This window comes from Colius striatus, chromosome 4 (genome assembly GCF_028858725.1).
Source record: "Colius striatus isolate bColStr4 chromosome 4, bColStr4.1.hap1, whole genome shotgun sequence".
NCBI classification, from domain to species: domain Eukaryota; kingdom Metazoa; phylum Chordata; class Aves; order Coliiformes; family Coliidae; genus Colius; species Colius striatus.
In genome coordinates this window covers 20,756,857-20,828,945 of record NC_084762.1, presented here as the reverse complement: position 1 = coordinate 20,828,945, position 72,089 = coordinate 20,756,857, and the positions used below count along the sequence as shown (strand labels likewise).

The window sequence follows — 72,089 nt, the reverse complement described above, 5'->3', positions numbered from 1 at the left end:
GCCTAGTTTGAACACCATCTACTTCTCTCCGGGCATCACTTATCCCACATTCATTCCTCTTTTTGAATTGCACCTCGGAGAAATTTACCAAAATCCAATTTTTTTATGCAACCTCAATTACTGTAATACATACCTGACAAAAGCCAACATTAAGTTTTGGAGCTGAAATCATGTGCTTTCCAAACAGATACTTTTCTGGGGCATTATATTGTCTCTCCTAGGAGACTTGCAGCGGCTCATTCTCTGAAAATCCTATCAGTCCTAATTGCTACAATAAAAAACAATAACGAGATGTCCCTGTGCAACATATGTAACTCAAGCCAAAGAGTTACCTTACCTGGCTAACAATGACAAATTGAGGAAGGACATGACAAAATATTTATTCCGTTCTCTTACGCTTTAGGACTTATGGTCTGTTAGATTTCAGTATGAACTCACAGCTCCAAAGTTTTTCATAAAACGATCCTCTACCCCTCTCCTAAGTTGATGTGGCTAAATAACTCTGAATTCCTTCAGTGTTTCTCCTTTTTCCTTCACTTGCCTCATTTCGTTTACTATTCTGATACTGAGTCTACTATCTCTGTTTCATATCCTGCTTTTTTTTCTGTTCAGGGGAAATAAAAGCAAGTCAATCAGAGCTTTGTTTTAAAACAGTAACAAAAACAACAGAGTTAAAAGCAAACAGAGCATACCATTTTGTCTCTGCAGTTGCCCACAGAGAACTGGGAAGCAAGAACATGGATGGAGAAAAGGAAGATTTTGAACAAGGTGGAATCTTGTGTGCCTGCAGCAGGAAAATGTTGTTGCCACTGAATAAATAGTTCCATCAAAAAACTGTGATAAAAAAGAGTAAGTCTCGCTTAGAACAAAGAGTTATATGTACAGTAGCAAATAGATACGGCCAAGGATTGAGTTCTAATCTATAATCTTCTACAATATCTAGCTGCACATGCGGTGCACTATGGCTTCACGCCATGCCAAGTAGCATTCCCCCAGACAATGCTCAGACTTGGAAAGAGTTTGTTATCAATACACAATGTGGATAATATCAGGCAAGGAAGAGATAAGAATGAGTTTAGCATTATGGACAAATTATTAATTTGGTTTTGTAATTCTCCCTTTACATCACTTATTTTGGGGACCTTTTACTTGAAACTCAGAAGTCAGCATGGATTCACCAAGGGGAAATCCTGTTTGACCAACCTGATAGCCTTCTATGAGTGCATAATCAGCTGGCTAGATGAGGGGAGAGCAGCAGATGTCATCTACCTTGACCTCAGCAGGGCTTTTGACACTGTCTCCCATAATACCCTTATCAGAAAGCTCAGGCAGTGTAGCTTGGATGAATGGACACTGAGGTGGATTGAGAACTGGCTAAATGACAGAGCCCAGAGGGTGTTGATCAATGGCACAGAGTCGAGTTGGAGGCCTGTCGTCAGTGGAGTTCCACAGGGATCAGTTCTGGGGCCAGTCTTGTTCAACATCTTCATCAACGACCTGGATGAGGGGACAGAGTGTACCCTCAGCAACTTCGCTGATGACACCAAACTGGGAGGACTGGCTGATTCCCCAGAAGGCTGTGCTGCCATTCAGCGGGATCTCGACTGGCTTGAGAGTTGGGCAGAGAGCAACCTCATGAGGTTCAACAAGGATAAGTGCAGAGTCCTGCATCTGGGAAGGAATAACCCCATGCACCAGGACAGCCTGGGGGTTGACCTGCTGAAGAGCAGCTCTGCAGAGAGAAACCTGGGAGTGTTGGTTGATAATAACCTAAACATGAGCCAGCAATGTGCCCTTGTGGCCAAGAAGGCCAATGGCATCCTGGGATGCATCAAGAAGAGTGTGGCCAGCAGATCAAGGGAGGTTCTTCTCCCCCTCTACTCTGCTGTGGTGAGGCCTCATCTGGAGTACTGTGTCCAGTTTTGGGCTCCTCAGCTCAAGAGGGACAGGGAACTGCTGGAGAGAGTCCAGCGCAGGGCCATCAAGATGATCAGGGGAATGGAGCATCTTCCTTATGAGGAAAGGCTGCGGGAACTGGGGCTGTTTGGTCTAGAGAAGAGGAGACTGAGGGGAGATCTTATTAATATTTACAAGTATCTAAAGGGTGGGTGGCAGGAGGTTGGGGCATCCCTGTTATCTACAGTAGCTAGCAACAGGACAAGGGGCAATGGGATGAAGCTGAAACACAAAAAGTTCCACTTAAATATAAGAAAAATCTATTTCACTCTGAGGGTGAGGGAGCAGTGGAACAGGCTGCCCAGAGGGGTTGTGGAGTCTCCTTCCTTGGAGGTCTTCAAGACCCACCTGGACATGTTCCTATGCGACCTGATCTAGGTGAACCTGCTTCTGCAGGGGGGTTGGACTAGATGATCCAATCCCTACCATTCTATGATTCTAAGTGTAAAATATATATTTATTACCTAATATACACAAAAGACAGTTAGGATAGATCACCTACTACATTAAGCATAAATATGTTCATTATCCTTAATAATGTACCTCAATAATGATGAGCATTTTCCAGCTAGGTAGGCATCAGCCAGGTAGGGAAAGGTTGGTCACTGTTGCTCCTTGGAAGGGTTGCTACTTGATGTTGCTGAATTCCCATCTGCCAACTCCATTTTTTACTTCATATTTTAATATGTTAGAGGTTTTCCTCTTGAATCCTTGAGAACTTTTAACTAAATCCACTTACAAATATCTTACCTCTCTCTGCCGTTTTACATTTCCTGCCTTGTGCAGCTCACGTTTAGGCACTCTCTCACAACTGAAATTTTCTCTAGAGTCTGAGCCAAACTTATGCTTCCTTATCAATATTGAACCTTGCAAGATGGTAATCCCTAAGAGGAAGGTTACACCTTCAGGGCAAGACAATGGCCCTTTTTCTGATTTATTGGCAAATGCAAACATAGACAATGAACACTGAGTACTGTTATTTGAAATATGGGACCAGTACACCTTGGTATGAAGTGGAAGTCACATACACTGTCTCTTACATCATAGAGCATTTGTATAAGGAAAAACTTCCTTGCCTCTCCCCTCTAGTGCAGGCTGCTGTCTGTGTACACAATACATAAATAAAATAAAATAAAATAAAATAAAATAAAATAAAATAAAATAAAATAAATCAAAATGTTTCCTATCACAGAAGGATGTTTCCAGCACCCAAGGTTGGTTGGGTTTTTTTCCAAATAAATTTTTAGCAAAAGAAATAATTTCATGAAGCAATTGTAAAAGAGATTAATTTTCTGATTTAATAGTGTTCATCTACAGTTTTTCTAACTGATTCTGCCACAGCACATAGAGGGATGCTGTGAATGCTAATTTATTAATGTTGATCAAAGCAAAATATTTAAAAGATCTTTGGTTAGAACTGTTTCTGGAATACCAAAGTACTGTCACTCTCAATATGACCAGTAGTACATCACCGTTTTTTTTTTCCTGTTAAAAAAGATCAAGCCAGGAGGAAACAAAAAAACACTCCACTTGGCTTGCCACAACAACTTTGTCCTGGAAGTTCAAGGCAATCAGTAATCTGATAAAAAATTATTTTTTTAATTGCAAAAGTCATGAGATATTCAGAAACATTAGAAAGAAACATATTTTGCAGGTGAAATTTATGTTATGAGTCAAAATAGAACTTAAATGATACCTAGTTTTATGTTTCTCTTGCATTGAATTACAGTGAATTTCAATGTTAGAATGATCTAACATTAAAAGGTTTTCCTTAAACATACGCTACTTATACAGAACCAAGATTTTCTTATAACGTCCAGCTTTTCAAAAGATGATTTTTGGGGATAAATCTATAAATAAAATGCTACTTTATCCATTGTGTAAGCCTGATCTCATCACTTTTTATTGTTATATAAAAAAATAACAGAAAAATATTTAGAAAGCACAGAGAATCATAACGTTTTGAATATTAAAACAAGCTTTTGCAAACTTCCTTTGTTTCAGATTATTTGCTTACTGAATCTTGACTTCCCCAACAATGTTCATATTAATAACGCTAATGGTACTAGATGACAAACAATCTTTACTCACACACTGAATCTGGCTGAATAAAGAGGAATTAAGACAAAATTTCTGCCAACTTATGCCAAGTAACTGAGACCAGAAAATGCAGTTTGGAGGTATACATCAAAATTTACCAAAATTAAAAAAGGTAAATCTAAGCAAGATGAAGGTCTGTTGTGATATCGTTTACAGGCTCACAGGTGATTCATGGGAATTCGCCCATCTTTAATTCTATGCCTTTAGAAAGTGGCTTAAGAAAAGCCAACGGTAAATCATAGGCTCACCTTGAGTGTCATTCAGTTTTGCAGTCAACTGGAATTCATGCCAGATGCACCATTAGATGGAAGGAAGGTGCAATGTTTAAGCTGCAACAGGGTTGCATGGTGTTCCCTCACACACAATGCTCTGCAATGACTGACAGATGTATTTCTACAGACAGCTTCTCAGACAGGCCTGCGTTTACAAGGGATGATGCCAAGCATTTTTCTATTTCTGAGCGTCTTTATTCAGAGAGGTGACTCTTGACATTTTGGCATATTGATGTGAAAAGTACAGATATTTTTTCCTGCAGTTTTACATAAGACATATGGGAACCAGAACGCACCTGTCACAAGTTGCTAGTCGTAATATGTAGGTTGTAAGAAAACATAACCTCTGGGAATATCCAAATGATATTAATAGAGTATGGCTAAACAGACAGAGACCATAGTCAGGCCTGGCATATAAGGGCACAACTGCCATTGACTTTGGGTAGTGTAAGACTTCATTACACCATAGCTGTACTGATGATCCCAAATGACCATTGATTTAGAAAAACTTCATGTTTGAGTTAATCACAGCCATAAAAATTAAAACATAAATATATATATGTGTGTGAAATCTTAATTTCTTTCAGGGTTATTATGAGAGCATTTGAAGTTGAGTAATGCAGATATCACCTTTAAGCACTGAATGTCTGTTTCCTGAACATCCTCACTGAAAATGTATACATTATTTCAGTGCCTAAAGGATGGGTTCAATAACGTACGATATCCTTACTACACTTTAATTTCTCTAAAAGTATAAAAAAATAAAAGTGTCATATAGAGAGATGCATGTGGAAATAGAAGCATAAATTTTCTGAAAAAAATTGTTAGAAAATGATTCTTCAGCCACAAGTTGAATAATAGATAGCAACTGCTGAAAATATTAGAATATATACAAACTTCTGAAGTTATAGTGGATAATATTTTTAATCTGAGTAGGGATGACAATGCAAAAAGTTCCGCATAAAACTGGAGAAATATTTTCAGAAATATAACAATCTACAAAATTTAAATAATTGGTCTCCTAGACATCATCATGAAACAGTCAGATATCAATCAGCACTCCCTCACATTTTCCCACGGGTATGTTGTTACACTTGGACTCTTATTCAACTTATGAGCATTTGCAACACATAGAGAACTCCACTAAATTACTTTTCTAATCTACTTGATAAAAGAGGCTGAAGTTTCATTCAGACCAACAATTTGTTCATAGTTACAGGTTACCTGAAATCTCCTAATAATGCTGAAAGAGCTTACTTTTTAGTAATTCTAATAGCTATGATAGTAAATTTAGGGCAAATCAAACACAAAGAGAGTCTAGAAGCATAAGGAATCCCTCATCTAAACTAACAGCCTCCAAAACATCAAATCTAAAATGCACATAAATTATTTGATAATCTAAATTATCAACAGGCTAATGGAAGACAATCTGCAGATGCACAATTCTCAGATCATCCCCTGTAACACTCCTCCATTCTTACTTCTCCAGTCAGATCCTAGCACATTCCCAACAGCCAACTCAGGTAACTTCTTGAACAGGGAATACTTCGCTGTTGTTTGTTTCCATTCATTTTGTTTATCATTTGCATGGAAATAGGAGCGAGGCAATGTGTTTTAATTCTCATACACATTCACAGGACAAAACCAAGTTCATACCCTTGAAAAGCTTGTAAATCCCAGACTTAGAATATTTAACATAATTACAAATATGTGATACCAGACCTGATCTTGTATTCCAAAAAGTGCTTCAACGAACAAAAATTCCCCGTACACTGAGCAGAAGCAGCAACATGTCTCATAAGATCCTATGTCTATCATACTAAATCAGTATAGTCAAGTGATATACACCTTAATTTGTGACTGAAGAAGCACAGTTACTGAGTGATGTGCATCTTGCAGTGCTGAGTGCTGTAATGATTTTTTGTCAAATCTGTGTAATCACTAGACAGCCCTGGGGAATGCTATTGTCTAAAGAAACAAGTGATAACAATATTCAAAATGAGAGGTCTCACTAGATACCCTAGGACTATGCTGGCAATTTTGTTATTAGTAGAATCTCTGTCACTGAAGTCTCTGTTCCTGAACAAGGATCAAAAAGTACTGTATATTTATAACATTATATAATTGTCGGTTAACAGCCAGATTATGCTGCAAAGCAGCTTAATTCTGTGATCTTCCTACAATAGTTGACTTCAGATCACTCAAAGCAATATGGTATATAAAAAAAAATCATATTAAGTAGTTTATATTTTAAACCCCTGTGTCTGCTCTTCAGATACTTAGTATCATGAATTATGGAATAGAATACGGACTCCTGAAAACTGATGTCAAATTAATAATAGGAGAAATTTCACTAAAGAAAGAAAATGCAAAGAACAGGTGTAGACTTCCTTGGAATACTGTGCTATAGACAGAAATACAGAAAAAAAATGGCACTGGTTTTGTTTAGTTTTTAAAGGTTGGCTTTCTGTAGGTTTTGAGTCTTCAATTTCTGCACAAAGAAAACTAACAAAAAATTCATCATTCTCCATTTTTGTCTTTTCTCTTTTTTTGTAATGATGATCTATGTCACTGCCTAGGTGGTTATACTTCACCATCTGGTTAACCTTATCAGCAAGACACTAGAAAACAAATCCTGCACAGCACAATTTTATCCATACTTCAGTTATTCTGATCACAAGCAGTTACCCAAAACTATGACAAATTGTTATGGAGACTTGAAATGTGCTGCATAAACCACTTGTGACTGAATTCCACTACGGGCTCTTTCACTTTTCAAGGAGAAAAATTATCCTCCCAGACTCCACTCATGATCACGATTTTCATGAGTAAGAATATGCTATGTCAGCTACAAGACAAATAAATAATACTAGTTGGTACTAAGGTATTGGGTGAGCAGAGCCTAGAGAACCCAGAAGCAGGTTACAGTCCTGGTAACTTATTTGGGATTGTCATGCTTTGACATGACAGTCTTTTCTGGTAAGGGGGAAAGGGCTGCAAAGATGGCTCCTGTAAGAAGTTGCTCAAAACTCTCCCCCACTCTGAGCAAGACCCACTTCTGAGGCTAAGGCAATTATACTCCTCCATGATCATTTTTTAAGAAGAAGCCGGAAGAGGAGGCTTCTTCCTCCTTCTTCTTCCTGTTTCTTCCTTCTTCTGTCCCTTCTTCTTCTCCAGCTAGTGGTAGTGCAAGGAGTAGGAAGAGTGAGAGAAACAATCATGTGGACTGCAAGGTCAGCGATGAAAGGAGGAGGTGTGCTGGAGCAGAGACTCCCCTGCATTCTACAGAGAGGACTGGTGAAGCAGTAATTTGTTTGCATTTCTTTAAAGACACCGCATCAGCGGTAGAGACTCATTTTGATAATGACCGTGTATCAGGGGCAAAGATTCATTTTGCTAGAAACCCCAAATAAGGGGCGGAAATTCATTTTGCTAAGAATCCTGAGCCAAGGGCAGTAACTATGGCCAGAGGAGGCCATGTCCCAAGATAGGGATCCTGTATCTGGAGAAACTGCAACCATGGCAAAGAATCCACACCAGAGATATTCACTGCGTCCTATGTGAGGGACCCTGTATCGGCAGAAGCTTCAGCTGCTGGGAAGAACTCACACTAAAGAACTTTGTTAAGGACTGTGTCCCAGGGGAGGGACCCTGTATCAGAGCAGAGGAAGAATGCAAGGAGTCATCCTCCTCTGAGCAGAGAGAAGCGGCAGAGCCCATCTGTGAGAGACTGACCACATCCACCATTCCCTGCCCCCAAGCTGTTGAGGGAGGAGGAGGCAGAGATATTGGAGCAATGAGCTGAGTCTGGGAACAAAGGAAGGATGGGGGAGGGAGATCTTAAAGTGCTGGTTGTAATTTTTCTCATCATCCTACTCTCTTTTTGCTTTTATTCCATTCTGTTTCTTGTAGGTAGTAGAATAAACTTTCCTACTTTCCTTTCTAAGTTGAGTACTGGAGTCTGTTTTGCCCAGAACCGTAATTGGCGGTGAGCCCTCCCTGCCCTTGTCTCAATCCACAACAATCTTGCTTAACTTTTTACTCCCATTTCACTGGGGCCTCTACCATCCTAACGAGGGTGGGGGTGAATGGGGGCACCGAGTGAGAGACTGTCATGCTGCTTCTGTGCTAGCTCGGCCAAACCATGACAGGGATATAGGAAAAAAAAAGCGGCAATGAAATTTGCATTTGAATCATCAAGGAAAACCAAACATGTTTATCCTAAAGAACAACAGTTACATTGAAAATCTCACATAGCAGTTATCCATATATATATGGGAGAGAAAAACTTTGTATTTAAAGCATAAGCAAAACTATATATCTTGTACACAAGAGTCATGCTGATGATCATGAGTAATCTTTTAATAAGAAAGTTACTTTATCAGAGGGATGTATTTCTGTGCTAATTCTATGAAAATTGATCTTTCTCTGTGTTGCAGACACTACAGTCTTGTAAGCAGGCCACAGAAACTTTAAAACAAATTTAGGCCATGCTAGACAGTGAAGTGCAAGTCATCAGCCTGTGGTAGTTTAGCCCTGGCTGGATATGAGATGCCCATCAAGTTGTTCTATCACTTCCCCTCCTAAACTAGACATAGGAGACAGAAATGTAATGAGGTTTGTGAGTCAAGATAAGGACAGGAAAATCACTCAGCAATTACTATCAGCAGCTAAACAGACTCAACTTGGGAAGAAAAGGGTTTGATTTATTGATGAACAAAAAGAACAGAGCAGGGACATGAGATATAAAAACTAATCTTAAAACACCTCCTTCCACCCCTCCCTCTTCCCAGGACTCTCCTTCCTTCCCCCTCAGTGGCACAGAGGATAGGGGTTACAGTCAGTTCATTACAGATGGACTTTGCTGCTGCTTCTTCTCAGGGGAAGGCCTCCTCACACTGCTACAGTGTGAGGTCCTTCAGGAACAGATTGCTTCAGCAATCCCTCACAGGATCAGAAGTCCTGACAGCAAATCTGCTCTGGCATGGACTCCTCTCTCCCCACAGGCTCCCATGTCCTGCCAGGAACTTGATCCAGGGTGAGCTTCCCATAGAGTCACAGCCTCCTCCAGGTATCTATCCGCTCTGGCATGGGGTCCTCCACAGGCTGCGAGGGTGTCTATGCTCCCTGATGGCCTCCATGGACTGCAGGGGCACAGCTGTCTCACCACGGTCTTCATCACAGTTCACAGAGGAGTCCTTCCTCCAGGGCCTAAGCACCTCCTGCTCCTCCTTCTCCACTGGCTTTGGTGTCTGTGGAGATGTTTTCACATTCTCACTCCCTGTTGCTGCTTAGATGAGAAACTGCACAGCAACTTCTTCCCCTTCTCAAATTTGTTATTCACAGAGGCGTTACCTCAATCACTAATTGGCCAGACCTTGGTCAGTAGCAGATACATCTTAAAATTGACTGGTGTGGTAGTTTGACCCCAGCTGGATGTCAGGTGCCCACCCCACTGCTCTGTCACTCACCACCTCAGCAAGGCAGGGAGGGGAGAAAACAAGATGAGAGTCTTGTAGGTTGAGATAAAAGCAGTTTAATAAAGAAACAGCAAAGCCACGCGCGTGGGAAGCAAAGCAAAAGCAGACAAAGCTGTTACTCTCTATTTCCCATCAGCAGCGATGTCCAGCCACCTCCCAAGAAGCAGGGCTTCGGTACGCGTAGCAGTTGCTTTTGGAAGGCCAATAAGGAATCTTGCCTCCCCTTCCGGCTCCTCTCCCCTGGTTTATATTCCTGAGCTGACATGATTGGTATGGAATATCTCCTTGGTCAGCCTGGGTCAGCTGTTCTGGTGTGGTCCCTCCAAGATTGTGCCCAGCCACAGCTATTGGTGAAGGTGGGGGAAGGAATGCTGGAGGGACAGCCCTGATGCTGTGGGAGCAGCAGTCATAATAGTGATACCAACAGTAAGCACAGCACTGCAAGAGCTGCTGTGGAAAATCACTACCATCCCAGACCCACTACAACTGGCAATGACCCTACCAGCTACAAGGGAAGCTTCTGGCAACTCTGTTTAAAGCCGCCACCTCTGTAGCCCCCCTGCTGCCAAAACCTGGCCCAGGCAAAACCACTACAAAGCAATATTGACTATTTCTTCTAATTCCAAAAAAGATTTGCCAGAGCAGATTTTTTTCCTGGAGGCATCCTCAAAGAAAGAACTATGATCTGCGTTTTCTAGAAAGGCAGAAGCCTTTAGGAAGGACAAAAAATTCTAATTGGAGTTAGTAAAAGAATATCTCTCCAAGAATGATCCAAAAAACTTGACCAGCTTTTCTCTTGCAACTTTCTCTGGCAGAAATACTACAGTCTTACTGTCTATTGTAAGGTTACTTCTAACTCTTATCATCAGAAAGAAATTGAGAAAATGAGAAGAGAAAGCATAAAGGGATAAGTTGTGACTACCTCACAAGGGTCATTCAACATTCAGCAGGTAATATTCCAAGTAGATTGCCCATCATTAACGCTTTGATACAGTAGTTTTTTAAAATAGTATTAAAATTCATCACACTTTTAGTCCTGTTTAGTCTTATGTACTATATAACGTCATAACAAAGAGACTTGGTCTGTAAATGAATGCAAATTGTTCTACTTGTATGTGATATTTCAATAGTCATGCAGCGCTGCTTTGGTTTTCTGCCATGGCCTGTATCCACCACTAAAGTGAAAAACAAAGCAAATGAGTAAACCATAAGGAGGTAGGGAGAAATTACCACAGGAAGAAAGCATAGAGTCAACATCATCTGGCTTACACTGTATGTCAGGCCCTAATACAAAGCATGGTTAGATGTGTGGAATATGCTGCATCTCACTGTTTAAAGAAAGGCTGCATATAGTGGCAGTCCATACTGTTATTTTTTGAAAGAACAAAGCCAGTATCTCCTGACAAGCATCTTAGTTGAAAAGAATTTAAACTTTTTTTTTTTTAACAAATCAACAGTCAGATTGTCCCTGTATTTATTGTTACCCAAATGAGGGGCAAGTAACACAACATAGTAACACAACTCTTAATACATAGATTTTAGAGAACAACTATAACCCTGTTACAGTTTATAGTTCACTCATCTCAAAAATGACCTTATAGGACCATCATATCCTGCTAACACTGAACTTGGCGTTGTGTATTCAAGAGGAATTCCATCACTCTTAACCACATTACAACCTCTCTCTTCCTCATACCTACAGAATGCCAAGAGCTTTGAAATGCATTACTATGCAAATATCTTGGGTGCCTTTACTATACATTTATATTGCAGAGTAATCAATAAATTATTATTTCAATATTTATTGGAATCTCAGAATAAGAAAGAAGACAGATTACACAAATCCATCTTAGTTGATTAATGGGTACTCCAGCAAAAGGCATACACTGATGGAGTGGGTCAGTATGCAGACTATATTACTGAATATTTCAGCTCAGTTGTAAATATAGTATCTGTTTCTCTTAGGGACTGTCACACTGAGTGCAGTATAAAAGGCAATAAATTTCAACAGATTAATTAACTCTTTGGTTACTGGGGCTGTGTGTCACCTATCCTGGCACCTAATAAAAAATCCTTTAATGCCAAGACATAAAGAAGGGCCTCTTTGGAAATGAGTTATTAACAGCATTCCGTGAATAGATGGAGAAATTGTAGCCCAGCCATTTAAGTGTCATAAAGTGCAGCAAAGGCTGCTGGAGGCCTCTGAGGGACGCCAGGCAATACCATAACAATCAAATCTGAGATGGAAGAGGGATTGAGCTGTCCACTCAGAATTTTTATATTGTCAAAGAGCAGCGAGGAAATAATGTGATCAAGAAGTGAATTAACCTTGTGTGTGAAAGAAAGGGGATGATCTGATGGAAAAGGCAGTAAAGTAAAAATCACTCCATAATGCCTACATTGCAGGCTGGTCATGAGGGACCCCTAATGTCTGCAGGCTGTCAGGGAACAGATCCAGCCCTCTAAGTACCATAGACCCATTACCTGCATTAGTCTGTAATTGGAATACATTTATTCATATTTTTTAAGTTCTTAGGGTCCTGGTGCTGGCTAACCACACATCATTAATTTCTACAAATGCTCTCTGCTTTCATCCTTGTGATAGAATATGAACAGTCTTCTTGGGCAATTAATACCCAAAAAAGGATGGAAGACTTATAAAACATGTTGCATTTATATCTATGTCTATATCACAGCACAGCATTTAATCCAGTTTCCTTCATGTCAATTCCCTACAAAGCTATGCCAGCATTTTCAGTAAATAATAAGCTGCAGAAATTTCCACTGTCGGAAATGACACAACTATATGGGAGGACTACACCAAAGATGAAATAATCCCTACCAGCTTTAACAAGATTTCTTTGACCTAAGTGTCTTTAGTAATACGCTAGTAAAGCAAGAGGCAGTGAAAGTCATCCAGTGTACTTCTGCCATGTAGGAGTATGCACCTTTCTTTTTTTTCTGGGTTTTTTTCCTTCCACAAGATGAAAATTTTCCTTGGACCACTTTTTGTGGAAGTGATGGCCACGGTCTAGAAGTAGATGTCTACTTGACACAAGCCTCTTACATGTACATCATTCATAATCAGATGTGTCACAATTGAGGCCTAGTACATAAAAAACTCCATACCATTCATGGACTTACGCACTTGAAGTGACCCACAAAGACACAATGTATTGTGCTTCTGTGGCAAGGTTTTGGTGAGAAGCTGCTAGAAGCTTCCCCTGTGTACAACAAAGGCAATGCCAGCCGGCTCCAAGACCTCTGAGCAAGGCCAAGCCCACCAGTGACAGTGGTCGTGCCTCTGGGATAACATATTTAGGAAGGGGGAAAAGTTGCTGCACAAAAGCAACTGCAGCCAGGAGAGAAGAGTGAGAATACGTGAGAAACAAGTCTGCAGATACCAAGGTTAGTGAAAGAGGGGAGGAGGTGCTTCAGGCACTGGAACAGAGATTCCCCTGCAGCCCGTGGTGCAGCCCATGGTGAGGAAGGCCCTGGCCCTGAAGCCATGGAGGCCATGGAGGAGCAGAGATCCACCTGCAGCCCGGCCAGGACCCCACACTGGAGTGGGTAGAGGCCCAAAGGAGGCTGCGATCCTGTGAGAAGTGCATACTGGAACAGGCTTGTGAAGGACCTGTGAACTCATGGAGAGAGGAGCCCTTGCTGCAAGAAATTTGCTGGCAGGACTTGTGATCCTACAGGGAATTCATGCTGGAGCAATCTGTTCCTGAAGACAGGCACCTCATGGGAAGGACGTACATTGGAGCAGTTTGTGAAGAACTGTAGCCCATGGGAAGAACCCACATCTGAAGATTTTGGGACTATCTCCAATGGGAGGGACCCCATGTCAGATCAGGGGAAGATTGCAAGGAGTCCTCTCACTGAGAGGAACCTACAGCAGACGTGAACTGCAACAAACTTACTGCAACCCCATTCCCCATCCCCCTCTGCTGCTGAGAGGAGGGAGGTAAAGAAACCAAGAGCAAAGCTGAGCCCAGGAAGAAGTGAGGGAGTGGGGATAAGATATTCTTTTTAAGATCTGGTTGCATTTCTTATCATCCTACTCCAATCTGATTGGTAATAAATTAAACTATTTCCCCAAGTCGAGTCTATTTTGCCTGTGACAGTAATTGGTGAGTGATCTCTGCCTCTCTTCATTTTGACCCATAAATCTTTCATTATATTCTCTCTCCCCTGTCCAGTTGAGGAGGGGGAGTGATAGAGCAGCTTTGGTGGGCACTTGGCATCCAGCCAGGGTCAACCCACCACATATACAGATAAATTACATGCATGGTGGGCTCACACAATATTTTTCACATTTAAAAGCATTTCCTATGATTAAGGCTGCATACCTCAAATATTTTGTTCGCTATTACCTCAGAACAAAGCATATAACAGCACAATGAGAGCTAAAGACCACCTGAGCATCACTGTATGAACTGAGCATAAGAAAAGAAGGCCTAAAAAATTCTTATACTAACAATTAGAAATAACCAGAATTACAAAATCAATATGCAAGTTTAACTTCAAAATGTATTGTGACTGTCCAAGTACTACCTCAGTGACAAAAATTTAGTTATCATCCACTCCACAATACTTTAGTCCACCTAGCAATCAAAATTCAGGTCAAGAAATGCAAGAATGCAGGGTCTCCCTGGTGCTGCCAACAGTTTGCCAAAACTAATATGTTTCCTAGTCAGCCATTGCCCTGAGAGAAAGGGCACAGGAATCCTGACGATTCATCTCTGAATAGTCACGTTCAGCCCCCATCCTGGGGATATCATATGCTCTTGACTCACATATCTTCTCAATCCAGTTCCCAACACTTCTGAGTTAGATTTTTAACACCATTTTTTGTTTCACTAAGAAGGTTTATTAAGAACTACTGATGTATCTAATTTTCAGATGGCCTAAAGTAAATACTATGGCAACTCTTGCAGTCCATCCTTTAACAAATCGATACCAAGAAAAAAACCTGCAACTTACGTTTCTATAAACACCACTTCTCAGATAAGCTTTTGTGAAATGGTGTGTTTATATTTATGCAGAGTATTTACTAACTGTAGAAAGGGATATACAATTATTTCATGTCATAAACAGAAAGTATTAACTACTCATGGTGAATGAATTCTCTTCCTCAGATTTTATTCAGCAGGTCAACAATTGCAGGAGTTGAATGAGTTTGGAAATCTTTGGACATGCTTATATAACAAAAAAGATTACATTATTGAGTTACCCTTCTCTACTTCTTCAAGATTGCCCACGCTGTTACATGTTCATGATAAACTTGCAGCAAAATACCTTGTGTCTGTCAGTATTATATCCACTTTTAGTTACCACCAGCAAATACACAAAAGCTGCTTCTAGGAACATCTCTCCAGGGCATGGAAAATGCATCCCTAATCTTTCTGTCCCTTTTGTTCAACCAGCCAAATATCCAAAGCACCTAAGTGAACAAGCAATGCTGGAGAATACATTCAACACTGAAATTAGGTTAGTCAATTCCCGACTCCAAAGAACAACAAAGAATGTATCCAAATCTATTACCCAAGAAAACATAGAATCAAACTGTGCAGCACTGGGCAGATTTAAAAAGCACTTCCATTGAAAAAAAAAATAAAGTAATATTTGTAACAAAACAGCTGAATGAAAATGTCTTTCTCCAGGTCTGCAGAGCAGCAATGAGTGCCAAGCAAGGCTCAAGAACAGCAAAATTAAATCTAGCAGAAGCCTTGGCACAGACTGCCAAGCATTGTATGCAGCACGGATACAGAAACCATTTGTCCTGTTCGCAGACTTTCAGTTCAGTATCAGGTGAAAACACCTCATCATTTTTAGTAACCTCACGCTGATAATTCAATTGCTTGAAATGAAAAATAGTTTTGTCAAAGAATATTAAATTCAGGCAATATTTGCTGAGCCTAATGGCATTTGAGCACATGGCCACAAAAGGAGCAAGACTAAAGATCAATTTTTAAGAATCTCTCTGACTTTGGTGGGAAACAAGAGACTTTGCTCCTTAACAAACATTACCAAAATTGACTTCTATATGCAAAGTTTGCTTTGTAGTTCAGTGGCATTTTTGTTTCTTAAAACTTATGACTTTATCCACAGGCTTCATCTTCCATTTATGAAACAGGCATTTGAATCCACAAATTACTAGGAGGAAAATTTACCAACTCATAGTACCATTCATAATCAGAGAAGCCTTCCTGATCCTGATCAGCTCTTGAATTTCCTCCAACTAAAATCAGGTTGGATTAAACTTTTTCCGTAACCATTCTACATGCCGAAAGATTTGTAAAAAAAATCTCAAAGAACAGAATCATGTGCATACAAGTACATAAAAAGTGACAAATGCACTGAGCCTGAAAAATTTGGAGAACTAAAGCAAATCTGCCTATCTTCCAAAAAAAAAAAAAAAAAAGAATTAGGCTACAGTTAAGATTGATAAACAGTCAAACTTTCCTCAAAACTGAAGCATTCAGGGACAATGATCACTGAGCTATGAAAGGAATTAATGAGCTCTAACAGTATAAGTGCTACTGCCCACTGTGTTATAAAAGCTTCACTCAGTTTTTCATTTTTTTCACCTATAAATAGGAGATAAAATAAAACTAGTGTGATGTTGAAAGACCACTTGTGAGAGTTTACATCATCTTCAGAAATTATCAAAAACTTTGCTAGTTTAAAAATATTACAGATAAATTGTTGGACTAAAAGACACGTTTCTATGCAGATTAGTTTTGACTTCAGGAAACAAGGAAACAGAGGAGTTTTCATTATTTTGTAATAGAAAATGATATATACAGTGTAAGTCATGAAACATCACTGTTTGCTGCTTAAAGTCATGTCTACCAATGCACTTAATCACTTTAAACTGAAGTCTTACTCAGGTCAGTTTTGTAATCATGGAATTTGAACATTTATATGGACATTCCAGCACATAAAACACTGAACATCAGAAGATGAAAGAATCCCAGAGAAAACTACACAAAGGAATTGTTTCAATCTAAAAAAAAAAAAAAAAAAAGTTGTCCTGGTGAGTGAATTATCAAGAAGTTCCTAGTAGGAAAGTTCAAATCTAGCACAATTCTAGCCACTTCCCATAAGGAACAGGCTTTAAGACAGCTGAAGTTTAATATCATACAAGCAAGGGACTGTAAAATTAATGTTTTCATACAATCAGGTGCTCTTCTAATACAACTGCAGTACAGCATATTTTCAGAACGGCCAATGGCAATTAATGCTCACACAGAATAACACTAACTATGCTTGCCAGTCAAGTTATTGGCAACAGCCAATACAAAGTTATTCATCTTTGTAAATGTACAAAATTTATTTTTTCCATTAATTCATTTTTCTCTTCTGCAGTAAATATGAAAAATAAATATTCATATTCAAAATTAAATGTATTGGGTACACAGGACCTAAGGCCACTAGTTGCTACCTAAACAAAAATTGTGTAACACTACCTTTAATACTTTACAGTGAAACCCATTGTTTCTTGCTTGTGTAAGGATTTTCTGTCACCAGCTTTTGTGCATCAAAGTGGTGGTTTAGCCCTGGCTGGGTGCCAAGTTGAGCACCAGATATTATCACTCCCCCTGGACAGGAGAGAATGAACTATAATGAGGGGTTTGTGAGTCAAGATAAGGACAGGAAAATCACTCAGCAATCACCATCACAGGCTAAACAGACTCAACTTGGGAAGAAAAGGGTTTGATTTATTAATGAACAAAAAGAACAGAGCAGGGACATGAGATATAAAACCAATCTTAAAACACCTCCTCCCACCCCTCCTTCTTCCGAGTACTCTCCTTCCTTCCCCGCCCAGCGGCACAGGGGATAGTGGTTACGGTCAGTTCATTACAGATGGACTTTGCTGCTGCTTCTTCTCAGGGAGAGGTCTCCTCACACTTCCCACTGCTACAGTTTGGGGTCCTCCACAACGGGAGACAGTCCCTCATGAACTTCTCCAGTGTGGGTCCTTCCTATGGGATAGAGTTCCTCACAAACTGCTCCAGCAGGGGGCTTCCCATGGGAACAGCTCCTCACACTCTTCCCCAATGTCGGTCATCCACTGGCAGAAGAGTCCTTCAGGTACCACCTGCTTCAGTCTGAGTCCCTCACAGGATCACAAGTCCTGACAGCAAACCTGCTCTGCCGTGCGCTCCTCTCTCCCCACAGGCTCCCAGGTCCTACCAGAAACTTGCTCCAACGTGGGCTTCCCATAGAGTCACAGCCTCCTCCAGGCATCCACCCGCTCTGGCATGGGGTCCTCCACAGGCTGTGAGTGGATCTCTGCTCCCCAGTGGCCTCCATGGCTGTAGGGGCACAGCTGCCACACCATGGGCTGCACCACAGGTCACGGGGGAATCTTTCTTCCAGGGCCTAAGTACCCTCCTCCCACTTCTTCTCCACTGACCTTGGTGTCTGCGTAGATGTTTTCACATTCTCCCTCCCTGTTGCTGCTGCGGTTTTGCAACTGCACAACAACTTCTTCTCCTTCTCAAATATGTTATTCACAGAGGCGTTACCTCCATCAGTAATTGGCGAGGCCTGGGACAGCTGTGGGGTCCACCTTAGAATTGACAGGCATTAGCCCTGTCAGCTACAGGGGAAGCTTCTGGCAACTCTTTGTTTAAAGAAATCACCCCTGTAACCAAAACCTGGCGCAGGCGAAACCACAACATCCAAATAATTCTCATCTTTCTGCCATAATATTAAAATGCTACTGCTCTAGGTACCACTAAACTGTATAACGAATGGAACACAACTACCTTGTAACCTAGCAATGCTGCAATATGTTTTGGGTGCTGAATGTGCTGAATGTCTTTGCAGAAGTTGCTGGATCACCTCAAATAATAATATTAGGTTCGGGAAAAGTAAACCAAAACAACAAAACACCAAGAAGAGGAAACATCAAAAAGCCAACATTTAAAATACACCACCTTCAACCCAACCAAGAAATTGGAATACAATTGTAATAAAATGAGACTAATGAGTATGTTATAATGCTGCTTATTTGTAAATATCACTTTAAACTGCTTAGCAAAGGAAAAAAACTTGCAAGATGGACCACAGGGGAAAAAAAAAAAAAAAAGACTTTGGATTATTGGCCTAAGTTCAGCAACAGAGTTAGCAATTTATGGACTTGATTATACCTTCAAAATGAACAATAACCCAGTAACTACTGCAGTAGAAAGGTACTAAATTTTTATGATATGGGGTAATCAGGTTGGCTACCAAAGACATGCTGCAAAGAGGAAACAATTCACATTAAAATAGCCAAGCAAAAAAAAAAATCTCTTCTTGAAAAGGATATTTTTCTTTATATTATGTCTTTAGCAGACTGTAGGCTGTTTCTTTAAATGAATGCATATGACACACTTAATTTTCAGGCACACTTGGTTACAGAAACAGGCACTGGACTGTACATCACGTTTAGAAATAAATAGAGCTGTCATACCTGGATTCATATTGACATTTACATCAGACTCGTAATCTGTACAGATTTGACATATAGGAAAAAGTCAAGTCACCCCACATAAAAATGATGCTTACATATTCATAATCAAAATGTTCTTGGTTGTTTATCAAGTAAAGCAAAACTAGTTTCTTTACACATCTCTACTACGGTAGTAAATAGTATGACATTTCAGCGTATTTGGAGACAGTATGCTCATTTATAACAATTACTATTCCCAGAAAAAAAAAAAATAAGGGGCAAAAATGCAGTGATTTTTCAAAAAAATAATGAATTAATTTTTGCAAAAGGTTGGAAAGAATTGTATTCTTTGCTTCATGGTGTAATGGGTACTCACAGACTGTGGAATTAGCAATTTCATGCAAAATCAGTAAACTTTTCCCTTCTATTTAGTGCATGAGTTGTTAATAAAAATGAAATAAAAACTGAAGCACCTATGACAATTCAATGAGCACTCAAAGGAATGTAATGCTTTTTTAATTACTTAATGCCTACAGGAGTAACTCGGGTCCTATAAAATTTATGCAGATGAAATCATAAAATAGAACATTCAGAATTTAGTATAAATAATATCCAAATGTTTTATTGCTCTACTATGTTTTTTCCAATTTCTTGCTATCGTCTAAAACTTAAAATAGATTTTATATTCTCCTCTCCTTAATGTTTATGTGTTGAGATGAATCCAAAGGTGGGCACCATCCCTGTGTAGTTAGATGCCTCCACAGGGATTTCCAGTAAGGGCAATGAAGTCACATATGAAATGAGACAATTTTTAGGACATTGAAGATAATTTATTTTTGTCAGCTGCATTAATTATGCCACAAAGTATTCTTCTGTTCAAGCATTTTAGATAAACTTTGGATATACTCTGTCTTACTTTATTTCAAAAAGCCAATACACAATGCTGTAGAAGGAGAAAAGAAAGTTTACTAACATACTTAATCCTAATAAAAAGAAATCAACATAACACCAATAATGCTGATAAAGCTAACCCTTCAAAGCAACAACTATGCTCTTTGCCTGAAGGTATATATACAAATTTTATCCTTACAGTTATTTGCCAAAACATATGGAAAGGTTGATTTCTGTTTAGTTTTTAAATCTCGTCTTCACAGGCTAAGAGCTGCAACATTTGTCAGCATACTGAAAGATCTAACCATACTTCTTAACAAGGTATCTCTTGAAACAATAAAACTTCTAGTGTAATCCATACCCCAAGGGCTCACATATCTGTTAATCAAGGCCAGGTTTTAAGTGGTATGTTGTGTAACGTTTATTCAGTTTAATAAGTTGTGAAAGATTATGTAAGCTAAAGTCATTCAGGAAAGGAAAACAGAAAACACAAACTAAAGTGAAAATGTTGAAAAGTAGTAACTCAAGAGCTGAAGTGAAAAGTACGAACAAGAGTATAGTCAACTGGCTTGACCAGATCAATAGCAGAAGAAATCAGACATCCTGTTCACTGCAGTGGAATGTAGACCATGCTAGTAAACGTGTACTGACAATATAACACTGAAAAGCATCAAATAACTCTTCTTGCTGTCTCTGTACATCATAGTAACACTGAAATCACAAAGGCAAAACCAAAAGCTGATACAGCATTTGAGAGATCTGGGGGTAGGGAGCACACGGGGAACAGACAACACACACCACCAATGTCTGCTCTGCACTTGCCTCTACTCCTGTACAGCTCCAAAACTTGATCATTCACATTTCTAAGGGTGTTTTTGGTTGTTTTCATTGTCTTCATGCCATTTTAGTGAAAAAGGGCAGGAAAGAGACCCAAGAATACTTAGGTGTCAGAATAAGATGAATACTTAGAAGCAAAGCAACGCTCCTGCAGGCCCATCACCGCTGGTGCAGACATCTGGATATCACACGATAATCATCAGCCTACAAAAATATTTCCTACGGTCTGTTAACATACAACAAACAGTTGTGATATTGGATAGAAAGAGTTTGCTCCATATATCTCTCTTTTCAGTTCCACACTGTGGAAACAGTGAGACATCTGATGAGACATCTCTTATAACAGAAAACAGTCTGATGACACCAAATGCTACAAATCAGAGATACACTTATGGGGCTGAGCCAATCAGATGCCACCATGATTACTTTTTAAGAAGAGGCTGGAAGAGGAGGCTTCTTCCTGTTTCTTCTTTCCTCTGTCCCTTCTCCTTTTCTGACTGGTGGTGATGCAAGGAGTGGGAAGAGGGAGAGAAGCAACCTTGCAGACTCCAAGGTCAGTAAGAGAAGAGAGGAGGAGGTGTGCTGGAGCAGAGACTCTTCTGCATTCTATGGAGAGGACTGATAAAGTTGAGATTTGTTTGCATTTCATTAAAGACCCCGAATCAGGTGCAGTGACTCATTTTGCTAAAGAGGGGGCGGTGACTCACTTCATTAAAGACCCCATGCCAGGGGTAGTGACTGTGGCTGGAACAGGCCGTGTCCTGTAGGAAGGACACAATATTCACATATGCTGTAACTGTGGGGAAGAACCCACAACAAAGAAGTTCATTAAAATTACGGCCAGAAGAAGTCACGTCCCAAGGGAGGGACCCTCTATCTGGAGAAACTGCAATCATGGCAAAGAATCCACGCCAGGGATATTCACTAAGGACTGCGTCCCACGTGAGGGACCCTGTATCGGCAGAAGCTGCAGCTGCTGGGAAGAACTCACACCAGAGAAGTTTGTTAAGGACTGTGTCCCGGGGGAGGGACTCCATATCAGAGCAGGGGAAGAATGCCAGGAGTCGTCCTCATCTGAGCAGAGAGAAGCGGCAGAGCCCATCTGTGAGAGACTGACCACATCCACCATTCCCTGACCCTTCTCGCCATTGAGGAGTGAGGAGGTAGAGATATCAGGAGCAGTGAGCTAGGCCTGGGAAGAAAGGAGGGATGGGGAAGGGAGAATAATAGATAATTGCAGGGAAAAGATTAGGATGTCTTAACAAAACCTTTCATAAAAATGGTCTGCCACCAGAAGACAATTCTCAATCCCTATAAAGCACAAGGAAGAGTTAAAAAAAGAGGGAAATCTGCATTCCCTTTTTACTTCAGCCACTGAAGTCTATATAACCTGGACATACCACTGTATCTTGTAGCATACCAGTTCTGATGCCCATAAAGCAGTGACAAAATTACTTCACAGGAGTGCTGTTTTATCAATTCATGTTTGAAAAATACTCCTAAGACACTATAAAATATCCTAAACACGCCCATGAGTACAAAACAAGTGATGCGAGAATTCATTTCAAAACATAACACTTTAGTTTCTTCAGATTACATTATGGTATGGATTTTTTCACAATCTTTCTTGCCTTCAGAAAATTTGAGAATATATATAAAATCCATTATTTATCATACCAGGTCTTTAGTAATAAATACAGTATACTGCTTTTAACTGCAACTGTAGCTAATTCCCAGGTGACTATTTTTCTAGCACATCAGCAAAGCATGCAGAGTTCTTTGACTCAAGTTATTAACTGTTTTTATTAACTAATTCAGCAGAAGAAATCACTGATGAGAAGAAATTACTGGAACCCTCTTTTAAGAGGAATTAAGATGTAAAGATGAATGAACTTCAGAAACTCAGGAATTTTTATTCAACTTTATTTCAAAACAAATATAAAATATTTTGATGTTTCTCTAAATCATTTTCCAGCCAAGCCTGTCCAAACCAATTCTTTCCCCGAAGCCACCTATCAGATGTATAAAACAGACCTTACATTCTCCTTTCCCTCATCTGAGAGATATCAATCCTCCTTTCCAGTACCCACTTGACATCAAAAATACTGTTTGGTTTTTATTCCAGGGGCACACCTTGCTTGGCGAGCACCTACCTTCCAAGTTCACGTACCTCAAAATACTGTATAATGTCTCCACTTAACAGTCCCATGGCCTTTACAGTACTCTTCAGTCTCAGATATATCCAAGTTGAGAATCCATTAAAGCTCCCTAACTGAACATTACAGAGGCCAAGAACTTAAATGGTTTCAAAGCAAGACTGAAAAGTGGTGAAGGAGATGTCTACTAATGGCCATTACACAATCTAGAATGAAGCTCCACAAGCCAGTGGGCTATGCTAGGAGGAAGACCACTTAATGTATCCTCAGCTCCCTAGACTCCATCCAGAAGTGACTAAACAGGTCTTTGATCTGACCCAATGGTTTTTCTTAGGTTAGCTCTGAAGTCCAGATTCTCCCCAACGCTTCATCAAAGCATATGTCACATGTCTCCAAAATACAGAAAAAGCCTTATTCAGCAAGCACCTCAAATCCTACACTTCAAGAAAGCGCCTTTATCACATCTTCACTTCTCAAGAGCAGGACCCAAACTCAAACTTTGCACACCCATGACACACCCTATTAGGCCCTAAACTATTACAAAAATCATGTGATAGGACAGTGAGAAATTTCTATAGAGAAAATATTCTATCAGTCAACCTGCTTCACTAGTACTTAGTCTGCCATTGTCTTCAGTGTAGCAAAAGACTTTGATGCACAAGTGAGACAGCTTTTACTCACATACTCTGGAGCATCATGAGCGTAACACTGTCAATTTTGGGTCACACACACCTGTTCAGAACTGCTTGTGAGTAAAAAAAAAAAAAAGAAGTTATTCTAAAGAAGGTTGCTTGTGACCTAAATTGACTGATAAGGATACTTTGCCCCCTCAGATGACAAAGCACAAAAAAATTTGAATTCACCCCACCTTAAGCACAATTTTTCTGATACCAACCAGTTATGACTGCATAAAATGCCCCATGATGTCATTCCAAACAAGTGGTAAAATACACACCTGTGCACCCACTCACTCTGAAAATATTACTGTCTGCATTTCCAAGTATTAGCCTGTATATACACCAATGACAAGACAGGAATAATGAAGTTGTATCTAGATAGTTATCAACACTTGATAGATTATCTGTCTGATCACCTTTTCCATGTTTTAAGTGCAATTTAAAAATTTAAAAATCAGTATTACAGTACTTTGTAATGTCAGAGGCAGAACCTTAATTTAACTTTATAATTCTAGATACAAAAGCTTTCCCTTGAATATGAAGTGATGTATCACACATTTCAAACTGGGTATTCTATAATCATAGAGTTTTTTGTTACTGTTAAAACTGCAATTCCATTTCTGAGGCAGTAAAATGGAGTAGTACAAGGAATACAGTAGAAAAGGTTTTAAAAACTAGGCTAAGAAAAATCATCGCAGCTGGAATTTAAGAACAGAAGATTATAGGAAAGGACCCAGAAAACATTTGAGAAGTCTAACTAACATATATATTTCAAGGTAAAATACACAGTTTTTTAATTGCACTGATATTGTGATATTTAACTAGCTATCTCCAGTTTGGATGGGCATTCATTCCCAATTTTAAAAAAAAATCCCAGCAAAAAGCCACTCAAGTCCTTCTTCTGCACATGCTTTATTTATTTTGTTCTCATTCGACAGAATCTCAGAGTTAATGGTACTAAAAACCTGTACAAAGCTGACAGGAAAATCTTACTATGAAACTATTAAACGATCAGTAACAACATTATATTTCTCAATAGAAGACAACTATTGCTCTTCCCCTCCCTTTCCCATGCTAGAGGTAAACAGCCTCTCCTTTTTGTCAATCAAGTACCAAGGTTCACCTAACTTCTGCAAACTCAGTGGATAGTGTACCCTCAGCAACTTCGCTGATGACACCAAACTGGGAGGACTGGCTGATTCACCAGAGGCTGTGCTGCCACTCAGTGGAATCTCGACTGGCTTGAGAGTTGGGCAGAGAGGAACCTCATGAGGTTCAACAAAGTCCTGCATCTAGGGAGGAACAACTCCATGCACCAGGACAGGCTGGGTATTGATCTGCTGGAGAGCAGCTCTGCAGAGAGAGACCTGGGAATGTTGGTTGAGAATAAACTAACCATGAGCAAGAAATGTGCCCTCATAGCCAAGAAGGCCAATGGCATTCTGTGATGCATCAAGAAGAGTGTAGCCAGCAAGTCAAGGGAGGTTCTTCTCACCCTCTACTCTGCCCTGGTGAGGCCTCATCTGGAGTCCTGTGTCCAATTCTGGGCTCCCCAGCTCAAGAGGGACAGAGAACTTCTGGAGAGTCCAGCGCAGGGCCACCAAGACGATCAGGGGAATGGAACATCTTCCTTATGAGGAAAGGCTGCAGGAACTGGGGCTGTTTAGTCTGGAGGAGACTGAGGGGGGATCTCATTAATATTTACAAATATTTAAATAGTGAATGTCAGGAGGCTGGGACATCCCTTTTTTCAATAGTAGCTAGCAACAGGACAAGAGGTAATGGGATGAAGCTGGAACATAAAAAGTTCCATTTAAACATAAGAAAAAACTATTGCACTGTGAGAGAGCCCTGGCACAGGCTGCCCAGGGAAGATGTGGAGTCTCCTTCCTTGGAGGTCTTCAACACCCACCTGGACACATTCCTGTGTGACCTCATCCAGGTGGACCTGTTTCTGCAGGGGAGTTGGACTAGATGATCTCTGAAGGTCCCTTCCAACCCCAACTATTCTATGATTCTATGAAAATACTTACTTTTTCATAGTTCTTAGTTGTCTTGCATGCAAACCTTAAAGCATAATTCATAGAAGAATACATGGCTTTGCATGTTATTCTCCACTATTTTCAAAAAAGGCAATATATCAGTACATTAACATTGGTTTTGTCTGTATCAAGGCTCACAAACTGCATCCTCATTTGCATATATCATATTTTAGTCCACATAGCAGATTCTAAAATCATAGAATGGTAATGGTTGGAACAGACATTTCGAGATCATCTAGTCCAACTCCCCTGCAGAAGCAGGGTCAACTAGATAAGGTCACATAAAGCTAAAAACCACACAGCTCTAAGAGGCAAGCTTAAGTTTTAGAAAGTGATGTTAATTTGCCTTTCATGCTGAAATATAACAAACCCTCTCATTGTTTTGCTTCATTAACTTTTATTTATCACTCATTTGTGGGTACTTGTGGCACTAAATGTATACACCTATGTACATGTTTCCTGGGGAAATATACCTATATTAGGGAATTTCTGCACATATAGGAAATATACTCCTTTAAGTTCTTAATTCTTACTTTAATTCTAAATTATTAATAGGCACACACACTATGCCATAAAGAAGTTACAGTCCATAATCAACTAACAGAAAGCAAGATGTGCACCTGTTCAAAATATTGCTTATTTGTGCTTCCTTCCGCAAACAAGAAATGTGTAACACCTTTGTTCTGGTTAATTCCCAAGCTACTATATAGGATATGGGTACAGGTGTACCATTTTGCAGTTGAAAAGTTAGAAATGCTCACATTCAAAGATCGGGAAAACAATCTAGGTTAGACAATAAAGGGAACAAAACTTATTATGAAGCTGGTGCTTCTAAGTTACATTATAATGAACAAGAGTTCTTGTCAATGAAGTTATAGCCAGTATTATTATTGTGTATCTTCACTTATGTATTCCAGAAGAAAGACAAAGGATTATGTTTGTGCACATAAGCTTCCCTGTTGGTACTCTGAGTTGGTCAAGAAGTACAGACAGGCAGCAGGAGAACTTTGAGATCTTTAATACCTCCACTGCCTCTGCTTGTGATGTACAATATCTATTTCCTGGATAAACAGAGAAGTTAAGTCCCCAGAGTCTGAATCCAGTACCTTTCATAAGCCCTAACTTCATTTTTAAAAGCGATAAAAGAAAATGTAATTTGCTTCCCAGCTTTACCAGTAATCCATACGTGTTCATATTGCAGACTGCAAAAACATCTGTGAGATCAATAATAAACATCCTTCCCGTCCTTCATTCTTCTGCTTTATTTAAAGAGAATGTTACCCAGCATATAGCCCGCTTTACACTTTCTCCAGTTTGAATGATGGAATATGGATAATAGAAATAGAATGGCAAATGGGGAAATTCATGTTCTTTAGCAATAGGTAGAAGACTTTCCAAGACAAAATCAAGCAGTTTAATTTCTATACTCCTAAGCTTAAAAAATGTTGCAGTAAGACAGCAATAAGACTGCAAAGTCTGAGATATTTCGCTGTGAGGGTGAGGGAGCCTGGCACAGGCTGCCCAAGGAAAGTGTGGAGTCTCCTCCTCTGAAGGCCTTCAAAACCCGTCTGGATGCATTCCTGTGTGACCTGATCTAGATGAACCTGCTTTAGCAGAGGGGTTGGACTAGATGATCTCTGAAGGTCCCTTCCAACCCCCACTATTCTGTGACATTAGGCAATATCAGAATCCCATTTGCCAGCACATCTCTCCTCAATGATCTTCCTAGTCGAGAGTCCGTTGCCCCCAGGTTCTTTGTTCCAGTTATAGGTTACTTGGTCCCATTTAGTACTATGGTTTGATTTTTCCTATCTGCCTGCTTCCACTGAGACATTCAGGAACACTCTACTTAAAATCTTGTCTCCTATGTATTTTAACTCACCTTCTAACTTCACAAAGTTGTGAACTTAATGCTGCCTCTTGATGTCTACTTTGCACCTAGAAGTAGTCGGAAAAAAAAAATCACTCCATCTATATCTGTAAGAGTAAAGTTCATTACAGACGCCATACCTACAGAATTTACTTACAAGGAACTAGAAAATCCTACCTGACAATGTGCAAGCTCAAATTTACTTACTTGAGTTACTGGAGTAGTTACTTCTATCACAGAGACAGAAGAAAATTACCATCCCTATTGCTGCAATTAAAAAAAAAGCACAATTGTTTGCTAAATATGAAATCTCTCAACTCAGACAGAAGAAACACAAACCAAGAAGCACTGAGACCTCTCAAGAAGATGGCTACAGTATTTTCCTCAACAATCACTAAAACCATTTCAGAAGCAGCTATTTTGCTGAAAAGTGTGGGGTGGGAAATGTGGGGGATTTTTTAAGTCAACCTCAAGCACATGCTTTCTTTTTGGTGTTTGTCACTCAATATCCTTTAAAATATTATTTTAAATACTAGTACACTTGTTATTATCCATAACAGATACTTACTGCCTTAGCATTGAAAAAGCTAAAGGAAAACATTTTAAACACTGCAAACGTTAAGAGCTCAAACATCCCAGATAGTATCACAGAATGGTAGGGGTTGGAAGGGACCTTCAGAAATCATCTAATCCAACTCCTCTGCAGAAGCAGGTTCTCCTAGATCAGGTTGCACAGGAACGTGTCCAGGTGGGTCTTGAAGACCTCCAAGGAAGAAGACTCCACAACCTCCCTGGGCAGCCTGTTGCAGCGCCAAACCACCGCGCACCGGCCCCCGGGCGGGACCGCGCACCGCACGACCTCACGCCTTCCCGCCAGGCGCCTCTCCCTCGCGGAGATGGCTCTTCCCGCGTCTCCAGGCACCGATACCCACACCCTCCGCAGAGGGAGCGGGCCGATGAGGAGCCCGGGACAGCTTCCCTATACCAGGAGGCCAATGCTCCGGTTGTTTTGCGGGAGGAGGAGAGCGCGCAGCAGAGGCGCAGCAGAAACCCGCAAAAACCCTCAGCGACCACGGGCCATCCCGCCTCTACCGCCGCCGTGGGCGGCTCCTCAGGGAGAGGCCCCGCCCCCAGCGGGCCGAGGCTGCGGCTGGAGAGCGCTACCAACCCGCCTCAGGCTGAGCAGCGGAACGCCGAGCCGGCAGCGCTCACTTTCTGCCTCTCTCGATGCGTTCGATGCTCGCGCGCCGCCTCCTGGCGTCTCTCTCGCCACTTCCGGCGGCGCGGGAGGCCGGAGGAAGCGGGGCGTGCGCCGCGGCGGCGGGCCCAGGGAGGAGGGCGGGGGGAGCTGCCGCCGCGCCCCCGCGCTGCAGCCGCCGCCGCCGCACAGGTACGGGGGGCGGGGACGCTCCTCCTCCGCGCACCGGCCGGGAGGGGGCGGGGTCGCTTCCTGGGGAGCGTCAGCTGGCTCCTGGGGGCCATGGCCGCGACGGTGAGGAGCGTGGGGGGCTGGGCGGAGGCAGGAGGAGGAGGCTGGTTCGGAGAAGGGTAGGGGTTTGGCTGTCCTTCGGAGGCGGTGTCCCTCGGCGCTGGGCCCTGAGGGTCCGCAGACTGCGAGACGTTCCCTTTCCCGGGTAGGATGGGCGAGGAATGGCGGCCTGTGGCGGCTCAACAGCCTCTGTCGCGGCCCTACCCGGAGCAGCTGGGGAGGGCCACGTCTCTCCTGCCCCCGGGGTGCGGCGTGGGCCAGCCCCTGGCTGCTCGGCTAGGCGCAGGCAGAGGGCAGGAAGGAAGCGTCAGGAATCACGCTGGATCCTGTCTCCCTTCCCTCTTTTGCTGGAGCCAGGTGCTACCAAAGAAGGGACCTACTCGGGCTTCCAGACATGTACTTGAGCAGCCCTGTAACCCGGAGCAGCACTGTTATGGTGCCAGCTGCAGTCCTGCCACCGAGCATTTATGGAATTGGCACCAGAGGAAATGCATCTTGGCCAGGGCCAGCGTGGAACTTGGCTTGTGTGGCTCATAAAAACGATTTCGCTGAGGGTACTGAGATGCTAGTTTCAGCCAAACTGGATGTTCTTCAGGATTAAATAAAAAAAGCCCAGCCTCCTTCATGGTTTTTTTCTATGCTTGGTACAAATTAACTTTTTGGAAGACAAAGTCATTTTGCTTTTCTAGTTACTTGTTCATTTTTTTTCTTTTTCATGTAATAATAACTCTGTTTTACTTGTGTGCTAGGTTAAAATCTTGCTCTATGTGGGACTTTTTTCAAGGGGGGAAGAACAAAATGTCTTTGATCTAAAGAATGTGTTTACATTTTTACACACGGGAAGGGGAAAAAGGGAGCTCTTTTACACACATCAGGCAGCTCTTAAGCCATCTGACTCTTCATAAAACAGTTTTGCTCCATGTTTGTTCAAAATGTCGTACTTGAGGAATTTTGGTGAGATGAGGGTAAACAGAATTTTTGATACTTAGAAAACTGACAATTTGAGAAGTCACAATGGACTTCAGAAAGTTCTGTCCCTGTCAATAATGAAATTACTTGGGGGGGGTGTTTCAAATGGATATATACATTTACAGTTTCTTCATTTGTTAAATAGCATTACTTGAACATGGCAATTGTTTCCTTTAGAACATAACAGAGAAAAAACATTACTGTGCATCATGTTTTTGTGCCTGGGCATGACTAGAGCTAGCTATCAGTGTTCTTACTACTTTAGTGGCAGACTCAGTAATCTGCAAGGAATTAAATGGGCAGATTGTAAGAACTGATGGTGTACCTAAGCAAATACTTTGAATGCAAGTAGTTGAGAAACAGGAAAATTGTGTTGTGGTGTGGGTTAACACCAATAGACAACTAAATGCTACACAGCTGCTTACTTACTTTCCTAGAGCAATGAGGGAAGAGGAGAGGAAAACTAAAAGCAAGCAAACTTATGGGTTGAGATAAAAACTTTTGAAGTGGAGGAAAAGTGGAAAAAGACGGAAAACAAAACAGGTCATGTAAAGACTTAACATTCCTCTCACAGGTATACCAATGCCCAGTCAGTTCCTGAACAGAATATGGCTAACCTCCCTAACTTCCTCCCTCTCACATTTTAGTGCTAAGCGTTATGCTTTTTAGCATGGAATACCTTTCTTTAGTCCAGGTCACCTGTCAGGTTGTGCCCCCTCCCACTCTCTTGCACTTACCCTAGTCTGTTCCCTGTGGGGGTCAGAGGAAGAAACAGAAAAGGCCTTGATGCTGTGCAAGCTCTGCTGAACAGCGACTAAAACATTACTGTATCATCAGCAGTGTTTTGCTCACAGATCTAAAACGCAGTGCCATACAAACTGCTATGAAGAAAATTAACTCCACCCCCACTGGACCCAATACATAAATACACTTGTTATGGTTTCTTCTTCCTTTGACTTCTATTTCTTCAGATCCTAACACAGATACTACAGAAATATTGTCTGAATTAGTAGCCAGAGGGGAAAATGTGGGTGCAAAACTGTTAAATGATTCACTCCACTTTTGGACTCTTGAAGCGCGCATGATGGCTGTGTCTTGTGCTGGGCATACATTTTTCTCTGTGTTTCAGCATAGGAGAAAAACGAGGCTTAGATTATTTCTGTAACTCTTGTTCCTGCTGAAAAAGTGTGACATTAACAAATGCTGTGTACCTGTCAAGTGGAAGTGTGCACTGGACAGGAAAGATCTCAATGGACACTAATGAAAATGCAAATCCAACAATGTCATCAATGGATAGATTTCTAAATACATTGTCTTTCCTTCATGATGATTTGCTCTTTGGCCTTGGACTTATAAGTCCTAACTTTGCGTGCATTTCTTTTGGGGAGATTAGTAATTAAGTCTTCTGGTTTACTGACCAAGTAAGGATCACCAGGTATCTTCTACAGGCACTTCTACTCTGCTTTCCATAGTGATGGAATGCTGTAAAAACAGGACCAAAGGGGACTGCTCACTCATCATGCCCAGTCAAAAACTCTCCCTAACAGCTTTCATATACTTCAACATAAAAACAGTTTAGTTGTTCATTCTTTCGTTTTTAGGCTGCTTTAAGATACCAATACTACAGGTATGAAAGGGTTGTTTCTAGTAAATTTTGTTCACGATCACTTTGTGCCATTTGCTGTCATTCTACAGTCCTCAAATTAGAATTATTTTTCCTCCTTGGTGGTAATCCCTGTGATACTTTTATTGAAAGCAACTCTCTTTTCTTTTTCATCAGGGTTTTTCTAAGCTAGACAAGTTACACTTTCATCTCATTTCATAAGATGGGCAATCTGTCTGCAGCTGTTCCTTGAATCTCCCTTTGAGGGTGATCAGAACTCCACGATATGGTATGTGGAGGCTTAACAGTGCCTTGTTGCACAGCGTTGGTACTTTTCTGTTTCTACTGAAAAGAGTTTACTTAAACTTTTTCCATTGATTACAGCCACCTCATTTGAGGATTAGCTAACAATCCACACAAGTAAACTTTCTACTTGTCAGTTTTGGTTTTCAATTGAAGAGCTCTCAATGTGAACACAAATAATTCTTGTAGTCCCTAAGCTCCTGTTATAGTCCTGTAGATAATGTTTCAAGACTTTAATAAGAGTCTTGTTCCAACCTGATAGTAGGTTGTATCAAAAAAGGAAACGTAACCACACTGCAAGTTTTATACTAATCGTTCATTTTTCAGCTAAACTTATAATTCCTTATATTGTATAATAAATTACCAATGTCTGTACAGATTATATTTACTCCATTTATTGCATGATCTAGCTTTTAGCTACCAGCACATTTGTCATTTAAAAACAGTGGGAAAAGCATTTTTTCAGACATGTGATTAAAAGTATTTCTGAGCTGGGGAAAACAAACCATTGAATAGTTCAGGCAGAATTTAATTACTGACTCCTCGTTGCACTAGATTCTGACCTAGACTGAAAAATCTTGGGACAACTATCTGACCAGTGTGTTTATCTTGAGACTGAAAGGAAAAAATAATAATTAAAAAAAGCACCTCCAACATCCAAAGTCTCTACTCAGCTGGAGAGAAGAATTATTTGCCTGTCAATCTATTAAGCTGCTAAATTTCTTCTCCAGGCTTCAGTTATCCAGTTTTGTTTTCTATCACATGTAGAAATGTCTACATTTGGTTAATATTAAAGGGATTGCCATACCACAGACCTCATCAGATAACCAACCTAATTTCCAAGACTGACTTCTTAATCTTCTTGTTTCCATCTTTGTGTTATTTTCCTCAGAAATGTGTGCTAAATAGTGAATATATGTGAAAATGATAGGATAATTTCTTCCACTTCAATGTTTGTGGCCAATCATAGGCTTATATGTGCAGATTTCAGCAAGGCTTCCCATGTATTGGACTAATCTAATATATTTCACTGTGAAAATGAAGCAGACAAAATCAGAATCGTTCAATACCAGTTCTTTCATTGTTATTTGATCACATAGATCACTTCTCTTGCAGGCAGTCAGTCTTATGATTACTGTCATAAAAGGGCTGTTTTTCTACCGCTGGTGTTTTGAGGTTGGTTGGCGGATTTGTTTGTTTGTTTTGTAGTGTGTAGGAACACTACTCTTCACGTGAAACAAAAGTGCTTTCATAAAGTGTCACCATATTAACTGATGTTAACTTTGGACATCAGAAAAGGTAAACTTTGTGAATAGAAACAATACATCAAAACTCAAATCTTACTGGTTTCTATATGCATGTCACATTTGTTTAACTCTTATTGTTGGAAGGCTGTACCTTATGTCTTATCTGACTTTAGCTTTTCTTTCAGCTTTCAGACAGAGGACAAACAGAAAGTAAAGAGCAGAAGGAAGATAACAATAGCACTGAATGCAGCGAACTAGGAATCATGGATCTGAAATTCACTTCATCAAGAAAATACATTTCCATCAGTGTACCTTCCAAATCTCAAACTATGTCTCCTCATATCAAATCAGTAGATGATGTTTTAGTTCTTGGCATGAATCTCAGCAAATTTAACAAACCTACTCAATTTTTCATCTGTGTTTCTGGAGTTTTTATGTTTTATCTAATCTATGGATATTTACAGGTAAATGCTGTGAACTTTTGTCTTAGGCTGATTCTTTCTACCTCTTATTGAATAGTATAATAATATATATTTTAAACATCTATACGTATTAAAATACATTTTGATTGCAGTCAAGCTTTCAGAATTCAAGAGCAGTAATTGTATAATGTAAGATTCCATGTGCTACGTTCATGTGCCTACAAGGTTTCGTGCAGTTGGACTTTCATAACTTGATCTTTTACTTCTGTGCAAGACACACCTTTCAGTATTGTTTTGAGTGTGTATTTTTTAAGTGTGATTTTGCAATCTTCTGAAAACAAACAAGTTGTAGAACTGTACACACTGTTACCTGAGTCTTTGTTGGTGCTGAAACCTTTAGATCTCCTTGAGTTTTGTGAATGCTATGTTTCCAACACAGTTTTCAAAAACAACTGAGAAGTTTATTAAAGTTATTTCCAAAGAGTTTGGCAAAGTTAATTGATAATTGAAAGCAGAATCTCAAACGGGAAAATATTAGGTAGCCTTTTGTTTCTCTAACTGACACATAATTCTTTATGCAGTGAAGGTATTTTTCCGTAACAAATTGCTCTGGTTTTAAACCTACAACTTGAAAATTTATAGGCTCAAAAGTGCTATTTAATGTAGGCACTCAAAATACTAGGTGTGCATTCCTAAGAGATGAAAATACCAGTAAACCTGTCTGTTAGAGAAAGTTTATGTTTAATTTATTGTGAACTATTTATAAATTGTCGAGAAAAACTGTCTGCAGAAGTAAATGAACTGAAAACCAACTGAAAAGCAGACAGGAAACCATCTATAACTTGAGATATATATTAATGGATCAAATGTACTCTCCAATGAATCAATCGATTCATTTCATTGGATTTACAGCAGTAGATCTCTGCATTTTAGAGAACCTAAATTGTCTTTTTCAATACTTTGCAAGTTACGTATGGCAAGTGAATTCTAGTTAAATAGTGTCAACTGCAGAGGCTGGATTTGCCTGTACGTGAAGAAAAAAAAATGTTGCTTTTGTTTTTATTTAATATTTTGATGTGTGTATGTGACCTTTGTGGGGTTTTGTTTTTATAGGAATTGATATTTTCAGTGGAAGGTTTTAAACCTTTTGGGTGGTACCTCACTTTAGTGCAATTTGGATTTTATTCCATTTTTGGACTAATAGAGTTGCAACTGATTCAGGACAAAAGGAGGAGGTATGTGTTTTTCCAAGCATTTTACCCACTGTCCATCAAAACAGAAGCATTTGATATTTATGTTAAATTGTAAGGCAATGATAGCAATTCCTTAGTCAAAAGACTCTGAATTTACTGGACATTGTTAGAAAAAGTTTTGGAAGCACTCACTTAGATTTCAGACCTGGAAGTGATCTTTTTGACTCTACTGTCACTTATCCCACTTACAGACCCTATTTTGTCTTTAAAGTAGCCAGTACAGACTGACTCATGTAAGTGTTGCTTAGGCTTATCATATCTAGAATAGGGCCAACTGCACTTCACAGCACTTAAAGCTATCTGTCATTGAATACATTTTCCTCACACCTTGGCAGCTCCTCACTGAGAGGTTCTTCTGGCATGCTGTGCATCTTGGAGACTGTCAGAGGTCTACTCTGTGTTTGTCCTATGACTGTGTGCATTTACTTCAAAGAGTGTCAGGTTTTGCATTTTTCACTTAAGATAGCACTCAAAACACTCTGCAAGGAAATTCTTCTATGTTTTCTCTGCTATTGATAAAGGAGATTCTTACTTTCTTGAATCTAATGTATGTGAGAGAGTTTGATCTGACTCTGTGGCCATTTTATGGTCTCCTACCCAACTGCAGCCTGTCCAGACTATATATTGAGGCCCTCTGGAAGCTTGGGTGGAAAGTGTTATGGAATACATGAATATTAAAGTTGCTTTAGAAAGTTTTAGCTTATTTGAGCATACCTCATTCTTGGCTGATTTTGCATATACTAATTGTAGGTAATAGAATTTTTTTTAGCCAGACAATACAGCTTTTGATAAATATTCTTTTATTTTAAACACTGATAGCTTATATTTCAAGTAACCTGACTTCAAATGCATTGGGTAATGTGTTCACGTGAAAACTTCCCTCAAAAAATTGACACAGTGACCGTGGCAGGACTAAGATTCAGGATATCTTGGAATACCAGCCTTTTAAGTTTCTTTTGACAAATAACCTGAAGCCTTTGTCTTGATTCTTTTGATATTAATATACCTTCTCAGAAGGAGGTTAAAGAATTACCACTGGAATACTTCATGAGCCGTGGAGTTTTTATTTTCTTTTATTTGGGCACCTGGCATCCAGCCAGGCTCAAACTACCACACTGTTTATTAACAGTCATTGAAAAAAAATGAAAGTTGAGATCAGTTATTTATGTGTGTTTTTAATTTTCTATTAAGAATGAAATTCAGTGAGAAAGGCGGTAAAGATATATTACAAATATATTCCTTTACCTAAATTTTCCAACTAAATCTCCTCTAGATTAGGCTGTAATACCAAGACTCGTGTGTTTATGTTTTGTAGAATTCCTGGCAAAACCTACATGATAATAGCGTTTTTAACAGTGGGAACTATGGGTTTGTCAAATACCTCTTTAGGATATCTGAATTACCCTACTCAAGTCATCTTCAAGTGCTGTAAGCTGATTCCAGTTATGATAGGTGGGGTTTTTATACAAGGTAAGTGTTAGTCTTGCTATTAGATGGTTTTTGTTGTTGTTGCTTTGGAAGGCAGTCATGTTTGGAATCTTGTACTTTATCAAATTCTTGGTTAGAGAGGAACAGGTAGCATTTTTATTTTAGAAAGGAAAACATGAATTTATGAAGGATCTTATCAGAAAATGTGTAAATACAATTAGATGAACAGGAAGTGTAGGGGGCAAAAAGTTGTACTGGTCGTTTACAAAACTTTATTTTTTTACGCAGATTTTCTTAATTTTTATGGAATGGAACTTTGTTTTCTAAACCAAATCACTTCATAAATGAAATACATTCAATCCTGAAATGGAGAACTTGAAAAGGGCGGATGGGAAGGGTGTGTGGAATCCAGCCGTGATTTGTGAAGAAATCCCCTACTCTTCATATTTGACAAGCATGATTCCTAAATTCCTAATTAAAATTCCTAAATTTTGTTTGAATGTTATATCAGAAATACACCTGACTTTACATGTCTTTGGCTTGTCTTCAAGTTCCTGCCGTGTTCATGTTCCAAGAACGAGAAAAAGAATCTGAAGAAAAATAGATCAAGGCTACAGTTACATGAATAAACGTACTTCAGTATTTCTGGATTTAGGAGACTTACACATTTATAAAAGTTTTAATTTGTTCAGTACCCAAGGGTTCATTAAGTCATTGGCTGTTATGGAACAGAATCTAGAATGATCTGTTTCTGTTTCTGTAGACGGTTCAGTCCCAGTTGCAATATAAAGCTGAGCTTTGGGAGGAAGTTGCAAGTTTACATACACACCTGTGCACACAGTATTTACCTTTTATTAGGAGTCATTTTATATCATTTTAATGCAGAGAGACCAGTATTCCCTTAAAGGTTTGGGAAACTTTATGTTGCAGTCTAGTAGTATTGTATTCTCAGAAGCTGCAATTTTATTCATTCCATTACTTAAAAAAAAATCAGTTAAAATTTTCAATTCAAAAATGTTCCCTTGGAAGCTTATATTGAAGGTACAGCTTCTGGAAAGGTATCTCAAACAAGATATACTAACTCTTGCCTTTTCATTTCAGTCCTTTTTTAACACCTCCTTCTACATCCCATCTCTCCAAAACTGTGGGGTTCTAAAAGTACCCAAAATCATCTGTTAGTATTTGGAAGTGACATCTCTCTAATCAGAAAAAGCAGCCAAAATTACTTTCATAAGGGAAAAATCTTAAGAAAACATCTAAGTTGTCCCGAAGTTTCTAAGATGATGCATTGTCAGAGAGGATGTGCTTCATGACATTGAGAATGTGCTTTATATCACTAGGAGTAAAACTAAAACTGACCACAAGAACCAGATAATATCTATTAAGATCCTCCTGTGTGTTAGAAACCACTGTTATAGAAGAAACTAATTCCAGTCATGAAAGGCTGGAGCATTAAGTCTTCAGTTGGAATAGCTTTTTCCTTTGCTTTCTAGTCTGCTCAACAGTATAAATGTGACATTCTGAGAGTGTTAGCATTCCGTTCATGTTTTTTGTGTTGCTTTCCTAGGAAAACGTTACAATGTTGCAGATGTGTCTGCTGCCCTATGTATGAGTCTTGGATTAATATGGTTTACATTAGCTGACAGCACAGTTGCACCAAACTTCAACTTGACAGGTAAAGCTATGTTATATTTCAGAGTTTTCTAGTTAAACCTTTTTTTAAAAAAAGTTAAAAGTCTAGTTAAAAGGATTTTTTTCCATTTCAGAAGTATTCATTTATATCTGTTGATGTTCTCACTTAGATTTGCTGAAGTTTACAGTTGGAGTACATATGTTCTAACTTCTCTATACTTTGTTAAATCAGAAGTAAAGATTTTAACCTTCTTGGATTATTTTTTTTCTCAGACAATAAGGGAGAATTGAGTATTCTTGGCCAACCTTTGGATTAATGACCTTTGGATTAAGTGACCTTTGAAAAACTTTTGAATATTTGTTTTTAGTGCAACTTTCTCTGGAAACTCTGAGATGAGTTACAACTGTTGGCAGATGTTCAGAGTGAAACCTTTGTTTCTTACTAGTGGGGGCACTAATTTGGAAGTTTTGGATCAATTTAGAAGTTTTGGATGAATTTGTGATTTGTCTAAACTGTATATATCTTTTGCCTTGCTCATAATTTAATTCTCATGCCTTGTAATGTCTGTGCTACTAGTAGGGCAAGAAATTGCAAAAAGCTGTGAATTATATAACATGCTGTGGATTTAATGTGTATGGTGTAACTGAGTAGCTACTTAAAGAGTATTGGGAGTACAGTATGACACTAGTAAGCATGTAGTTATAGTCTAGTTTCTGATGTATACATACACGTTACCATCACAGCTATTTTTGACTACAGCCTCTAAGTGCACATACATGTTAATCTATTCCTTTTGTAAAATTTGAATTGTTTTAAATATTTGCTATGACAATTCTGAAAAGGTTTGGGAAGTTGATTCTTCAACTGAATGGAATAAAGTGAAGCGCAGCAAATGTAGCAAAGTTCTGACACCCTCAGAGATCTGCAAAGAACAAGATAAAAAACTTGAAATGTCTTCAGAGAATAAACAAGACTGGTTTTCATTACTAATTTATTTTGAGTACTTCAAGTCTGTATGTATTGAAGCTTAGAGCACTACCATTTGGAGGAAGTTAGTTCTGTTAAAAGAAAATGCAGAACTAGAACTCAAAAGTCTGGATCTACCCTTAGGAAAATGATTGAAAGTTCTCTTGTTCACCTTCTCAGAAGGTTCTTTCTGTGTTTCTTTATTGTCTGTTTTGTTTTATTTACCTGACACTTAATTTGACCAGAAGAAACTTTTCATAATAGGAAGGGCGGAGTTTTTAATTTTCTTGAATTAATTATGGAGATAGGTGGTCTCATCCTTCAAGAAATGTACTGATTTTTGGTATTGCAGAAATACGTAGCTGCTGAAGTGCGAAATCAGTGATAAGAAACTTATGTAAGTTTTTTATAATTATTAAAACACCTTATATAACACTTAATTTGTTTTGTCCTTAGCTTCACTGTTGTTAAGATGATATTACTTGTTTAGATACCTCTGTTACGCCTTCTAATCTTATTTGTGGCTGGCTTCTAAAATGTGGAGTATTAAAGGGGTCTTAATGGGCAGGTAACTCTAAACAACTCACTAGTCTAACACATTTGCGTGGTGGTGATTGCAAATATGAGAATAAAGTGTTGAAAAACTTATGAAAATATGCAATAGCTTATAAAAGTATAAGTAGTATTTTAATGACTTCATCCCATTAATAGTGTGAAATACAAAGTAATGTAGTGTTTCAGTTGTCTGTTGGTGCAAGACCTCCAGGTTTAATTTCTTTCAAAACTTAATTAGGACCAGTCCATCCAGTCAGGTTTTGTGTACTGTATAGCATTACTGATCTTGGTCCTAGTTTTCCTGCTACTGCTGCTTGACAGGTGCAGCACTGTACCAATGAGTGGAACATTTCTTCTCTTCATGTTCCAAACTGTGTACATATGTAATATTAACATTTGTCTTGTACCTACATTTCTCCTTTTCATGTGTACTTGCAATTCAGATTCTAGCTAACCATTTCAATCCAGCACTAAACCCATACATTTGTCCAGAGATGTGCCTGGGCCATTAAGCACAGCTGGAGCAAGCATGATAGAGAGCAGAGATGGAGACATAGTCATTTTACAGAAGTGGTTTGTGGCAAGGCTGTTGCTGAGCTGAAAGTATTCTTATACCTTTGGACAAGAGCTGAATCCATATACAAGTGTATCATCCATCTATACAGTGGTCTTTACCATAACCAGTATTATTTGAGTTATTGTGTCATTTCCGTTGACTCATAGCTTTTCTAATGCCCGATGAATTCAAATAATTAAGGATTTTTTTCTGTTGCTTCAGTTGCATAAGTCTAGTCTGGGAAAGGAAAGGGTTCGCAAGTAAAACTCCTGGTTTGGAAGCTCCCATATATACAGAAATTTGCCGAGGAGATGTCACCTTTAAATTTTATTGGTCTTGGAAATTTTTAATGTTTCATCTCTGAAAATCAGAGGAGCTGGGTATTCTTTTTTTCCTTCCTCTGTCAGAAGCTTGTACTGCTTTTGGTTCTCCAGAATGTCAATCTTGAGATCTCTGATAGAAAGAACATAGTATTAAGAAAATACAATACTACTTGTTTCTAGTCTTCCACTCCTTGTTCAGACAGTAAACATGGTTTTGATGACCAGGATATTCCATAATGTTGTATATTTAGGAAAAGTTGTATTTCAACCTATGTACATCATTAAATAAAATAGTTTTTTCAGTCATGAAAGAGTCAAAGTTTAGAGGTTGGGAGATAGATTGTGATTGGCATGGATTTTGATTATTGAAAAGCTGATTACATTATTAACTGTATAGTGACTTTGTTGTGAACAAATCTGGCAACCTAAAAGCCATGGGGTTTGTACCTGAACAGTAGTTTTTTATAAATTAATGTTTCATTAATAAAGTATTTTCACTCTGGTTATTTATCTTCAGTATTTCACTCTGGTTATTTATCTTCAGTAGTAGCTGCAATAGATATTATTTCACTACAAATGTAAAGCTGTCTTCTGTACTACAATGTCCAAATGTTCCTATCAAGCCTAAGAGACACTCAGTGTTCAGAGATTAACCGGTGGAAGGAGTAGGGGTAGACACTGCTTTATATTCATATAATAAAATAGCTTTGCTAATATTTAGAATATTATATAGGAGGGGGTTTATTATTATTTTTCTGTTCCTGAGATTTTATTTTATTTTTTCAGGATTAAGTACAGAGTGGTTTTTGTCACTACTGCTGATAAATATTCTGAACAGGTATTTTGTGGGTTTTTTTTTATATTAGGTGTGGTCCTAATATCCCTTGCCCTCTGCGCAGATGCAGTTATAGGAAATGTGCAAGAAAAGGCTATGAAGTTGCACAATGGTTCTAATTCAGAAATGGTAAGTACCAGATTTGCAATTTTAAATAATGTGTTTCGACACAGACAAGGCATATCATGGCAAAAAATGAATTTCATCTGCTTTTCTCTTGCATATGTAAAGAACAGCTCTTGATGTACTATTCTTGGAGATATCTGTTAGTTTGGGAGCTTTTCCTGTTTTTTTTTCTATTTTTTAACCTTACAGGAATGCTGCTTTCTGTGTGCAATTTCAAACATATATTGCAGCAACAGGAACACACATGTCTAGCAACAATTTTTTTTTCTACCCTGCAGGCCTGAAATCAACAGAGTGTTTTCCATATGATCATTTACTTAAGCTCTGAAAAAATCTGTACTATTCTTCTGATATAAATGGGCATGTGTGAGATGGAACACGTTGCTTTTCTTAACTGCTACACTTCCAATTATAGAATGTGCTGGCATTTGAGCTGCAGCTCTCTTTGGAGCTTTTGAAATCTGTAAAGCTGATTTTCAGATTGGGTGAATATGTGTATTTCCTGATTCAGTGAAATACATTGTTCTTTAAAACTCTTGCTTGGTGTTTCTTATGTACTTGTTTGGAACATGGATTATCTTTTCATGTGGTCTGACTTTTTTAGACAAAACTGAAATTTGAATTTGGCATCTTCTCTAAGTTAAGTAAATAAAATAAACTTTTATTATAGCAAACAGGTTTAATATGCCACAAATAAAACTTTCACAGTTTAATTTGCATGTTTGGCATGTATTTGACATTTAACTAGAAAGTCTACGTTCTCGCTTATAAGAATAGCTTCATAAATGGATCAAAAATTGGTTAGAAGGAAATTTCCTTTTATACTGAAAGTGACTTAGGTTGACTCAAGAAGTTTGAGCTACAGGTTTCTGGAAAGTGGAAGAATATACCTAAAAAATGCCACTGTGTTCCTGTGTTTATATGTATACTTTTGCTTAGTATTCACTATTGACTGCTGCTGGAGGCAGAGATTTTAGCTGCATGGACTTCATCTGATCCAGTGGAGTTTTCTGTAGCTGTAATCTTTGAAATCCAAAACAAAAGTATAATCTGTAACTGTTTTATTGCCCACTTTGTATCCTGCCAGCAGTCATCACACAGTTGTTAACTGCTTTTACCCACAAAATCCCTATTAGCTCCAGAATTTTGATTGTTATTCTTTGTTAGTCTGACAAATGTTGGTATTCATATTGTGTAATCATAGTACTTGTAGAGAATCAGTGTAATAATTAAGGATATAAAGGTTTTGTTTGTTTGAAGCCTAGAGGTTATCCTCCAGAATTTTGTTTGGAGAGTTCAGTGCAGAAGTACAAGCACAATTTTGGAAATATTTTTTCTAAACTTGAGACTGTGTAAAAAAAAAAAATTAAAATTAAGAGATCTTTGGAATCTGATGTCATGTTTCATGGACAGTGATCTGGAAATAAAATAGGGTAGTAAAGGAACCTGTCATCCACAGGATCTCTATTTCACTGCCAAATTTGGAACTTGCCATGGATTAAGCAGTTACGAAAACAGAAAAGATACCTTGTGGCTGAAATAGTAACCACTGCTCTGGAAGTTTATACCTGGTTTTCCCTGGTGTGTGACTAAGGAAGTTACTTATATCACACTGCTTACCAAGGAATTCGCAAGGTGGTGCTCATTCCTGGTTGTGAAAAGTGAGGTCTTGGGGTAACATGAGAGAAAAGGTGCAGATATGGATGTAGAGGCAAATGAAGAACAAGAGACCAACTTGTGTGTATATAAACACTGTAAAGTAAGAGTTCTGGAGATCAGACCACTGTTTTTTCAGAATTTGAAAGAACTTCTGCTCTTCACATGTATATTTATTCTCCTTTATTACAAAACAGTGAAAAGTGTTCTGTTATCTCATGGTATTGTGGGAGTCCTGTTTGATAATTAACTAACCGTGAGCCAGCAGTGTGCCCTCATGGCCAAGAAGGCCAATGGCCTATTGGGATGCATCAAGACAAGTGTATCCAGCAGGTCTAGGGAGGTTCTGCTCCCCCTCTACTCTGCCCTGGTGAGGCCTCATCTGGTGGCCTGTGTCCAATTCTGAGCTCCCCAGCTCAAGAGGGACAGAGAACTTCTGGATAGAGTCCAGCACAGGGCCACCAAGATGATCAGGGGACTGGAACATCTTTCATATGAGGACAGGCTGTGGGAACTGGGGCTGTTTAGTCTGGATACTTACAAATATCTAAATAGTGAATGTCAGGAGGTTGGGGCATCCCTTTTTTCTGTGGTATCTAGCAACAGGACAAGGGGTAATGGGATGAAGCTGGAACATAAAAAGTTCCATTTAAACATAAGAAAAAACTATTTCACTGTGAGAGTGAGAGCGCCCTGGCACAGGCTGCCCAGAGGGGCTGTGGAGTCTCCTTCCTTGGAGGTCTTCAACACCCACCTGGACACATTCCTGTGTGACCTGATCTAGGTGAATCTGCTTATGCAGAGGGGTTGGACTAGATGATCTCTAAAGGTCCTTTCCAACCCCTACTGTTCTATGATTCTATGATTGTTATGAATTGTTAATAGATCCATTTTTGCAAATAGCTGAAACAATGTAACAAGAAAACAGTTGAAACCTGTGCCAAAAGAAGTAGGCCTGCAATTGACAATGAGTTTTGAAAGTGTATAGTAGAACACAGTGTGTTCTAGCTAGTAACATGTAGAATAGTTCTATTCACTGTCTCCTTTTTTTCACAAGAAAAGGCCACTATATGTTGCCCAAACTTCTGAAAGCCTCCCACTGCATGAGGTGATGTATAGATGGGCAAATCCAGCTTCTACTGTTGCCTCTATGTAGAAAAGGATTTGATGAAGATTCTTTAGTTACTGTATGAAGCTATGAATTAAATAAGGGTATTGAAAATATGAAAAGTTTACCTGTTTCCTGAGAATAGTCTTTTCTGAGCACTGAACTACAGCCTTAACACAGGTGCGGTGACACGGGTGAAACTTAAGTGATGCCTCTGACAGTTCATGATGATTATGTGCTACCATTTGCACATTTAATGTAGTATGGATCTGTACTGTGCAGGATAAGTAGCAGAGAACAAAATACATTTAACATATTATTCAAAATATTAAATTACATAGTTGTGTGAGGTTTTATTTAGGCTGTGAAATCCTGGATTTGAAGGATTTACCACAATGAACATTGACCTCAGGATATTATTAACTGACTAGCTGACTTATGTAGCTGTGGATAGGAAGAATATCTCTCACACTTATTATTTGCTTTTCACTGTACATCAGCTATTACAGAAATCCTAGTAGAAATATCTTTTAACACTGCAAGTGCAACTCCGAGAAGTTGAGTATATTACTAGTGCCAAGCATTTGAAAGCATTGAATTTTTTCATTTTTTATAGTATCACCTGGTAATTATTTTCTCTTAAACTATTCTAGGTTTTGTATTCCTACTCAATAGGTTTTGTGTATATTTTATTTGGATTAACATGCACTAGTGGATTAAGCCCTGCAGTCACATTTTGCTCAAAGGTAGGTGTAAAGATTTCCTTTTTTTCTGAAGAACCTCATTGGAAAACATTGCGCTGTATGCTTTAGAAAACCTCATAACTTCTCTAAAGTTTTATTTTCATCATGTGAACTGGTTAACTTCTATGATTCATACATTAAGCAAGTTGTTAAAGTCTTTGATGAATAAGATAGGGTAACATTTAAGACCAAAAAACAACAATAGGACACAACTAGACTTATGAGCTTATAGTTTCATTATTATCTTTCCATTATTTAACTAAAATTAAATAAGGATCTTCGCATGAATGCATTGTTGAACAGCTTATTATTGCTCAAGCAGTTGATTAAAATCTGTAGTTTTATCTCATTTTACAATACCTCAGGGTTTGTTTTACATTTCCCTAACAGGCTATTTTTGTTGTTGTTGCAGCATCCAGTTCAGACATACGGTTATGCATTCCTTTTCTCCCTGACTGGGTATTTTGGCATATCTTTTGTTCTAGCTTTGATTAAAATCTTTGGTGCCCTTCTGGCTGTAACAGGTATGAACTTTACTGCATTTGGTATAAAAACAAAGCCATCCTATTATTTAGGACAGAGCTTTTGAGAATTGTTCTTACTCTGACTGGGTTGTTTTTCTATTCCTTACCCTGACTGATCATGGTTTCTGTAGCATAGATCTTCACTAGTACTATGTGTTTGACAGCTTCTTGGTTCTTTCTGTGTCTCGTTTTCAACCTTGAAGAGCCTGTTAATTAACCTGCCCACAGGCTCTCCAGCATGGCCTGCACATGGCCACCTCCTCAGACAGTCTCCTGCCTGTCCAGGAGTTGCTGGTGGCTCTCAGCCTTGCCACCATGGTTTGCAGGGGCACAGCTGCGTTCTCACCACAGATTGCAGAGGACTCTCTGGTCCGGCACTCCTCCTTCCTTCCTCTTTCACTGACTATGGGGTCTGCATGGTCACCTCCATCTTGTACCACTCCTCCACCTCCTCTTCCAGCTCAGATTTCCTTTCTTAAATAGTGATGGCAGAGGTGCCAGATTGGGGTCTGGCCAGGCTGGAGGTGAGTCCAAACCCAGAGCCAGGGGATATTTTGAGAACTACCTACTGGGACAACACTGCAGCCCCCTCCCCCTGTTACCAAGCAAAAAACAGCTTCACACAAACTCATGACAACAACATATGACTATATCAACCATCTCAGAAGAAGCAAGTCTTAAGAACTGTGATCAGTAATATATTGAAAGATTTAGGCCAGTCAGTGGTATGTCTGCTAGCTGCACATAAATGTGGAACAATGGAAGTCGCTAAACCATGTCAAACATAGCAGGAATCCTCTCCAGGCTAAGTAAGTCATGAGATGCAATCTTCTCTGCTCCTGTGATAGTTCACAAACACAACCAGAAAGCTGCTGTGGTGTGGCATTCTCACGTGATCGTAATTTCCTAGCACTAAACACAAGTCAGACCTGTCTGTGCTGACAGGCTCCAACTGTGTGTCCAGATGGATGAGAAAGAGGAGCACATGAAGCAAGAGGCAGTCAAAGAGGCATCCTTGTAGATTTTGAACCTTTGTAGATATTCAGGCTGGACTCTTATCCTCTATGCAACTGGACATATTCTTCACATTGACTAATCAATCATCTGGAAAAATCATGTGAAGAGATGTGAATTCTGCAGCTGAGATGAGCTGTCTGTGAGTGAGGAAGCCACTGAGCACAGTACTCTCAGCACTGCTCTGGGAGATTAAATCATCTGCTTATACTTTGTCTTTATTAACGTATGGGCTGATATGGGCCTTAGAAACAATGAAAAGTATTTAAACTAAATGTATTCTGTGTGGAAGGACAACTGTATGGCTGCAGAGAGGGAAGTATGTTGAGAGCCTATTTATACAGTCTGCCTGAGATCCATAATGGAAGAAGAAGTATAGAATGATTAAATCAATCACCAGTAACACAGGTGCAACAGAAATTGCGGTTCAGAAGTTATTTCTGCCATTTTATTGTGACTTGCCTCTGTATTTGTGAGGCCATAGTCTGCCTTAGTGTGCCACCTGCACATGGCAAAGCTGCCTACAGCCAAGTGACAGAACTCTTATTACAAGTCAGTGCTAAATTTTAACCTGGATTGTTCAGCGTTTTTAAAACAGTCAAGTGACTGAAGTGTTTACATATCAGAATATCCTCAACTGTTGGAATGCCATTCATTTTAACAGCAATTCTGTCATAACGTTCACATTTTTAATGTGTTTAAAAACACTAAAGGAAAAGTCTGACACTTGATCGTTTTTCATCATCTTCCTGTGTATCTGTTTTCAGGGTGTCCCTAAAATTACTACTCTTCACTATGCAAGTGCTATAGAATGTAAAACTGTAGAAAATTGTTACTTCCAAACTGAAAATGTAACTTAAATGTGTTTTTTAAAAATCAGTCGTTGCCTGATTAGCTGCTTCTGTCATTTCTGTGGTCAATAGAGTTAGTCTGTCGAGGACAGATAAGACTTGCACCTTCCTCAGGTTACCTTTTCTTAAAACTACAAACATTAGTCACAAGGAACTGGGGCACAAAAGTGTAGTAAGATGCTGTGGAGCTACTTTCCTCTCTTCCCTCTACCCTTAAAAACAGGGTTCTGTCAGTTTATGGCATATGTCATTCACAGTAGTAAAGAGGAAAATACGGTTGTTTTATGACCCGAGGATTACATGTGCTGCTTTCCTGTTAATTATTTCCTCCACAACACCTCTGTTTCATATTCATTTTTAACAAAGTTCAGTACATCTCCCGAGTGAAAGTTGGCCCAGAGGAGAGGGTTGGTTCATATATTAAAATAGCTCTGTAAACAAAACGCAAAAAAATCAAAACAACCCAAAACAAACACCAAAGCAACTTACTGTGCTGAAAAATATTTAAAAATGCTGTGGAATAGCAAACCTTTCCCAGGTTTTCTTCTGCCTGACCTTGACAATCCTAACACTTGAGCCCTTTCTGTCTTGCCTGTAGCAATGTGAAAATGTTTATTGTGTCTTGGAAGAACACCGCATTCATTACTGTCCCTCCCACCTCCCCTGTTCACCCTCCCCCTTCTTGAGGAGGGAGTGGGGTGAAAGAGTTTAATGAAAATTGTATTTCTATTAGCAGAATGAGAAATTATCAGACTTAATTGGGAAAAAGAAGAAAAGGCACTTAATTTAGAAGGAAATGGTTACATAAATATTTTAATTAATAACTGATTTGAAAGAACAGAAATAATCGTAATTAGAAAAACTGAAGTAATTTAACCATTTTTTAAATTATTCATCTGTAAACTGCTTTCTAATTAAAACTCGATTTTCTTTTTCATTCTCCTTTAATTTTTCATGTAATAGAAAATCACTTTATTTGATGCACATAAATTTCTTAAAATGTAAAGAAAATTGCTACTTAAAAGTTGGGATGGGAGCAGATAAAGCAATGGTGGTCGCTGTCGGTTGTTTCTTCTGCTACAAAACATGCTTTTAAGGAGATATTTCTTTGGGAAGTAGGATTGGGAAGAATGAAACTTCCTTTATTAGCTATAACTGTGAAAATACATCAATAGTCATCTGTTCCTTTTGTCAGTATGTGTAAGACTAATGTGATGTAGTCGTTCAAGTAAGGCTTTGGTATAATCAGAAGTACTTTATGGTAAGCAAAGTATTTTCTGATACTAAAAGGCACAGTTTTCTTTAAGTAGAGACATTTGCACTTTCTTAAAGCAGAAGCCTGCAAAGTCATATGGGATAACACCTCCTCAAGCCCGTAACCTCCATAGCTAAACTTGGACGCCTGGATCTATCATTATGTTTTTTGAAACATATTCTGTGACTTTTTATTAATATTGTTTCAGTGATAAACTGTATCAATTTCCCAGTCCACAGTTTGCCAGCAGTGCTGTATTCTTACTCATAGCAGATAGCATTGAAATTGTTCAAATTATTGTTGGGGTTATAGCTATTTACAAGTAACCTGAACAGATAGTTTACTTCCATTTTCGTAACAGAATGACGGTTTTGACTCTTTTTACTACCTTGATTCTTTCTAGTGATAAGATCACATATTGAAGAAGATGAAAGCTTCCTAATGCAGTCGTTGAAGTCAGTCATCCTTGTTCTGCTAGGTTTCTAACCGCAGCTGTATTTCTCTGCACTCTTAGTGTCAGTTTTCAGTAACTTCAAAAGAATGACCTGGTGATTATCCTATGCCACTTTAAAATAAAGACCAGAACACCACTGAACTGTAATAACATGAGGTGGAAATGGCAAGAGATTTGGTGTGTCCAAGTAGGGATGCCACGTTTTTTTCTACTTTATCAGATCATTTTATACTGTCAGCTACTTGCAAGGATTGTTTGTGGCTTTTAAGTGTTGTGAATTAATTAGAATGAAGATGTTATATAGTAAGTCTTGTTCTGGAAATTTATGTGTCACAAGCACTGTGACTGTGGCTGATACTAGTGAGTTGGTGTACCTGGTTCAAACACTGTATGGTTCTAGGACTATTCTGCACTGGACTGACGCATCTGTAGTCTGTGTTTGCACAAAGGATGATCATCCTTGCCAGGTGATTAGTGAGTTTATCTGCTCATATTGTAGTCTGTATTATGTTCTTTTACTGTAACTGAATTCTTGAAGAAGTGTTTGTTTTCCCCTGCAGTAACAACAGGAAGAAAAGCAATGACCATTGTGCTTTCGTTTTTGTTCTTTGCAAAGCCATTCACGTTACAGTAAGTATTCATAATTTTAAATGGGCTTTTATCTATTTTATTAAAAAATCATGTTCTTGGTCATGGAAATGTAACTACAGTAATGAATCATATTCAGGCTTTAATGCTTTTCATTTTGTATCTTCTACAAATGTTGGCAATCTGCTGTAAATACTGACTGGCTTGTTGATGCTAATCAGGCTAGAAGAAATAGATTCCATTTTTCTAAAGGTGTGGAAGACAAACTAATCCATGCATTGGCTTTTTTTGTTGTTTGTTTGGGGTTTTTTTAAGAAAAATCTTACATAATATTTAGTGCTTATGATGCTTAATAAATTGTTTGAGTACTTTCTCTGTGGAGGAAGATTTGGCTAAAGGGAGGCATTTTCTCCCTAACAGTATTGTTTCCCTTTTTATGAGCTCAGGTTTGAGTTCTTAACTAGGCCTTTTAAATAACTACAATGTTTTATTATCTTAAGATCTTAAATTGCAAAATTTTTGAGCTTGGCTTTCTTCCATTCTTTTAATTTCAAGGGAGAGCTTACATTGAAAAATGCAGCTAAGTTGCTGCACCCATCCTAATTGCTTCTGGTTTAAAACAAAATAGTACTGAATTGTATTGTTGTGTACAAATTTATTTGAGATTTAAGAACAAAGCTTACAGCCAAATGCCCAAATGGAATTTACTCCAGCTAAGAATCTTGAGGCTTGAATAATGGAGAGCTAAAACAAAATTGTTCTTACATTGGGAAGTAGGGATATAAGATACCGAGTGAGAATACATATTGGACCAGTAATAATAGAGCTTTTATAACCATAGGAAGGAAAAACATACTAAAGACTACTTTGTTCTTGTGAGAAAGACCAGTTACTCTGTAATTATTATTTTACTCTAAATGCATCTTAATAAGTTCTGCTGCCAGGATGGGAAAAGGAAGGGTGAAAGCATAGCAAAACTAAAAATTCAAGCAAATTCTTTCTCAGAGGCCACTAATTTATGGGATTTCTCTTTTTTTCTTAAGCTCCTCTCTCCTTGATGTAACATCTTTATTTTTATTTAATTCACAAATAGTGATATGTAGTCATTATAGATAAAGTGCTAATGGTAACTTTTTTCCCCTTCCTCTCCCTCCCTTTTAGGTACGTGTGGTCAGGCTTACTGGTTGTCCTTGGTATATTTCTTAATGTTTACAGTAAAAACATGGATAAAATCAAACTGCCTTCACTGCATGGTCTTTGGAAAAAAAGCGTAGAAGAAAGAAAAACAAGGACGTTGTCACAAACTGTATAAACAGTGGTTTATGCCTTGTCTAGACTATGACTCCTTATTTTATTGGAACAATCTTCAACTGATTCACTTTCCAAAGGGAACGTTATTAAAACCAAAGGAGCTGAAGGCACATCTGCTTGCAGATTGCTATAAGTGCACATTTTTGTGAGCCCTTTCTTTAGAGCACTTGAAATCATCGTGAAAGGTGTTTGCAGGCCATTGTGAGATGGCGTATCAGGCCAATGAAGGACAGCAGCTCCTGGCAAACTGCTGAGAAGCTGCGCTCCATGTGGGACACAGTGGAAGACTAATTTGGGCATTTTAATAATATTGGCCATCTGGCTGATCTGAGATCAGTGGTTCTTTGTTAATTGTGTAGATGGGATAATTTAAATGTAATACTGTGTTAACATTTAATGGAACCTCATCAGCAACTGGTTGACCAAATTGCAATTTTTTTGAAGGTTGAGAATATGATATGTTGTCACTCTTTTTCTTTTGAAATAAAAATGTTGGGTTTTTTTTTAAGTTATTGATTTGATGATCACAGAACTTGCTATTTATTGTAATAATTGAAATTTTTATGGAAATCTTACAATGTTAGTCATTTTGATTATTGCTTGCAAGTAACAAAAATGAGATTGAATTTCAACAGTTAACACCTGTGCTTTTACAAGGGGGCAAAGACCTGAGCAGGGTGAGAACGCAATGAAAAAGTCATGATTGAGACACTAGTGTAAAGAAGCTGTTACCTGTGGTAAAATAGAAAAATTTTGGTGGCCTGTGGCCCTCCCTATCGCAGTGATGTAAAAAGGCATGGAAGTCCTCTAAATTAGTATGATTAAATCAAAACCCTTCATTTTCAGTATCAGAGTAAAGAATAATAGCACCTGGTAATGTACTTGGAATATGTATTGTGTTGATCTTTGTGTGGTCCTGTGATGAACTTAAGAGGATTAGGGTCCAAATTACAATTTTCTTTATATAATGACAGCAGAAGACAATGTACTACCAGTCTGTCTTTTTCATCATGAATTTAGGAAGACTAAGTCCCTTTGTCTCGTTTACTTTCATATTCAACTTGCTTTTGAATCACTTGCCATCTCTTTCATTTTATATATTTGACAATAGCACTTTAAAAATGTGAATCATCTTACAGTTAATTGTTGTCATGTGGACATGGGGTTTGTTGTTGTTGTTATATCCCTTAGATGCATCTTGGTGTGTGTTCTTTCAACTAGAGAAAAGTAAATTGGATAGTACAACAGTATAGTCAGAAAGAATGAATGAAGAATTGCAGTATCTCATAGGATTGCCTTCTGCCACAAATACAACTTTATGAAAGTGTTCAAAACGTGCAAGATGTTTTTCAGACATTTAGGAGGAATTGGTATTCAAAGGAGCTTGTAAGCAGAGCACAGACACAAAATGTGCCTCAAATTTTGCCTATTGAGTTGGTAGCCAATGTATGCCATGTTAAGGATGTTATAAAATAGAACATGGAATAACATGGCCTTATAGCACAATGGGACAAATAAGTGAAGTGCTAATGTAACTGCACTGTTTCCAGCACTCAGGCCACTCGAGTTTCTGCAAAGCCACATAAACCCAGTGTTACCAAGTTAGGAGAATTTCTTGCCTCTTGTGTTTTAAATTCCCAGCTGCTGCCTGACTGTGTCCTGGATAAGGTAGAGAGATATTAATTTGTTGAACAGGTACATCTGGAACAAGAAGGATGACCTGCCATGGCTATCCGTTTTCATGTTGCAGGCAAAGTTCTGTGATAAGATATGAAAAAAGCGTTACCATTTCAAATTTGATGCAAGAGTGCATTTGACCACGTCAAAGGAGTTGATACAAATTTCTTTCCCCATAATATTTATCAACTCTTATATTCTTTTGTGTTCTTTTCACTAAAAAAAATTACTATTTCCAATGAGATTCATTTACTTATCAGTCTTAAAAGAGGGATAGGTTTTAAACCATTGAAAAGAAATTAATTATGAAGCATTCACTGCTCTGTTCACTACCTTGGTGGAACTTGGTAATTAGCATTTGAGCATTGTCTTTACAATTTTTCAGTCTCAGTTTTGCCATCTGTAAACCTGTCAGTTGCTAAACTTTACTGAACTTTAGAAGAAACAAATGACATGAAAGCGACCATACATGCAAAAAGTCACAGTAAATATAAATTGTTTGATATCTGTTTTATATAAATAGGTGAGAAGTCACTCCCAAAATTTCTGACTAAAATTTAAAATGTAGTATGTAGGTTGCCAAACTGTTGATAGAATCCATTTTTGTCTCTGTTTTCTCTCTGAAGTGTGTAGTGGTCACAATAATTTAGCTTTTAATTTATTCTCTGTTGTATACAAGACTGAGTTAATGGAGCACACCTTAAGGGAAGTTTTGATTTATTTTTTATTAATTTTCTTAACTACAGAAATGTCTGGTTTTGGTTTACAGGTGTACTTAAAATTATTTTTATACTCAGCATTGTAGATTTAGTGTTAATAGCACAAATTGAAGAGTCAGATTTTTATTTTCATATATGTGATATAATGCTTGCTAATCAGCAGTAAGTGTGATAACAAAAATGCACATACAAGTGAGAACAGTTCATGATTTACTACCTGTCATGGTCCACACAGTTTCATGTAACAGTAAGAAAAGCTTCATTTCAGAGAGTTGCTGTTCAGGGGGATGGGTTTAATCAGCTTTATAGTACATGCAAACATTACAAACCTCTAAGTGTTCTTAATCACATCTTGGTTTAGGATCTCTGGTACTGCATATGTATGTTGGTTTTGTATTGTCTATGAAATACTAATAAGGGCTTGTCCACAAATAATTGTAAGTTCTTTCTTTTTCATGTAAGAGCACTGAGGTTGGGGTGTTGGTTAACCCTTCCTAGTGTTGCTATGTAGGCCAACCATAATAACTTTTGCATTTTGTACTCAGTAGGTCTCAACCTCTTTACAGTAGGCATTATGAAACTGCAGGAGAAAAAAAGCACTCATTCTGTCATCGTAACATTTATTATCTAAATATAATGTGAATTAATTGCTTCTTGTTCTGATGCTACACAACTTTCTCTTCTGTCACGGAAAAACTGTGATACAAGAATTAGTTACAGTGAGATTGAAGTTCATAGTAAACTTTAAGGCCACCCAGGGTCTCCACTGATGTCAGCAGTCTACCTCTGTGACACCCTCTACTTTGTCCTCCATTGGAGGACCGAGGGAGCTCTGTTTTCCTGAAATAGTATACATTTGCAATTGCCTTCACATTGCCTGTTTTCATTTATTTGGCACATCTGAATACCAAAGTCATTGACCATGCAGTGGATTTCTCCAGCATTTCAGTACGCCAATGTCATCAAAGTGCTAATATTCAGATACCTGTGTGTGAATACAAGTGCGGAGGAGCTAATGCTGTGACCCCTCTGTGTTTCCTATTATTGCATTGAACAGTTTTTCTTAATCCTGTTTTACTACTTATGTGCTTTGAACTTACCAAACTTAGTAAGCTAACACACAGGCATGTACTGTTCCTACTTGTCTTCCTTACTTCCTTGTTTGTCAGTCTTTTGGATGCCAGCTCCCTTTTTAACATACTCTATTGTTGCACTATGAATTGTTTCAGATTTCTATTCCTGCATTTAAGGGCTCACATCAAACTACTACAGATTGGTCACGTTCCATATTTTCTGCTTCATATCAGTTTTGACCATCTGGATGATTGTTTTATGTCCTTTTTTCTGCAGAAAAAAAACCTTTCCTCTTATACTTTCCATTGCTTTTTGAAAGGTCTCGATGAGTATACGTATGAGTTAACTCCTTGACCTCATTCCATCTTACAAGAAAATCTCTCTTCTCCCTTGCTTGCCTTTGAGAACTAAAGGAGGAGGAAATAAATTATTACAAGTGCTTTTTTTTTCTTTAATAAGTGCCTTCCTTACTAACCTGATTTGTCTTAATTGTTGCTTTTCTTTCTGCTTCCTATGCTTCCTGACACAAACAAGCCCTTCTCTCATGTTTGACCACTTTTTCAGTCATGGGAAGTTTTTGAGATGTTTACTGTTCCAAAAAGAGGTATAGAATTGCATATATGCTCTGGAGGGCAGGACATATGAAGTAAACTTCCCAAGTTAGGGAAGTAATTAAATAGATTCACACTTATTTTTTCCAGAGGGATTTTATGTATGATTTAGGTAATAGCTCAGAATTTGTTGGTGGAATGATCTTTTTTTCTTTTACATTTTACCTGTTTAAAAAAATCATTTTAGTATTTAATATAAAACTCCTGATCATTCAGGCAGTATATAGAGATTCATTTTAGTCTTGCCTATGAGGCAGAATAATCCTATCTCCATTTCACTGATGAAGCAGAGATGGTAACTTGCCCAAAGTTGCCTTAGTAAGTCTGCAATGAGCACGGAATAGATGTTAATACTCTCAGTTATTCTGTGCTCCAAGTCCAAGACAACCCTCTGTACCTGAAGCGAAACGGCACAAATGTAAACTCAGTTTTCTTTACCCCCAGTGTTTGAGCTTTTTAATTATTCCTGTTGTGTAGTAGTATAGTTTAAAATGAAATTACATCAGCCACAAAACAGACTTCCTGTGTTTTGTTTGAAGCTCCTTTGCATTGGGTGCATTGTTAGTTGTTCTGCTTTCTGTGTACGCCACTATGGAAATGAGAGAGAGAGAGATAATAGCAGTCATAGGAGAGGCATAATATCCTTCACTTGCAGGTGACTGGTCTGAATTTAGTTCACCTTGCTACTGATCAAAAGCTGCTGTCCTAGGAAAACTGAGGATTTGTCATAATGTGAGGAACTGAGCATAAAAATGTCATGCTGGATCTGGATCTCTTTCCCATTGACTGGTAGAAAAGCAAAGGCAGGAACGCAATAAAGAACAGTAATGCACAAGCATTCAGAGTATAATGCTGACTTAATGCTTATCTTCTATACCTGGATTCGTTTCTGCTGTTTTAGCCTTTTTTCTTGAGATGTGATAGTGATGTATTGCTTCTCTACACTTTTGGATACTTAAGTATGTTTTTCTTTGTTACATTTTCTAGTTTTAGCCTTTCTGTTCTCTTGGGGGTTTTAACTGTAAAGTTGTACATTGTAATTTTCATTGCACTTGTAGTATTGTGTCAGTTCTGGGTTCCCCAGGACAAGATGCAGAGCTACAGGAGGGAGTCATGAAGTTGTGAAGATGGGAATGGAGCATCTTTCCTATGAGGAAAGGCTGAGGGAGCCAGGACTGTTCTGTCTGAAGAAGGAAGGGCTGAGGGAAATCTCGTCAAAGTATACAAACACCTGAAGGAGGGTGTAAAGAGGACAGAGCCAGGCTGTTTTCAGTGATGCCCAGTGACAGGACCAGAGGCAATGGCACAGACCTGAAACACTGAAGGTTCCCTCAGAGCATCAGGAAGGTTGGACCAAATGATCTCCAGAGGTGCCTTCCAAGCTCAGTAATTCTGTGATCATAAATCTTATGATCTTGCTCTGTCCAGATTCTAATACTTCCACTTTTTTCCTGTTTCCACGGTGTTAATAAACATACTTAAAACAAGAATCTCTGGGTTGGCTACAGTAACTCAACTGAAGTTGAAGCAACCATGCTGACAGCATCCAATAGTGTGATTCTGGCTGAATAACTTAAAAGCACAGCCCTCTTGAGAGGAAGGCCTTCATTTAATAACTCCTGCTCACTCCAAAATGAGAGTATGTGAGACTCATAGAGAAAATGCATAAAATGGGGAGATTAAATTAATTCTATCAACATTAATGTATTCATGAAGGAGTTCAAAGTTCCTTTTGTTTTCTGGCATTTAGCTCTTACAGCACTATTGGGTGTTTCAGTGCAGCACCTGATGTGTAGGTGTCTCTCAGAAGTGCCACTGCACAGCTTGCTGCCTGGCAGTTGTCAAGATGCTGCATGAACTTGGGCAGCAGTGGTAGATGCCTTCCTACCTGTACAAAACCCAGGCATAAGTTCCACTTAAATACAGTTCTGTAGTGTCAGATATTTACACGCATGTTATCAGTGGAAAAAATCTTTTACCATAGAGCAGTCCCTGTTCCATATAAAACTGAAGCAAAATTGCTGTTAGGTTGAACTCTTGAACCCCTCTTGTCACATAGTAGTGGGAAAACTGGTGAAATAAGTATTCCCCTGGACTTCTTTTAATGTGGTACATCTGAATACACAGCATGTAAGTTTGGCTTCCGCTACAAACTGGCTTCTGGAATAGACTTGGTGTCAACATGTTGTGGGGGAAATACCTAGCTGGATATGAGAGTGACAAGACAGCAGGCTTTGGATATGCACCAAGTCCATCAGTCTTAAGCTTAGTGAACTTTCTAGGTAGCACTGTCAATAAACTGGATTACACCAAGCCAAGTCTCACTGTTTCAGAATAACCTTTGTGTTTAGTTTCTATTAAGCCTATTTTTGGAGGAAACATAGAAATCCCCTAAATCTCTAGCATTCTGTAGTGGTTTTGCCTGGGACAGGTTTTGGGGGGATGGGGGGGCTACAGGGGTGACTTTTTTAAACAAAAAGCTGCTAGAAGCTTCCCCCATAGCTGACAGGGCTAATGCCAGTCAATTCTAAGAGGCACCCTGCAGCTGACCCAGGGCTGGCATATTAGTGATGGAGGTAATGCCTCTGTGAATAATGTATTTGACAGGGGGAAGAAGTTGCGGTGCAGTTGCTAAACTGCAGCATCAGAAGGGAGTGAGAATGTGTAAACATCTCCACAGACACCAAGGTCAGTGGAGAAGGAAGGGAAGGAGGTGCTTAGAAACTTGAAAGAAAGATTCCCCTGTGATTTGTTGTGCCGCAGCTGTGCCGCTGCAGCCCGTGGAGGCCACCAGGGAGCAGAGATCCACTTGCAGCCCATAGAGGACCCCACACTGGAGTCGGTAGATGTCTGAAGGAGGCTGTGACTCTATGGGAAGCTCACCCTGGAGCAAGGACCTGGCAGGACCTGGGAGCCTGTGGGGAGAGAGGAGCCCACACTAGAGCAGGTTTGCCATCTGGACTTGTGATCCTGTGAGGTCTCAGGATGAAGCAGTAGGTACCTGAAGGACTGTTCTGCTGATGGATGACCCACAATGGGGCAAGGTGTGAGGAGCTGCCCCCATGGCAGGCCCCATGCTGGAGCAGTTCATAAAGAACTGTAGCCCATGGGAAGGACCCATGCAGAGAAGTTCATGGAGGACTGTCTCACATGGGAGGGACTCCACAGTGTAGCAGTGAGAAGTGTGAGGAGGCCTCCCCCTGAGAAGCAGCAGCAGTAAAGTCCACTTTTAATGAACTGACTCCTCCATCCCCTGTGCTGCTGGGGGCGGGAGAGGCATTTTAAGATTTGTTTTCATTTCTCATCTTCCTGCTCTGTTCTGATTGTTCATTAACAAGTCAAACCATTTCTCCCCAACTTGAGTCTGTTTTGCCCATGATGCTAATTGCTGAGCAATCTCCCTGTCCTTATCTTGACTCACAAATCTCTTGTTATATTTCTCCTCTGTCTAGTTTAGGAGGGGGAGCAATAGAACAACTTGGTGGGCATCTGGCACCCAGACAGGGTTAAAACCACCACACATTCATAAGGAAATGGGGGATGACTTTCAGATCAAGGTGGAACTGATGCTCTCCATGTTCTCCCTATGAAGGACAGACACAGTGTTATTAGATGAGAATGGTTAGGGTTTTTGTTATAGCCTGTGAAGCAGTCGATGAGTGGTTAAGTAGACTGCTAAAATAATCTTTGGGATTTCAGACACATTTATAGGATCCATTTCCTGGTACCATTTGTGGAAGAATGAGTCTTTCCTGACAGAATACTATGCCTTGTATTTTCACTTTTCCCTGGTTCTAGGTTCCTGAGCTCCTTTATATTTTCACAACACTACAGTAACTATTGACACTCAATGTGAATGTAAATATGGATATACTCAAACCTCTGAAAAGTCTTTTGCCCACCATTATCCACAGCTGGAGAAGAAGAATGACACAGTGGTGGCATCTTGGTGACAAAACATCATGAAAGCTCCTCAGCACAGTCTCTCATACAATGTGATATTGTTGGCTGCATCCTACAGACATGCTTCTTCGTGGTCCAGCACTGTCACAGTGCTCTGCAGGACTGTGCATTATAGCTAAGGAGCCTTCAGCACAAACTAAATCAAGGTTATGCTTAGGAAGTGGATTATGTTATAGGCTATCTGTAGAAAGTAGAGGCACTCAAATTTCCAGATATGTGAGTTGATGGAATACATCTCATCCTTAATGGGGGTGACCAGGTTCCACTAAATAGTTGTCCCTCATGAGTGAAACAAGTGATAGCAATAGTAAGTGGAAGTGGCACATCTCAACTTTCAGAATGTCGTTTAAAAGTGAAAAGTACTCCTTCAGAAGAGAGTTGAGGGGGAGATGTGGTTCTGAGTGCTGTGGCTGAGGAGAGAAAAGCCACATTATCCAACAACAACCACTGCTGTTTAAAGACAGAAATGGTTTCTCTGTGTGCTCTGGCTTTAAATGTAGCCTGCTATGTTCGTGCTCTCATGCCTAATCCAGTAAATCTGCTTATGTTTACAAACAGGTAAAGTTATACCTTCTTATTTTGAACTTGATAGGTGTTTCAGTTTGAGATAGGCATTGCAGCCGCAGGATTTGGACAATCATGGACATGTCCACAAAGAGGATTTGGGGCCCCTGAAAGGCTTTAATGGATAAAGCAGAGTTCATATAGGCTTCAGGCAGGAACTAAGCAGAATTTAAGCTCTTTAGGCTTTAACATGCCTTTAATCTTTTGTTGCTCTAGCCTAAAGTTAGGATTATTTATTTTGTGTACTATCCAAATTTTGATACCAGAAAATCATTTTAGTGAGAAATATGCTAAAAATTGCCCTTAATAAGCAGTTCAAGTTCACAGCTGGTAGTGATCCATCCCTAGTTCACACCATCCTGTGCCATACAGCTGATAGTAAAATTTGAATGTGAGTGCTTGGCCTCTTCAGATGGGGACTGTATTCTTACTGATTCACCATCGTTTATTTTAAGAAAAGAACTAAAATAATAGCTAACTACATAGATAAGAACTGTTTTAAAAGTAGCTAATCCTTACTGTCAGTCACACCTGATTTCCCTGGACTTCTTTATCCTTCAAAAATGAGTCACGCCTGGCTGTACAAGCTTGGTTTGCAAACTCCATCTTTGCTGGGATTACAGCAGCCTGAGATGAAGCAATCATGCTTGCAGGCTTTCCAGGGATGAGACCAGTTCCTGCCTAAAGCTTTTGGATCCCCCAGGCACATAGGTAAAGGCAACTTGAATTGACCATTGTACACTTGATAGATTTCACACTGCAAGACAGCTTCAATATAATCTATTCTTTCTCAGATAAGAGCTCTATTTTTTTTTCCCCAAGAAGCTGAACCACAGACTGCTTGTTTAGTTTCTAAATAGAAATGTTACTAGTTGAGAGAGCAAACTTTTTTCCTACTGTGAGCTAGATTTCTATGGAGATCTGGGGTAGTTGTGTATCAGAAAGGTGCAATGTGGTATATTTTACCAGATTATATTTCTGCATGGAGCACTGTCATAGGGTGAGGAAAGAACAGTAAAGGAAATAATTGAATAGCAAGATGTATTGGACAGCAATAGCATTAGCTCTGATTTTTCTGATATTTTGAATGCAACAGATACAAAGCAGGTTTCAGGACAAAGGATCAGGACAGGGCTTTTTCAAATCATCAAAGACAAAGACATTTGAAATCCTGTTGAGCCTTAACATTATTATTGAAAATACCAAATTCAGTCAACACACAAGAGCTCTAGACTGCCCCTCTTCTTGTAACTCTCCCCTTGCTGTCTGTGGAGATCCACTGTGAAGACAGATTCATATTAATGTAGGCCTTTATTGATAGGCAAAGACTTCTTTCCAGGCATGCTGAGACTTCAAGGTGGGAAATGGGATGGCTGCTGTCAATCAGCTTCACTGCAGCTGAAGAATATATTCTCAAAGCCAAGAATAGCTGTGCCAAATAGAAAATGAGTGAACCATGTTTGGTAAATAGGCAGGTGGCCAAAGATAACTGAGTATGGTTTAGTGTGCAATTTCTTCCACCTGCTAGATTTCTTCTGCCAGAGCTACTGACTGTTGGAACAATTTTAACAGTTCTTTTTTCCAGTAATAACTTAGAGTGTTAAAATATACACTTTTGTAAGTGTGGATACTTGTGTTTTGCATAGGTTGGAGGGGGTCAGGTTGATTTTTTTTCTTTTTCCTAGTTAATATTCTGTGGTGCCGGGGACAGTTCATAAGTAATTTTCAATATTGACCTTTTTTCCTCTCTCTTTGGTTTATATATTGAGATTCACAGTAAGGGCTGTCTGCATCTTTTCTTCATTTCTATTATTGTAATCTCTCTTCAACGGAATTGGTAACCTGTATTATTTCCTCAGCCTCATGTAGTAAATAATGGTACATGTCTGAAGCTTATCAGAACAGTAAATAAGATGGTTCATAACACATCATCCTCTCCAAATTGCCACAGCAGGGAGGGCTGGCAGTATATCCATTACCTCTGTTATTTTTCACAAAAAGCCTGGTTTTTCTGCCTATGGATGTTGTAAGGCAGCCACAGAAAAAAAGCTGAGATGGCTACATGAAGACATGGGCCTTTAAGAGAATGTTGTTCCTTTCAGTCAGGGGAACAACCCACAATGGAATGCTTTGTGGTTTTATCTCTGTATTTGCTCCTTTGCCCTCACGTCTTCCATTTTTTTGTTCCTGTAGTCTAACTGGAAAATAGCAGCTAAAAACCTGGCATCCTACTTACTAATTTTGTACTATGCAAATAGTTTTTCTATCATTTTTCTTTCCTTTCACCATGACAACTATGACCTTATCGAGTATTCATATGCTTGTTCTTTTGTTATCCTTTGAGTTAAGGGTATCTGTGCTATTTCTTTCTGCAAAGAAGATCTTGAATTACTAAATAAAAACCAAACCAAAAACAACAGAAATACTAGGTCCTCAAAAATGTGTAAATATTTTGCACCTTTAGGAGCAAAACCTAAGGATTTGTGTCCACAAATTTCTATGACATGAAACTCAGAGAGATATATTAAAATCAGTAGAAACTGCCCACGTGCACACACTTCTCACTGAAAAAAGCCATGAATTCTCTCATAAGTGTTGAGATCATTGGTTGTTTCTGTGGAATAGCTGACAGTATAAGACCACACTCTATTTTGCAGTAACTTTCTCTATGTCTGTGATCTCAACTCCATTACATTTTGCAAGAAGCTGGAGTATATCTGGAACTGAGCAGAGATGTGCAGCCATACTTCCTTGAATACATGTGTAGCTTCATGACCTCACAACTCTCTTTACAAGAAAAGATGGAGAAAAATCATAACAAAGTCCTATTGTTTGTAGAGTCTGTTAATATCCAGCTAGCAAAACACCTGCAGCCCAGGAGCTGCAAACTGCTGTAGGGGTGAACATACCCTCTCTCTCTGCTAAACCAGTCAATGTTAAGTATGAATTTATACTTATTGTATTACCCTACTGAAAAATTTAAACCACGTTTCTCTAACAAGTGTAATCTAATCTCAGTTAATGTGTGAGCTACATCCTGACTCTCTTAACTCTCAGTGAATATGTGTAGGTAATTCATGATTTGCTTTGGCTGTGGGGAATAACTGACACTTGTGACTCCAACTTAATTTAGTCTCTTTGCCTCTGGAATGCTGGTATGCAAAAGCAAAGCAAGTGATTTACTTGGATTTGTTAATCAGAAATCTATGGATGATGCTACTGCAGATTATTTTTTAAACTATGGATTAATACAATTCTGTTCAGCCATGACTCACTCATCCTCCACAGTTGTCTAGAAAAATCTATACTTTTAGTTTGCAAGAAGAGTGATGAATATAAATTTGTACAAACTCTACTGAATGTAGTGCACTGCGGAAGGTACCATCAAGCCCCTTGACACATATGAGCAGCATGGACTGCAGATCTATTGTTATTTCACTGCAAGAAGACTGTAACTGCTACTTAGACTTCAGAGGACAGCAGAAACCTTAGAGTAACAGAATCTCATATCTTTAGAACTTCTTGTTGAAACAGAGGACCTAGTGCTTCTGTTCTGACAAACAAACAAAAAAACCCCAACAACAACCCCCCACACACACATCTTTCCTGAAGAAAAAGAAAGTATTTGAGACCTTTTCTTGTAAATGAAGGACAGAGCACTACTATGAGCTAATTTGTTTAATTGCATTAAATCAGGGTTTTATGCAGAGTAACTAACAACAATTGATCATTTTTAAAGAAACTTTGACTACAAATAGAGATCAGTAGAAATTCTTGAAAAGTAAAAATGTACATCTGACTACAAAAAAAGATCAATCACCACCTCCCCGAGGCCAAGTTTCAGCAATTTAAACTCATTCAAATTCAACAGCCAAACTGAAGCGACTGTGTGTATAATATTTAGCTTGAGCTGAGGAGAGATTTAATCCATAGGGAACATTTTGGTGGTAGGAGAGGCAGAAGTTGTTCCAGAAAACAAAACTCAAGAACAGTTGTACCTAAAGGAAAATACTGTTTGATCTAAGGCGTTAGATTTTTAGTTAATGATACCATTAAAAAGCCAAAAGAAACAAAGAACTAGATTGACAGAAGTGCTGGAACAGGGGACTTTTATCCAGTGGTCTACTTACCAGACCAGCTTGTCTGCATTGTATCTTGAAGTTTTAGAGGGTGAGATTGAATCAGCACATTTATAAATGATTCTGTTCAATTTTCCCTAGCATTGTAGCTGGAGTATCAATACCTGAGAATATGTTCCTCATACTTCTGTTACTCCTCCAAAGGTAAGGCTAGGATGGTAATTTAGCAGGAGGTCAAGTATGCATTATTATGTGAAGAAGTATTGGGTCCTGTTTAATGCATCTTTCAGAGATCTGGCCACTTTGAAAGTCCTCTGAAACAGCAAGTAAAGCAGAAAAAAAGATGTCAAAATACTAACTTGTTTTTCTTTGCCTTTGGCTCTAGACTTTTTTGAAGTAGGGGACTGTATGATTGTGGAGCCCTTTATTTTTTAATAGTGTCTTCATTAGAAATATTGAGTGCCAACACTTTGAGTTTCTGAACTGGCATACATATAACATATTTTTAGTAGTTTATCCTATGGAAAGTCTTGAGCTAAATTAAAATGAAGTTCAGGTTTTGCTAATGTAATGAACAGAACATAGAATTTATGGGGAAGCTGTAACTATCCCCCAACAATACAGTTTGTCACTTTACACCCCCCCCCCCAACCTCTTCCCCTAAATCCCTCACACCTTTTCTCTGCATTGCATCCAAAACATTGGAGGAAAATGGGTGGCATTTTAAAATGCTTAATTTGAGGAGCTAAAATTCCTCTCTGTCATTGAATAGTTGTAGCTTTGTGTCCCTACAGGGCTGAGGTGAGGCCAAGAGGTTTAGTTACACTCTCTACTTTGTTCTCTGCTGTAAGCATAACCTTAATTGAATTTTCTAGATTTACAGTAGTAGATTTACAGAGAGGGTTTGAATTGCCTGGCTTGTGTTGGGGTAATGTATACCCAGCTCTGCCTCACCCAAACAGCCCTGCAGTGCCTTATCCTCATCATGGAAAGCAAATGGGATCAGCAGTCAGTCAGCTGCACGTGAAAAATGACAAAATGTTTGTCCTCATCTCCCAGTAAAAGAAGAGAAGGTGGCCGACACAGGAATGCTGCACAGGGTGACTCTGACATGGACCTACTGGATCCCAGCCTGGTGCCGTTATAATTGTAGCTGCCGTATTTCTCTTCCTTTGTTTCACAGGTTGCGCTTCTGGTCTGTGGCTTTATGCTCCTGTTTTAGGAAACTGTATTGTATGACTTTATTCCCATCAGCTGACAGAGATGTAAGAATTTCATTAGCTTGATAACTGCTCTCATTTTCACTGATAGAACACGAAAAATTTAGTTTGAAAATACCTTCCAGGGCTGCTGTGGTGGCCCAGATAGGGCTGTGTCAGAGACCTCAATTCATTTTGTAGCCTTTCAGTCCTCTGGACACCACATTTCCTAAGCAGACTCCCAGAGTGGGCAGAAGGGCAGCTGGGCAAAGAGCTTAGTCAATATTTCAGCAAGTGTTTGGATTCATCAGGAAAAGCTTTGGAGGCAGTAGCTTCCTAAGGCCACCTTAATTAGCACACAGGCTTGCAGCATCTCTGTGCCAGGATGCTCTCTCACAGCAACAAGATACATGTAGGTCCATTTCCCACCTAGCTATGAAGGGAGCTGTGAGTCTCTTGGACAAAGTAGCCTCAAAGCAAAGAACTCTCATCCTCATCTGTGAGTTACGTATTAAAATGTTTAAAATGAATTCAGATTTATTTAGTGGAAATAATGTTCAAATGTTGAAAACCTGAGTATTCACAACGTAAAATTAATTTGAACATCCCACTCTTCAGACAGGACACAATTGTGCCATATGACTTCTGCATCCACTCAAAATGCTTTGACTAGCACCATCAAGCACCCAACTCCTCTTGAATAAACAACAGGCTACAAATTTGTCACAAAAATTGGCAAATAATGTTGAATTATAAATATATTTGAGAAAATTGTACTGCATTGACTGACAATTCATTAAAAAAGAGGAGTTGAAATTGATCAAATGAATTGTTTGTTACTAATTATTTGCCTAGTGCTAGCTGTGATGTGAGACCTTGAGGGTGGGAATAAATTATCTTAATGAGGGATTAGGTTAAAGCATGTTATAAATTCTCATTTCAAGAGCTAACCCCACCATTAATATATTTGCCTATAACTGTGAATCTTCTTTAATAGCCGCCTGTCTTCTTTGCGCTGCATAAAATCTTCCTCCTTTTCAAGTCTGTATTCTGAAAAAGCAGTATGCAGCCTCCCAGATTTTATCTTTGGTATAAACACCAAAGAAATACCTATGAGCAATAACAGTAATGTAGACTGTACATTTGATTTCATTATGGAGAAAGAAACAGTCACATGCCAAGGACAGACGATGTACCAGATACCTTTTACTGTGAGCTGAACACATCCGTGCTTTTGAAAACTTGGTACAGTGCATATGGCTTTAGATATATGTCTTTCCAGGTGAAAATGGAATGGAGGAATAGGGATAAGATGCCTTGTATAACTTGGGAGGGGAAAGAGGACCGAGGATGCATATATTGTTTTACATGTAATGGAGTTGCCTCTTATGATCCAAACACTATACCGCCTCATGGTAATGTTTGCCTCAGACAATCCAAGTAGAAGGATTTTAAACCTGATCTTCCTCCATTAAGTTTCTGTACCCACATTATTATCATTGTTAATTACAATAACTACTATTAATAATTCATAGCAAAATCTGAAACAGGTAAATCATAGGCTGATGGAGACAGGGACCATTTGTCTGTTCCTGTCAATGCAATGTCTCGTAACTCTAGATAATACTGGAATGCAACAACCACGTAATAATAAAACGTTATGATTTTCTTTTCCTATCTCTCTCACATTTTCCATGGTTGTCCTCAGAGTGCTTTTAAAAGAAAGGGTATACTATGGCCTGCAAGCACCCACTGTCGCTTAACGGGTCAACATGGCCATCAGGGCACAGACAGGCCACTCCTGGGCCAGGCCTCGTGTCTCCAGCCTGCCGCGCATGCCCTGTCCCTCAGGGAGCACCTCCTCAGCAGATCAGCAATGGTGGCTATTTCCCAAACTGTAGGTGGAGAAGTAGGAAGGCATATCAGGGAGTCTCGCCTCTCTGTGAACTTGTTTTTCATTCAGAGTTTATTTGATTGAATTTCCTCTGTAATTTTAAGGTTTGATACACCTCAGTTTGCCCAGAACTTTAGAGCACGATTTTAAATGATATTTTACTTGCTTTCTTTTTGTTTTGTCAAATATGTACTGCTGGTTTCCACTAGTGACCTGTCTCCTCCGTTCTCCAGCACTTGTAAATGTGTTAAGTGTAGAGTGGGTTAAGATCTGGGAGCACATGGGAGATGTCAAAGCTCTTTGGAGATCCTGTTCATCTCACTGGAAACAGAGTTGGACCCTCTCTGCTTCCACAGAGAACTGTTTCTGTACACCATCAAGCCCCTTACCACTGAAACTCAGTATAGTAACAAACTTCCCAGCATTCATCATCCTATTAAGTGTCGATTCAGAAGCAGTACTTGCATGTTTGTGTTTGTGCAGGAAAGATCCATCACATTTTTGGGTCAGCTACCTTGTCAGCTCCACAAACACAGACACACACATAGGCAGAGGGAAGGAAAAATGAGCTTCGTACGCTTCATTCATGTCAGAACTCAACAACTTTGAGAGCGCAAATATTCTGCAGTCACTCATGAAAAGAAATTTTTAATAATAAATATCTAACAATTAATGGGCTGGTAGCTGCAGTTGTCTTCAGGGCATAATATCTAATTTCCTTGCAATGTTTCATATCCTTACTTTTCACGCTGCAACAGTCTATCATTAAAACTGAATGCAGGTTTCTATCATTTTTATTTATTTTTCAAATCAACTTATAAATCAGTGCCAGGCCTTGTTACAGATGAGTTCCAATAAATTATCGGCTGTGGACAAATTCTGAATATTAAACATTCTCTGTTTCTCCCTTTTTTTCCCCTACTTACTCCTGTGTTGTACTCTGAGCCTAGAGCATAAAACAAGTAGTTTTTTGGAGGGTTTTTTTCCCCCCTTTTAAACAATCTGAGAACCTGACTACTTAATTCTGTGCTATTTAAATACTGTAATAATGTATTTGGTTTTCAGGAAAAAAACAAAAACAAAAACAAAAACAAAAACCCACCCTAGGGAAACAGTTTCATACAACCTGCAACAAAATGTACATCTCCAGACTTTGGTAAGATAGACATCATCTGTTTTACTTCTAGCTGACAGGTAATTCCCAGAGTGGCTTGTAACCCTAATCTAACTCGTGTTAATTCTTTTTAACAAAATGCTCTGTCATTGCCCTTTGGAAGTAGATCATAAGTGCTTTTGTGAGCTGATGCTAACTTTTCCTTTTCTGATCTATCTCTTCCAAATTGGGTTGTTGAAATCAGCAGTGTGTTGCTAATTTTGATATAACTCTCTCAGTTCAGTAAATTTTATGTCCAGTTTTACCACTAGGCTGAGATACATTAAATGGACTAAAGTGATGACGTAGCTTTGCATGGCCAATGGGACACTGACTAATGTAACTAGCAAAATGACCTCTAAAAAAATTCTGGGTTGGAACTGTTTATACATGGGGTACAATGATGAGTGAATCAGCTGTGATCCTTAGCCTGGATGAGCTCTGTGTCGCATGAACTTGTGTGTAAGTAAAGATGCCCAAAAAAACATTCATTTGTACAAAGCCCTCTCCAAAGTGTTGTGTTCTCTCTCAGATTTCCTTTTTAGATCTCCTCCGTTTGGCTACTTTATAAAAAAAAAAAAAATATACACCCCTTTCATCTTTTAAAATTTTGAGGTTTTCAGCATTTTCTCTCTATTGCTGAACATCACGGTTTCCACTCCAGACAGATAGTATGATTTGGTTAATTTTACCTCCATGATTTCAAGTCAAATACAACATGTTCCTTGAACCATAAAGGGAACCAAGTGGAAGTGGCCCAGTGTTCCTTCTACTCTTCTCCTTTTTTGTCTGTGTTTTTTTTTTTTCCAGCATAAGCCCCCCTGTTATTAGACTCACTGATAATTTATTAATTGATATTTCTGGGCATTGCCTGACGTTTACCTTGCTGGATAAATTAAGTCATTTGATATATTGTTGAGTGGCAGAGCACATTAATCCTTAGCATAAAATAGGAAATTCTTGAAGAAAAAACAGGAGGAATTTCTACACAGCATGGCTAAACCATAGCTTGGATGAAAGCCAGAAGTGTGGAGTATGCAACAGTTTTAGATACTGATATATTTTCCACCTGAATTTTTAAAAACCGGGCCATGTAACTACATAGTGCCATAGTGCTTCATCTGAATGCACTAAGAAAATCCTTGGTGTGTGTTCAAGGTCTCTTCTGATTCCTGCCTAATGAATCATTTTCAGTCTTTATATGCCTCTCTTCCCAGGTACATGCCATTATTTCAGTAAAGCAATTACTTTCCCTAAATTCTTCGTTTAAATACACGTCCTTGTAATTGGCCAGATGAAACTGTCTTATTCCTATGGCAAAGTAATTATATATATGATTTGTTGTTTCTCCTTGTCCCTCAGGTTAAATGCTCTTTGGGGCAAAGATACCATTGATTTCTTGGTCTGCTCTACGTCCACTGTGATCACAACAGCAAATACACAAACACAGGTGCAGAGTGGAGCCACACACTCTCCCTCTGATTAAAGATGTATCTGTTTGTGCTATACACATGTACTCTATTTATCAGTTCACCTGAATGACTGACAAGAGGAATTAAAGACATCTTGAGCTGCAAAACCTGCAAATCTGGGAGCAGAGCAAAAGTACAAGTTGAACTTTGCTACCCTGCCCATCCCTACTAATTTAATTTAGGCCATTCACACTGTTTATGTGATATGAAAAGCTGCACAAAACAAGTTCATACAGAAGCTGATTTTGAGAACTCAGGCTAAAAAATAGTAACTAATGCTGTTATTTTATTCCTGAGAAATTTCTTTCTTGATCTCCTAAACCCCCTATTCTTTGCACTTCCAAGAGCAATGTTGCCTTATAGTCAGGACACAGGGGATGATGAATCAGGACTCCAGGTTCTATCCACAGCTCTCCCATTGATTTCACATGAAGTCTAGGGCAAATCTCACTCTTTTTCCATCTACATCTATGACAGAACAGTAGGGAAAACTACTTCTTAGAAATGCTGTGAGGCCTAATTAGTTTGCAGGGTGCTTGGAGTTGTTTGAATGAAAGGTGCTACAGAAGTGGAAGTGGTGGTTATTATTATTATAATTATTATTATTACTACTGCTACTATTTCTTCACAGGAGCCCTTTGCATTGTTTTCAGGAGCAGTCTGTTCCTGGTGGAAGACTGTCTCCCAATCTTTCTAGACACAAGCTCTATTAACATACAAACTAACAGGTCACACTATTCTTGGAGCAGAACTCTTTAGCATGTTAATGACAAATTCACACCAGTGGCCCCTGAGTGCTCTGGAGAAATATAGGTTTTGCTTAGCACTCAATAAAAAAAGGCCATCATAAAATATGTCACTTGGGGATGATTAATACTGTCGCAAGAGATAAAATGGAAGAGGAAAATGACTTAAATTTATCTTTCCATGGGTGCTAAATGCAGCTTCCACCTGCACTGCTATACATAGAATTAATTCACAGGTACTCTGCAGAGGTATCTACAGGGCCAAATTTTCAAGTGAAGGCTCACAAAAAGGGCTCAGCTTCCGTTTCTCACCTTTTGCTATGGATTAGAAAAGATTTTGAGGTCAGTACGGACTGGTGTGATGGCTAGTAGAAGCCATGGGATGGATCCACGGCCACTGTTCTCTGCCCTCAAGCCGATAGGGGACTACTGCTCTGACGGCATCTGGTGGCTCACCTCACATCTCTTACTTAGTTTGGTCTTCCTGTGTAAGATGAGCATTTCTGAAAATATGGTCTTGCACATAAACAGGTGAGCTCCTTTTACACTTACAGCCACAGCGACATGCACTACTTCAAGGCTTTGGGGATATTATAGATGTGAAAATGCATAGGAAAACCTCATGCTCTTTATTTCTTAAAAAGCACAATTTGAGGAGTATTTTTTTTTAAATAGGGATTCTACAAACCATTTAGATGAGTTACAGATGAGAGAAGAAAATTTTTCTCAAAGAACTTTATCTATAGCACAAAGAAGTCATCAGAAACCATTCTCCTTGGTGCTAGTGGACCTAGACCACAGTTAGGACATGACATTTTACCTCTGAAGAACACTACTTGGTGGCAAGATTTGTATGCATGGCTTAAATGTGGTCTTCTTTTTATACATACTTCATTAAGTCTTCACCATCATTTTTAGTTTAGAAGCCAGCATCTGCAACAGGCCACAGGAGTGCACAGCATCATTGCCCATATTCTGTGCTGGCTGCTTGTTGCACTGTCCATGATAGCAAAGGTGAGTTGTTCTGTAAGGAGAAAACACTCCAGGGCTCACAGCAGCCAAGCATAGCCATCAAGCAGAGCTCTGCACCAGCCAGAGGCTGTCTGCCTGCTGCTCCAGCCAGCAATGCTCTGTACACATACTGAAAATCATGGCAGGGATGTGAGAATGGCATACTGACACTGATGTTGCCATTTTAAACTCAATCAATTAATGTTATGAAGAGGCAAAGCCATTACTATAGTAGATATACTGCTGTTGCCTTCATGGGGATAAATATTATACCAAGTGCTGATACTAAGTGGTTTTCTGAGCCCTATAAAGGTTAGATTGTATCTTTGAGGACTTCATGCATTGCTCTTTTTTTTCCCCTGATTGGTTCTCTTTCTTTCCTGATTAGTTTTTTATTAGATATAGTGAGGGAGTTTATAGAGGAGTAAATGACAAAATGAAACTGAAACATAATAGAACTGGTATTTTAATTGTAAAAATACCACCTTCAAAATTCTAAATTGGCAAACTAAATTTTCAATATTTACAAGGAAAAGAGCAACAGAGATATTTCTTCACAGGCTCCTAATTGGAACTCTAATTAAATCACTTTCTGAAGGTGTGAGATGCCTGAAGCATGCACATGATGGCAAAGAAGGTGATTTTGCACATTGCATTCAGAAAGAGTACATACAGCCTGTGGCATGATTTAGGCATGGTTTAGCTCCAGAGAAAGAAAATTTTGCCACTCCAACGGGGAAAGCTGAGATTTCCAATATACTTTTCCAAAGAAAGAGGGATTCCTCCAATGTGAAGCTGCAGTTGTGTGTAAGGACCTCTGAGACACAACAATGCTTCTTGTCTTTTATTCATGTGTTTGCCCCTTAGAAAAACCAGAGTGCCAAGTAGTCCACAGCTGATTTTCACCCAGATTAAAGTTAAGAGCTGCCATAGATCATGGCCTGTACCCAACTCTGGAAATAGGGGAGCTTTCCTGGTACTCC

General features: G+C 39.1%; 1 protein-coding gene across 3 annotated transcripts; it reads left to right on the top strand.

Annotated features, from left to right (window-relative positions):
- The first annotated feature begins 28,891 nt into the window (after window positions 1–28,891).
- SLC35B3 (solute carrier family 35 member B3) lies at window positions 28,892–51,436 on the top strand. Of its 3 annotated transcripts, none has more exons than XM_061995037.1 (10): window positions 28,892–29,122; window positions 33,529–33,807; window positions 34,879–35,000; window positions 36,334–36,488; window positions 38,014–38,121; window positions 41,346–41,443; window positions 44,858–44,950; window positions 45,360–45,471; window positions 49,606–49,675; window positions 50,795–51,436. In XM_061995037.1, exons 2-10 carry the CDS (start codon window positions 33,607–33,609, stop codon window positions 50,943–50,945), a joined length of 1,110 nt encoding a protein of 369 aa, XP_061851021.1. In that variant the 5' UTR covers window positions 28,892–29,122; window positions 33,529–33,606; the 3' UTR covers window positions 50,946–51,436. The 3 variants fall into 3 exon arrangements, with proteins under 3 accessions (XP_061851021.1, XP_061851019.1, XP_061851020.1); XM_061995035.1 differs by lacking the exon at window positions 28,892–29,122 and adding an exon at window positions 29,175–29,224; XM_061995036.1 differs by lacking the exon at window positions 28,892–29,122 and adding an exon at window positions 32,003–32,082.
- Window positions 51,437–72,089: the final 20,653 nt, after the last annotated feature.

Excerpts from the sequence above, each read along its gene's own strand:
- SLC35B3 (XM_061995035.1), top strand. Across the intron at positions 33,808-34,878 it reads TAATCTATGGATATTTACAG|GAATTGATATTTTCAGTGGA; the intron begins GTAAATGCTGTG and ends TTGTTTTTATAG. Across the intron at positions 44,951-45,359 it reads CAGTCACATTTTGCTCAAAG|CATCCAGTTCAGACATACGG; the intron begins GTAGGTGTAAAG and ends TTGTTGTTGCAG.